Source organism: Catharus ustulatus, chromosome 9 (genome assembly GCF_009819885.2).
Source record: "Catharus ustulatus isolate bCatUst1 chromosome 9, bCatUst1.pri.v2, whole genome shotgun sequence".
Lineage (NCBI taxonomy): Eukaryota > Metazoa > Chordata > Aves > Passeriformes > Turdidae > Catharus > Catharus ustulatus.
This window is the reverse complement of record NC_046229.1, coordinates 21016010-21087076: the sequence shown is the minus strand read 5'-3', so window position 1 is coordinate 21087076 and position 71067 is coordinate 21016010. Positions and strand designations below refer to the sequence as shown.

At 40.9% G+C, this 71067-nt stretch overlaps 3 protein-coding genes across 7 annotated transcripts; all 3 read right to left on the bottom strand.

Moving 5' to 3' along the window:
• Nucleotides 1-13742: 13742 nt before the first annotated feature.
• On the bottom strand, nt 13743-26455 carry LOC117000214 (pancreatic alpha-amylase). 2 transcript variants are annotated; one of them, XM_033067672.2, is made up of 10 exons: nt 25738-26455; nt 24995-25141; nt 24596-24793; nt 23049-23279; nt 22542-22675; nt 22334-22456; nt 22123-22222; nt 21788-21909; nt 21549-21674; nt 13743-14017 (listed from the first exon to the last, which is right to left on the bottom strand). In XM_033067672.2, the coding sequence occupies exons 1-10, from the start codon at nt 25906-25908 to the stop codon at nt 13939-13941; spliced, it is 1431 nt and encodes a 476-aa protein (XP_032923563.1). In that variant the 5' UTR covers nt 25909-26455; the 3' UTR covers nt 13743-13938. The 2 variants fall into 2 exon arrangements, with proteins under 2 accessions (XP_032923563.1, XP_032923561.1); XM_033067670.2 differs by lacking the exon at nt 13743-14017 and adding an exon at nt 20465-21305.
• An 82-nt stretch (nt 26456-26537) lies between these two features.
• Nucleotides 26538-37006, bottom strand: LOC117000215 (pancreatic alpha-amylase-like). 3 transcript variants are annotated; one of them, XM_033067673.1, is made up of 11 exons: nt 36533-37006; nt 34434-34649; nt 32813-32959; nt 32342-32539; nt 31585-31815; nt 30597-30730; nt 30389-30511; nt 30176-30275; nt 29841-29962; nt 29602-29727; nt 26538-29014 (listed from the first exon to the last, which is right to left on the bottom strand). In XM_033067673.1, the coding sequence occupies exons 2-11, from the start codon at nt 34599-34601 to the stop codon at nt 28825-28827; spliced, it is 1539 nt and encodes a 512-aa protein (XP_032923564.1). In that variant the 5' UTR covers nt 34602-34649; nt 36533-37006; the 3' UTR covers nt 26538-28824. The 3 variants fall into 3 exon arrangements, with proteins under 3 accessions (XP_032923564.1, XP_032923565.1, XP_032923566.1); XM_033067674.1 differs by having other exon boundaries at nt 36655-37006; XM_033067675.1 differs by having other exon boundaries at nt 36868-37006.
• A 1831-nt stretch (nt 37007-38837) lies between these two features.
• Nucleotides 38838-53026, bottom strand: RNPC3 (RNA binding region (RNP1, RRM) containing 3). 2 transcript variants are annotated; one of them, XM_033067696.2, is made up of 15 exons: nt 52808-53026; nt 51801-51848; nt 50571-50689; nt 49880-49960; nt 49047-49158; nt 48504-48572; nt 47806-47954; nt 46755-46880; nt 45896-46032; nt 44983-45144; nt 44720-44814; nt 44587-44645; nt 43942-44074; nt 42546-42618; nt 38838-39951 (listed from the first exon to the last, which is right to left on the bottom strand). In XM_033067696.2, the coding sequence occupies exons 1-14, from the start codon at nt 53024-53026 to the stop codon at nt 42559-42561; spliced, it is 1569 nt and encodes a 522-aa protein (XP_032923587.1). In that variant the 3' UTR covers nt 38838-39951; nt 42546-42558. The 2 variants fall into 2 exon arrangements, with proteins under 2 accessions (XP_032923587.1, XP_032923586.1); XM_033067695.1 differs by having other exon boundaries at nt 38838-39063.
• Nucleotides 53027-71067: the final 18041 nt, after the last annotated feature.

Below are 71067 nucleotides of genomic sequence, written 5' to 3'. Positions count from 1 at the left end.
TTATCCCAAGACTCTTGGTGTTGCATAGTAACAATGAGGAATTGCACTGTTTTAGTGTGTCCCAGGAAGACTCCTGGCTGAAAAAGTGACTCAGAGACTTTGCATGGATTGCTGGTGTCATGAGAACATGTGTCAAAGTGTAAGTCAGTCATCTGAGCCCTGAAGACCCACACAGCTGAAATTAAGATATTGTTGTCCCTGAATTCAAGCCACCATGAGCTTTTAACAGTGGCTTGCAGCTTGCTGGATAATAGATGTAAAAACACAGATTTGGTGGATCAGTTTTGGCACCCAGATACTGGCTATCCTAGGTTTACCTGAATCCATAGGAACTAAGATGCAAGAAAAATTCTAAATGGGAAAGCTTCTTTTTAAAATTCACTCTTTAGCCTGTGAAACAGAACATAGAGTAAAATATTCATTCACAGATTTTTTTTTTTTAATATGAAAAGCTGCAGAATCTTTAAAACAAGTGACTCTTCCATCCTTATCTAATGTCAGGAGTTTTAACATAAACTGACTTTAGTGATTTGCACTTTGGCCTTGCCTATTAAAATAAAAGTATCCTAAAGAGAAAACTAGAAGAAACAGTTATAAATAATGGATACTGTCATTATTATAAAGCATTTCAATTGCGTTTTTCTTGGGAAAGGCCTTATAAAGGGAGGAATGAAAAAACATCTATACAGATATGCTACATAATTTGCTATGCCTGCTCATTTTGAGTTTTAACAAAGTTTTGAGGACCTGAGGAGAGAAAGTCTTCCTAAGCAAATAAACTATAATAGTGATCTAACATATGCCTTCAACCATCTGTGCTTTGCTGGCTTATAAAATTTCTATGAGAGTTTGTTTTGATGATGTAAGCATCATTTTCTCATGCTTTCTATGCATGAGAAAACAAACAAATGCAGGGATATTGCACTGCCATTCCATCAATTAAATATTGTCACTATCTAGTTTTCTGTAGGAAATGCTGCTACAATGGCACTCTATATCATCTCCACTACTTATAAATCAACAGTCCCAAGCTTTAGGGAGAAAAAAAATAATAAAATAACCTTCTGTATAATCCTATAGACTGCCTTTTTCCACACATGTTTTCTGTTAAACAAATATTATTAATGAACATTTTCTAAGATTGGTTTTCATCTAGCAAAAGCTAGAAAAAACTTAGAGTTCATCTCTCAGAGGACAGGAAAAAATCAGTACTGTAATTAATGTGACACCTTAGAACTAAAACTTTCTCCTGGAAAGATAGAATGTGCTTCTTTCAAAGGAAGAAAGGTAAGAGGACTCTAATATTAAATCTCTTAGATACTTTAAACATGCTAATTATATATAATGCTATTTGTCTTAGAGTAAATATGAAGTGATGGAATTTTGATTCTATTAAACTGGGTAGTAAAACTATCCTAGCAGGTTCCTCTAATTCCATAAAGTTTCCAGCTAAATCACTGAGATGGAGCTCAGAAGTGTCCATGCTCTGGAGAACCTTTCTGCTAGGTGTAAGCTTCTATTCTTCTGATTTAGAAATTCAGCTGAACACTTAAAAACACAAAAGCAGCCCCCAGAGAGCTCTGTCTGAATTGTTCTCTGCACTATGCATTTTAAAAATGCGCATTAAACTTCTGAAGTTGGCATATCTTTTAGGGCTGTTCAGTGTAAGCAGTGGGTGTTCAAAGAGCTGGGAAATCTGCTCACTTATTTGGCTTTTACTCTTCTGGTCAGTATTGCAATAACATGTTGAGAAGCTAAATCTACAGTGCCCTATTTCCTTCCATGAAATTAGAATATTTGCTTACTGGATCACTTTTCATGCAAAAATGTTGAAATTATCATATCGCTGTCTTTGGGATTTTTAATAGATACTATGGAAATATGACAATATATGGTATCATCAAGTGTGGTGATGTCAAAGTTTTAGCAGAACACCTGTTTAACTATTTTTAAGTCTCTGGATTTTGAAAATTCATCTCTCCTATTGCTGGTTTCCTAGCTTTATGTGCTATCCAGAAGTTGCTAAAAAATTTATCATATCTTCCTGCACATTATCAATTACTATTCTTCTTTCTAGCAGTTCTATATTAGTCTGATTCTGTGGGGGGAAAATCTCTAAATACTACTGTCACAAGTTTTTAAATACTCTGGAGTACAAGGAGATAAGCTGGGGAGATATTCCAAATATTTCAATGACAGCAAATTTAAACCAAGAGTGATTTTAACAGGACATTGGAAGGAGATTGTTGAATTTGGAGCAGAATGTTGAATTTCCTGCTCATGTTGAATGTAGCCAGAAAAGTACATTTGACTTGTACACAGTGTTGTCTTTCTTTTGCTAGGAAAACTTTCAAAGATTCAGTCACTTTTCAAAAGCAAAAAATAGATTCAATTACCAGGGAAGGGATTTAAAACCTTGCAGAGATTTTGCAGTCTCATAGAAAAGATGTAAAAACAAAGAGATCTAGAGATGTAGATGAGATTCAGCCAGCTAAAATGACTGGGGTAAACATGACCACAGAAACATGTCCAGAAGCCATATTTTAGCAGACAGTATTTCAGTATATTGCCTCCTTCCATACCCTAATCTGTCACCTTCTGGAACTCTAGATCTCTCTTGCAGTTATTATTCTAATTTTCTGCCTATGTCTTCTGTTGGCAAGTGCCTCCTGCCACCTCTCAAACACAAAAATAAAACCTGTGCTCCTTGCCTCTGTGGCAGCATTATTCCTCTTGAATAGCAAATAAAAATGGCAGCAAAATGTTTGTTGCTGTAGTAAGGATTCTTTAACCTGAAAACATTGTGAAGGAATGATCTGGTTGTATTTAAGACAGAACAAAGAAGTGTAAAGGCTATAAACCTTGGTGCTTTGTGCTTTATTTAATTGAGCAGTTACATCTAAAGAAGCTATCCCATAATATTCCCTTACACCCTTTTCTTGCACTTTCTATAGAAGCTGGTCATTTCCAAGGACAGACTCTTGGACAGGATATGTGGAGCTCGTGCTCTGGCACAGCAGATCCAGTGCTCAAATTCAAGGCGACTCACAGCACAGCTGTTGTCCTTTGGTCCTGGAGCCTGTTCCCTGTGTCATCCTCTGATAAGGTGTGGTGAAGTGACAAGTTACCTAGATGCATTTAATGTGAAATGAAATATGTTGCTTTTTTTGCTTCTGTTTATTAATTTTTTATTTTAATGGCATGTCATCTTAAAATGTATACTTGAAAATACTTCTGAACTCAGGAGTGTATTAGCCTACAGGTCACTTTATTATTTATTTATGCTTTCTTCCACATTGACAGGCTGTAAAAAAATGCAGCAAAGAGATTCTGAGTTTTAGGAGAGGTAGGTAATGTCCCAGTGCAGAGTGAATAACATAATTAGCAATATCAATTATGATTTTGTGTGTATGTGTCTCAAAAATTGAAAATACAGCTATGAATGAACACTCTGGGCCCCACTGTGATTCCATGTTTGCACAGGAAAATACTAAAAGTTCTGCTAAATCCTTTCCTGTTCTGACCTTCCAGATCTCCACTGCTTCAGTGAATCCTTTTGCATCCTGACCTGTAGCAGGTTTGGCTTGTTATGTAAATCATGGCAGGTTGTTTTTAAGGACAGCACCCCAAACACTTGATACTAAAAGCTTTATGTTCTCAGCCTGCTGTAGAGGTATTCTTCATCTCTGCTTCACTCCACACAAGCTGAAAATTTGAGTTGGAAGGCATGTAAGAGAGCTCTTTGCCTAATCACCTATAAAGGCATAGCCCCCCAGTAACTAGGTATGAGGAGAAAATTCAATTTTTAATACTTGTGTGGAGAACTGTTACTTTTTCTCGGGAAGACTTGCATGATGACAGAGAAGTTACAGTGAGATCAGTGTGAAGTTTTTGCTTCCATAAAGAGTAGATATTGATGGCTGTTGATGATAATTATGCAACAAAATCCAGGTTAAAAATCATGGCTCAGCTGTGTGTCCACGATGCTTGGATGTTCAGGTAAGCAGTGAGTGGAAAAGGCAGGTTCATCTGGCACTTGATATTATCTCCTTGAAAAGAATTCTGACTGCAAGAGTGCGACTTTGTAGTTCAAGATTTGAGACAGGTAAGACCTACAAATAAAGCAGGGTGAGATACTTACTGTTGCTTATTTTGAAGTTAGTTTTATGCAATGCAATAAGTATCTCATTGTTTAATAAAGTTTTGGTTCTAAATAGTTTGATTTACAATGTATTCTTAAGAGTTGTTACTTTCTGTAATAATTCTGTAATAATTTTGTAAAACTTTTCCATGAGAATTGAGCTCAGTTCCATATCCAGTAGAAAGGGGCATACTTAAGGCTAAGAACTGCACTCTTAAATTAATGTCAATAGCAGCTGTGTGTGAGCATCCAAGGACAGACATTTTTTTTCTCAGGGTATGTTCTCCTTTGATGTTCCTAGAGTCTATAACCTTTTAAAGTTAATGGGAGTTACATGCTACAGTATACATCAAGGCAAAAAGATACACCCTGCAGTTAAATATAATAACATTCCTCTTCATAGGCCACTACTGGGCACTGTGTTCACACTGCTGAAAAACATGCCTTGAATTAGGCTCTGTACTGGTGATTTATGTAGTTATTTGCATCTGCCACTGCAAACAGAAATAGAAATGTTGGCCTGTCACGGCAATGAGCAGACTAACAAGTTCTTACTACACCATGACAAATCATTAGTGTGGCAAATAGCAGCTCTGCAGCTGCACCTGCCAGCTCCCAGCAGTGCTGCCTGACACAGGGACTAAAGCAGCAAGGGCTGACCTGCTGACAGGGATTTCTCTCATGATTCTGGAGGCATGCATGTGTCTAGGACTCCTCTGACCACTAGTGGAGAGGCAAGACTAGATTTTCTGGGTTTATACCATTATGTGTGTCCCTGGAATAGAATTTCTTTATAGCTCTGCACCATTCCTTTCAGCAGTGTGAAAGCTGGCACGTGTGTGTTTGTGCCCCCGAGTTCCCCTGCCTTTGAGCACCCCTTGGCCTGGCTGTGACAGCACCCAACTCTCACTCCCATGCCAGGAGCTCCTCACCTGTCTGAGCTGCTGCTGCAGCAGAAACACTGTGCTGTGATTGTTTGAAGAGACAACAGCAATAACTATTTAATAACACAACAAGGCAGTGCTCTAGAAAAGGGAATGTGATGTTTACCCTTGCATATACAGTATCATTTTATCTGCTTGCTCTGAATGACACCTTTTGCATGCAGCACATTTTGTATTGATGACACAATGCCTGCATCTGCTCTCTCTGCTCCCTGAAAGTGGCTGTAATTATTAACATGATATCTAATCAACAAGAATATCTGCCAGACACTGTTTAATGGCCTCAAATTTCTCTTCTCCAGAAACTGAGGACATGAAAGAGAAAATGAGTGTGCAATATGTTCATTGATTGCAATATGTTCATTCTTACCTGTGCATGTTTCTGTTGAAATCCAGTTACATTGTTCCACTGGAGTCTGAGCCACAATATGGAACAAGAACCTGTTTTACAGTACCTCTTAAAAGGAAAATTAAGACAAACCCTGCAGATATCACTAATTTGTGATTATCTTTCTTGAAAATATCCATCTTACACTGTAGTTGTAAACAAGTGGTGTATGTACTATCTGCTGTGGATGTTCATTACACTATTGTTTCAGCTGAGTAAGCTTGATATTTTAAACAGTATTGCCATCTTGTGGTACAACAAGTTTTATCATTTTGTTTCTTTTTGCAACTTTTTGATCTTTATTTATTGGCAAGAATTCCTGACATGCTGTAGCACATGCAACAGAATAAGAATTGCCCCAGCTATAAAAGATTCACAGAAAGAAAGAAAGCCAATATCTCTATGTCATAATATATCTGAATGTTCATCAATCCTTTAGTAATGTACTTTTATCTTCCACTGAAAGGAAGGGAGTAGGGTCATTGTGAGACACCTGATTGTAAAGGCTGCCTTATTAACTATTGCCCACTTTTGAAATTAATTTGTTCCAGACACATATCCATCAGCAAGTGTCTGGAGTCTTTAGTGTGCTGAGTAAAACCTGGTGTTACATGCTCCCACTGAAAGAAAGAGGCTGTGACTTCTGCTGCAGCCTAAGAGATTGGCAAGGTATTTTTCTCTCTCTTAATAAAAATGTCAAGCTATTTATTTTTCTATTCAAATAGCACCTCTAATATCAGAACTTGTTATATTCTTGTTATCAGTCTTCTGGTGACCCCAAGAGAGTATTACCCAACACATGCCCAGAGCCAGGGCTTTCCATATGTGCAGCAAGGCCCTGTAAGTGAGCAGTGGTTTCCCTGGGTCTTTGCTCCTTCACACTCATCTTGGAATTGTTCTACCTGCTATAAAATCAGTGGTTTTCAATATTCTGGGTTTGAGGTCCTGTAGAAATCTGCCAATTAGTAAACAAGTTGCTTTTGAAACACTGGATATTATACATGAACTCCTGAACCCCACCTTTTTCTTTCAGGACACTGAGCTTATGAAGAAGAATTTTCTGGTTTGGAGGTAAAGTCCAGGGACTGACCACATTGTCAGGGAGGGAATTTTATTGGCAAATAACTTTTCTTGATAATCTAAGGATTCTCGACAAAATTTTTCCATATTCAGGTTTATCAAAACTGTACATGTTGGTTGTATTCTGTTTTAACTTTCCTGGCCACTAATCAAAATAGAAGAGTTGTGGAAGTACAATCTTCAGCCTGGAAAATCCCAAAGTGGACTGGAAAGCCTGCTAATGGAAATATGCTTAACACAAGAAACAGGATCTGTATTTACATATGAGTTTCAGGACTGAGTTGCAATACTTACTGACATCCAGTTTTTTCCTTGAGCAGTGAGCATTGCTGGAAGATCTGTACTACATTGTTCCTGTTTTTACTCCAATGATGAACAGCCTGTTCCAAAAACAGTATTCTGCCCTCTGTAAGAAACCAGAAAGCAAACATATGAAAATAAATTAAGATTTTAAAAATCTCTATGTCTTCTAACGGATAAAAGCAGAATAAATCATTCCTTCAAAGTAGTGATGCCAGAAAATGTAGTATTGTGATGGTTCAGGTTTCAGAACACACAACATATGATGTACTGCACATCCTTTACACCTAGAAACTGATTGAGATAAAAGATGAGGATTAAATTTATCTATGCATGAATGTAGTGAACATCTGCCAAAATATATCTAGTTATTTTAATTCTCCTGTTCAACAAAGCTGACCATCTGCTCTGTCATCAGCAAAGCTCTTGTTCTGAGAGCTAAATCAAAAGATCACCTGTCTCGTGTACCTTGTTCTCACTTAACAGAAACAACATTTTGATGGTATCCATCTGTAGGAGTGATGGTGACCTGCAGCAGGTACATACTCAGTGAGTCAAAATTAGCAGCTGGAGCTGTAGAAAGCAGAATGTCAGTTTAAGTGTTAGGCTCTACCAATGACTAAAAGGCATCAAATTAGGTGTACTGTTTAAAAGAGCCATTCTGTACAATTGTAATACAGATTTTTCAGACACCTATAAAAGCCAATGACACAGAAATTAAAATATGCACATATTTCTTAAGGTGATGGTAAAGTCTGCAATGAAACCATTGAACATTTTGGTGCTCAATGTGGGGACCAAGGGCATGAGAGAAAAAGGGTGAAAAAGCAAAAACAGTTCTTGAGTAACCTAAATTTTTTTGTGCAGGATCCCATCATGAGATGCCCCACCCAGGAAGGAACCAAGCATTCCTACCTGGATATAATCTGAGATTTGGAAAACCACAAGCAGTTTTTTTCCACTGGATTCCCAGAGGAAAACCAGACCCTTCTACATCACCACTAGACCTTCAGAGGAAAACTGCACCTTCTACAGGAGCACTGCTTCAACTGAACCACATCTGTTACTCCAGGAGGACTGCAACCATCATTTAATGGGACTGCTACCAACACCCTGACAGATGGGGTGTCAGGTTGTACTCTGACTCTGTCAGTGTTTTTGTACTACTGCATTTTATTTTAGTTTTCCTATTAAATTGTAGTTCTGACTTGGGATCGCCCACTAGTTTGCTTTCAAACCAGCACAAATAAGAATGTGGAAGCTTTGTAAAGGGTTGTAAAGACTTCAACAAAGTGTTAACTTTCCCAAAAAGGGAAATCTCCCGGAACCAGGGATCTTCAGGGGCTGGCTCCCCTGGCTCAGGCTGCCAGAGGAGAGCTGCTGCAGCAAGAAACCCCCATGTGTTTGTTCCTGCAGCTCCAGCCAGCTGACCTGGGCCTCCAAACCCTGCCAACACTTACAACGTTTTGCTAAGTTGCCAAAACTCGTTTTCTCTAATTGAGGCTGCATTGTTGATGCTTAGGACTTAGCAAAAGGCACCATTTATGCTTTGTGCTTATTTGCAGTTCAGCAGAAATCTTTTGTCTAGCACTGGAGTGAACTTGTTTCTGTGTGCTGGGTATAGTACTGTCAGCAGAAATTACATGACTTCATCATTTCCTATCAATACCAATTAGTGGTTATTTTCCAGAACAGTCCAATTTAGACGAAGCTAAGCTATTAACATTATTAGTATTTACATTACCCTGATGATCATGATTCAGCTTCTTTAATTAGGCACATCAGTATGCCTATGTAAGAGTGCACTTCTGTAGACAGTCTTTTTAATTATTTTTTTTCTTTAGTTAGAGACTCATTACTGACACATCACACTGTGTTCCTAGAAACATGTAGCAATTGGGCCTTATCTTTGAATTACACATGATCTTTTTGAAATACTTACTAATTGAAAAATCATACGATGGCATTCAAGGAGTAGAGGTGATTCAAAATTAAAAAGAAATATCAAGTAATGCTTCTCTTCACTACCCAGCTTCCCAGCAGCTGGAATTTCCCATGCTCAGCCTGTCTGCCTCAGCCTCCTTTCACTGCAGTTTAACTGCTGGGCTGGGCAAACTGGGGGAAAGGGCCTCTGATATTTCATATAAACTTGATGCATTTTTTCCTCCATAGAGACTGGCCTGTTTCAATTTGTCAGATGTTCAGATAGATGACATTAGCATACTATCTCTGAACAAAGCACTTTCCTCTGTGCTAAAGTTGTCCAGGTAATGGTAAAAAGTGATTCTGAAGGTTGATACTAAGTATAATTGAATGCATTCAGGTCACAACTGCAAATCTCTTGAAAATGTTATAAACTGTGCAAAGCTACTTCCTTGGTGACAGTTTGTTAAACATAAAAATGGAATCTGAAGAGCCCAAGCTATTTATTTCAATTCAGTGAGATACTCAGCAAAGCTTGCAGTTCTGCTACATTCCATACAAATGCAGGGTCTCTTAAAACACACAGATGATGTCATCTATATTACAAATATAGATCCAACACTGCCTTTTTGTGTATCTCTGTGTATATGCAATATAAACACACCAGTAACTAGAAAAAGAATATATTTACTTTGCACAATTTAAATACTTTGTTCCCATTATTTCAATGGCAGCATGGACAGTTTCTCTAAAATCTTCAGATATTTGTTTCAGAAAATTTGTACATTCACACTTATTAACACTTTGGAAAGTCCTCAATTTTGCTGATACAAGCATTTGTGAATTTGTGTACGGCTCCAAGTTAATAACAGGCAAAGGATGTAGAAGTGTAGAGAATATCTTAAAGAGTATTACATAGCTGTGAAGAAAATAGTTTTCTAATGACATGACACAAGAACTTTTCTTTTCTTGATGGTTTGTTTTTTTGAGAGCAGAAAGCATTTTATTTTTCAAGAATGACAGAAAAATGCATGGACTCATGGCCTGAAGAGTTGTTGCCAAGGTGCTCTACAAGCACTATATTCCTAAAAGTCCAAAGTACAGTAATTTCACGACTATAAGGCACACCCTTTTGACTAAAATTTTCCCTCGAACCCGGAAGTGCGCCTTATAGTCCGGTGCGCCTTATCTGATGTACAAAGCGGCGAAATTTGCCAAACCGGAAGTGTGAGCTGAGAGCCGTGGGGGGAGCCAGAAGTGCCACTGCAGCCGGCTGGGGGCGGGCCCGGAGGCCCGCGGCACTGCCCCTGCTGGGTGGAGGCGGGCCAGGGGGACCAAGGCACCGCCCCTCTCCGGTCCAGGCAGTCCTGGGGCCTCATGGCTGCCGGGTGAATGTGGGCTAGGGAGGCCGCGGCACCCGCCTTCCCGGGTCCAGGCAGTCTCGGGAGCCCATGGCTGCCAGGTGAATGTGGGCAAGGGGGGCCGCGGCACCCCCATTCCCGGGTGGAAGCAGTCCCAGGAGCCCATGGCTGCCGGGTGAATGAGGGCAAGGGGGGCCGCGGCACCCGCCTTCCCGGGTCCAGGCAGTCCCGGGAGCCCACGGCTGCCGGGTGAATGTGGGCAAGGGGGGCTGCGGCACCCCCATTCCCGGGTGGAAGCAGTCCCAGGAGCCCATGGCTGCCGGGTGAATGAGGGCAAGGGGGGCCGCGGCACCCGCCTTCCCGGGTCCAGGCAGTCCCGGGAGCCCACGGCTGCCGGGTGAATGTGGGCAAGGGGGGCCGCGGCACCCCCATTCCCGGGTGGAAGCAGTCCCAGGAGCCCACGGCTGCCGGGTGAATGAGGGCAAGGGGGGCCGCGGCACCCCCCTTCCCAGGTGGAAGTAGTCCCGGGAGCCCACGGCTGCCAGATGAAGGTGGGCTAGGGGCCCCGCGGCACCCCCGCTCCTGGGTCCAGGCAGTCCCGGGGAGCCATGGCTGCCGGATGAAGGCAGGCTAGGGGGCCGGCAGCAGCCCCGTTCCTGGGTCCAGGCAGTCCTGGGGAGCCATGGCTGCCGCGTGAATGTGGGCTAGGAGGGCCACGGCAACCCCGCTCCTGGCTCCAGGCAGCCGCGGGAGCCCATGGCTGCCGGATGAAGGCAGGCTAGGGGGCCGGCAGCAGCCCCGTTCCTGGGTCCAGGCAGTCCTGGGGAGCCATGGCTGCCGCGTGAATGTGGGCTAGGAGGGCCACGGCAACCCCGCTCCTGGCTCCAGGCAGCCGCGGGAGCCCATGGCTGCCGGATGAAGGCAGGCTAGGGGGCCGGCAGCAGCCCCGTTCCTGGGTCCAGGCAGTCCTGGGGAGCCATGGCTGCCGCGTGAATGTGGGCTAGGGGGGCCGCGGCACCCCCCTTCTCAGGTGGAAGCAGTCCCGGGGGCCCATGGCTGCCGGTTCCAGGGTGGCTCGGTGGCTCGCGGCACCGCCCCTACCGGGTGGAGGCGGGCCCGGGGGCCAATGGCTGCCGGGTGGAGGCGGGGCCTCGGCCAGCAACCCCACGGGGTGAGCTGGGGGCGGGGCCTCACTGCAAAAAAAAAGTGCGCCTTATAGACCGGTGCGCCTTATCTGATCTACAAAGTTGCAAATTTTGCCGAATCCGGGGGGGTGCGCCTTATAGTCCGGTGCGCCTTATAGTTGTGAAATTACTGTAATTTTAATTAGTAGCAGCACAAATGTATTTTGAACACCTGAGCAAGTAATTATTTCATTCTGTATGTGACTACCTTGAAATGAGGCACCAAACAGCTGACAACTCTCCTGCTTTATGAGACTCTTCCACGTGAAAAGAGAGGAATATAATCTGTTCTCTTTTCCTTCTTCCAAATCTGAAGTCACCTCCCACCACAGTAAATATTTCAAGTGGCCATGTAGAAGCAGAATGTATCTCCTGCAAAATGTTGAAGGGAGAAGGACACACACTAGGTTACCTTTTGAAAAAAAAAACCCATAAAGACGAGTTTGAAAAAGTTTGGAAAAGAACTGCCATTTCTGAGAAGTAGAAGGAGTAGGAAGAGTTCAGACTGAAGATGTGAAGGACGTTGGGCTTCAGTAAAAAGTTCTCCACTGTTACCTCATTTGTTAGGATAAGGGTGAATTAAAACTCCATCTCACTGCAAAATCATACAAGCATCTTTAAAGATGTTCTATTCTTAGTTAGAACTCAACAGAAAATAAGACACAATATTTCAAACACTTTAAGGGAAATATGCATAAACAAAAAGTTAACTGTATCTTGTCAGTCTCACAGCTAATTTTTTCCTATACTGATATCTATTTGATTTCAATGAAAATTCTGGATGTACAAGAAATGTGAGATTGCACCATTAATTTTCCCAGAGATAAAAACTTATAAAAACTTATTTGCTAATTCAGATTCCTAAAAAGTTATTTGCAGAAATTGACCATAAAGTGACCCATAAATATTTACTTTAATTTCCAGAAAAGGGCCTAAGGGATATGCTGGAAACAGAAGGAATGAAAAAATCCCCAACACATAGATGTAGATGTGTAAGATGTGTACATATATATATATATACACATATATATATACACATATACATACATATATATGCATATGATTGTATGCTAGTCAGATTACTTGTTTCCTAATATTTTCAGGGTAGACAGATGCATTGAAACAAAGTTATTTATACCTGCAATTATTATTGGTTAAATAACAAATTTTATAAGTAAGTATCAGATCATTTGAGGCCAAAATTCTACTGAATTGTGTAGGACAAGAAAAATCTTGTTACTAGTTTTTTGTGTCTGCCTAAATAGAAAAGAGGAAGGGAAAAACAAAAGTGTATTTCATTTTGTGGCAGTTGATTTAATTCTTGTTAATCAACACTACACTGACATACGACATACCCTTAGTTTATTGCTATTGATGGGAAATATTGTCAGGGGAAAGAAAAGGTGTTTTTTAAAGTGATTAAAGAGCAATGAACTATAATATGACAAAATGTAAATTTTATCTTACTGATACAAAGAAATCTGCTCATAAAGTCCATTAGGCAGTAGAGTTGCACTTCAAAAGAAGTCACGGATGGATCAACAAAGCCATGTTCAAAGTAGACCAGATAAAACATTTAAGAGGTGTGTTGAGAGGATCATCTTCTAATTATAGTGTAACTGAAATGACCCCAATGGTCTTCTCCAACCCTCTGATCTCTAAGTGTGGGATAAACAGAACGTGGCATCTGAGTGTGAAGATCAAGTGAACAGAAGGCCACCTGTGTCTCTAGAAGATGAGTATTTTTTCCAAGTTAGCAGACATGTAAAAGGGCAATCGTATTTAATCTATAATAAATAGGAAGATAGTGATTATGGCTGAATTATGGGGAGTTTCCTTCTTCTAGAAAAAAACACAGCCCTCCACAGTGAAATTACATACCTTCTCCAGTTTCTCAGCTTTGTAAATATGCTGTAGACTTGTTAAGATCAAACTTGTCCAGTCTCATGTGAGGTGAAAAAAATTACTTGGCTGGTTGTACAATGAGGTTTTGATAGCCACACAGTTCCACAAGGAATATCAGCAGAGATAACGTGGTTTTCCTCCTGAAGAGGAGGATTTTTGAAGGGGACCATGACAGCACTCGTCACCCTGAAGTTATCCTAAAAAACTAATAATCCAGTCTGGGTTAGTCAATGGTCCCTAGAAAAAGAGAAATTGAGTACCCTAAAAGAACTGGTTCAAAAACAACTTTTAAAAAGCCACATCAAAAAAAACAGCAGTCCCTGAAATTCACTGGTGTTTGTCATTCACAAAAAAAACATCTAATTCCTGGAGGCTGCTTCAGGATCTCAGGAAAATTAATAAGCAAATTAAAGATATAGAATCTTTACAGCTGGGACTGCCTTCTCTTTCCATAGTTCCGGTGGCTCCATAGCCGCTTATCATCATACATTTAAAAAACTGTTTTTTCAATATTCCACTTCATCCAAAAAATTTGCCTTTTCAGTTCCAAGCATTAACAGACAAAAACCTCTGAAGAAATACCACTAAACTGTTTTGCCACAAAAAATAAAAAATTCACCTACCATCTGTCAATGATTTGTGGCTCGAGCTCTGGCTCCTGCTTGGCAGAAGCGTCCTTGAGCAATAATTCTACACTATATAGACAATTCACTTATTTCAGCTCCAAACCAGAAGGAAGTGAGAAAAGTTCGGACAGTGTTGTCACAGCAGTCCAAGAAGCAAGATCTCCACTGAAAAGATACAAAAAATTTCACCATTGAAGTACCTGAAGTAGAAAATGACAGAACAATCTATCAAGCCTCCAAAGATACAGCTCCAAACTAAAGTTACCACCTTGCAAGAGCTGCAGCAGATTTTAGGAAAAATCAACTAAATCAGACCAACTTTGAAAATTACCAATGATAAGCTTGCTCCAGTTTTTAATTTGCTCAGAAGAGACTGTGATATTACTTCTCCAAGATCTCTAACACCTGAAAAAAGCCCTTAAAAAAGTTAGTAAAGTTCTTCAATCAAAACAAGCTCATCAATGTGTACCATCACTGCCTTTTTTCCTTGTAATTCTGGAAAAAAACATGGAACTGTATAAATTCATATTTCAGTGAGACATTTCTAAAAGAGACCGCTTGTTAATAATAAAATGAATCTTTTTACCTTATAAATCCCCAAAGACAATTTTTGCTACTATAAAAATATTAGCTCAAATTGTAATCAAAGCCAGAAAAAAGTTGTTAGCAATAGCAAGTCAAAATTTTGCTACAATTTATTTGCCTTTTAAAAAAGAGTTTTTAGATTGAGGTTTGCAAAAAATCAGAGGATTGCAAATTGCATTGTTAAATTTTTCAAGTGTCTGTTCTATTCATTTTCCAGGTCATAAATTGCTGCAAGCAAAATTAAGTTTTAAAGAAAAGCCCATTTTAAGTAAAGCACCTCTAGAAGCTGTCATAGTATTTACTAATAGTTCAAGAAGAACACACAAATCAGTAGTCACATAGAAAAACTAAAAAACTAAAAAATCTAATATACAGACAGTAAAAAGTTTGCATCAATTTACAGAATTGGCAGCTGTAATCAAAGCATTTCAGCTTTCCTCAAAACGTTTTAATTTAATCACAGATTCAGCATATGTAGCTAAAATAGTTTAAAAAAATTAAAAATGGATTCTAAAGGATGTTAGTAATGATAATTTATGTCATTACCTTACATATCTATAGTATCTTGCAAAGTAAAACTAATCTGTATTTTGTTTCTCATATCAAAGCTCACTCTTCACTTCTAAGTTTTCCAGCAAAAAAATACGCAAGAGCCAATCAATTAACAGTAGATGTTGCCAACACCCTGCCCAATATTTTTAAACAAGCAAAGCTGAGTCATACCTTCTTTCATCAAAATGCACAGGCACTTGTGCGAACCTTTCACCTTGCTAAAAAGCAAGCAAAAGCAATTATAAGTGCCTGTCCTGACTGTCAATTGGTCCAGCCTCCTGTTTTGACAAGAGTAGTCAATCCACAAGGATTACAAAGTCTTAAATTGTCGCAAACAAACATCACAAAATATCTGTCTTTTAGTAAAATTAAAAACATTCGTGTGTCCGTGGACACTTTCTCAAGTGCAGTTTATGCCTCCCTGCGTACAAAAGAAGCAGCTAACCATGTGTATCAACATTTTTTGCAAGCTTTTGCTTCAATAAGTGTGCCACAGAAAATAAAAACAGATAATAGCCCTGCATACACAGCCAAAAAGTTGTCTAATTCGTCATACTTTTGTTATTCCTCACTCCTCCACGAGCCAAGCAATTGTTGAATCAACAAAAAGAAAAATTAACACAAACCACACCACAGATATTACTAAGTAAAGCCTTGTATGTTTAAAATTTTCTAAATAGTTCTCCTACAAAACTTAATCCACCAATTTTCAAGCATTTTTATAATAATACTCGAGCAAAACTAAAAGAAAATCCACCAGTTTTGATTAAAACTTTAAAAACAGAAAAAAATTAAAAACCCATTTCCTTTAATAACTTAAAGCAAGTTTTTCTTGTATCTCCACAAATACAAGACTCAACTAAATTCCAGCAAAAAATGTCAAACCTTATCAAATACTAAAGAGCGCTGACCACTCCATTAGCAAAAAAGAAACACAAACTTGCCAAAAATCTCTGTTCGCACCTAACACCTTGTGTTTCACCTACAAAAAATTGTGAACTTTAAGGGTTTTTTTTAAACTATTAATACTCTAAAATTTTGTCATGCATTAATTTAAGAAAAAAATAGCTTTTAATTTTGTACTTTGCTTTTGCTTTTTTGCTTTGCTTGCTATAAGTAGTACAAATTTGCCAATTAGCCAATCTAAAATAATTGTTTGAGTAAATTAATCTTTATAGTCCAAAGAAAAAGAAAAAATGTTAAAGTCAGTAAGTTAAAGGCCTGCCTGAATCCTCCAGGCAGAAGCCAGAGTACAAAAATGAAGTTAAATCCTTAGTATAAATTAAAACATGTTAAGCCACCCACACATAAAATGGAAGTCTAAGTAAAAGAAAAAGTTTAAGTATAAATGTAAGATTAAGTTTTAAGATAAATAAGTAATAAGTAAGTCAGTAAGTCAGTGAATAAGTTTCAGTAAGAGCTGCAGTGTTTTTAGTAAGTAAAAAGTTCAAAATACTAGAATGAAAAAACAAGTTCTATTAAAAGCTAAAATGCATACTATTTTTTAGTAAAAGCTCCAAAAACTCTGTTTAAAACACGACTTAGTCAAAATAAAACTCCAGTAAAAATATTGCTTACATTTTTAAAATGAACCAAAATAAATCATATACGTAGTTTATACGTATCCTAGCGTGTTAAAAAATCAAAACTTTCACAAGTTAAAAAAATTTAAATTTACACATTAACTTATTTTTAAAATCCAATATAAAATTATGTATTAAAAAAAGTCCTTTTCTGCCTTTGCTTTTTGCCTTTTTGCCATCACTTTGCCGTGCCTGTCAATGTCTCCAACACCCAAGAAGAAGATTGGCGTTCCAACAGCAACACTAGCCCTCTCTGAAACCCCCAAAAACAGCACCTGCTTTTGTTCAAACCTTTATGCTAAAACTTAGCATAAACTTTAATGGATAGAACTGTACCTTAAAAAACGAATACATTTTTACAATAAGTAACCTTTTAAACAACTACTAACTGCTTTAATCATTTAAAAATAACTCAACTCAAAAAGTGCAACAAAAGCACCAAGAAAGTTAACCCCACATTTTCCCATAATGTAAAAAAAAACAACAACAACAACAAAAAAAAACACAAAAAACCAAACCAAACAAACAAACAAAAAAAAAAAAAACAGTAAAATGGGTATTTATTGCAGCTATTTTGGCTTCTGTTTTGGCAGTTTTTACATGTGTAGGGGCTTTTTTTGCAGAACTGCCACATTCACTTTCCTTGGCAAACAGTGGGACATTCATGTAGAAATCACAACTTAATTTATGGTATTGAGGCTGACAATGAGTGGCAGCTATTACATGTAAAAGATGGCTAACTTTAAACATTTGTAGAAGAGATATGAAATGGATTCTAAAGAACAGTAGAAAACTTGATCCAAATCCATTGCTCATATTTTTCTGGCACATTTTCTTCTCTCTTTGTTTCATCTGTGCTGTCTTATCAAGAGATTTTAATATCCCATTCTTCTTTTATAGCTTACAAACCTGATACTAAAATATGGCAATCTATTTGTCAGCACAAGACATACTCTTATCATAAAGTAAATAGACAGTTTGCTACAGGTTACAGCACCATAAAGTTCTGTCATTCACAGCTGCTCTAAGACAGAATTTCTTTTCCCCACATTTCCCAGTTAAAGCATGCACGCCCTATTTACCAGACACAAACATGGTGCTTGTTGAACTACACTCAGTTTGGTCCTCCAGGCAAGTCATCCAGGACTTTTCCTCTTCTCTGTGTTCTGTCTTGTTCTAGCTATCATTTTTGTTAATATTGTTATTCCTTCTAGCTTTGCCACCTCTCTAATTGTTCTGCCTTGCTGTCTGTCCAGCACTGCTCAGACTGCTCTATCCTGTCCCTGTCCCCACTGCAAATTTCAGCTGTTCTTTACTAACTGCACTGTCTAGAAAAAGGCAGATTCAAGGAGTATTTGAGCAAAGGCAGAAATGTGCACAGAACCCAGACTGCTCTCGCAACTCTTGCTGCACCTTTACAGTAAAATATTGTCCTGCCATTTTCTACTAGACTACACAAATTACATGTTTAAATATAATCAAAAGGGTGATTACAAATGCTGAAGAGCAGGAGACAAAGGACAAGTTAAGAAAGGTTTAAATGTCTGTAGAGGTGTGGATGTATGTTTGTGAAGCTTCCCTCAGTTCCAAGGAACTTCCATTTAGAGAAATGCTATTCTTGGACTTGTATTGCTCTGTGAGAAGTGTTAGCACGTCTGCAGACCAAGGCTGCTGCTGCATCTATTGTGCTTTTAACAGCGGGATGTGACCCCATGACTTCTTAACAAATGCTTGTTAACCTCAGTTTTCTTGCTAACTAGGAGTATAAAATAGACTTTTCCCATTCACTTTGGTTTTAGTACCAGAAAAGGAGACATGGGAGAAAACAAGAAAATACCTGTGAGAAAAAAAAAATTACCCTTTTTGCCCTGGTGTCAATCTGTCCAACCACATGTTCCTTTCCTCTTCTTTTTACTGTTGCTAAACTCTACAACCACTGAGATTCTACTCAACTGGTTTCTAAATGACTAAAATTCAGTTCATAGATATTCTAAAGAGCGCTGAATTTTTTTTATTCTGTGAGCTCAGGTAGGAATTATTTGAGCTTAGTCATGACAATTTCCAAGGCACAGATATGCTTCCCAAACCTTAGAGACAGAAGAAGTTGGACAATAATAGTGTAATAAATGGCACATTTTTAAATACATAATAAATTCCAATACTTAAAATCTACCGTGAGGTCCTGTAAGATAGTGAATCAACATTTTAGTGACCACTTTCCACATACATTGTAAGGGAACAGCTCAGGAATAACACCAATGTAAATTAGGCCAAAATTTGAAGGTTCATTATTATAAAGATAATGAGTTCCATGTAGTCACTTTGCCCAAACCTTAAAGGTCAACTTTCTTCAAGGGTCTTCTGACTGACTTAATGCTCCAGAGTATTCAGAAGATTGCAGAAATTAGCACCCACAATTATTATAATTTGGCATCTACAAACACAAAGGAAGTACTAAGCTTCCAAAGGTTTTCTTCCAATTTCAATGAAAAATAAAATATGATGGCATATTTACCATGACATCACATTTTCTTTTTTGGGGGGAAGAAGGGAGCCGCAAGAAAACAGCAAACCAAAAAATCCCTAGTCACATAAATCTTGGAATAATAGGAAAGTTAATGCAGTTAATTAAGCTGGCTACTTCTCAGTGTTGTTGGCTGGATAATGCAGTTTAATTATTAGTTTAGGACCAAGAAATACCAAACATTTGTCATTCTCTGACAAACATTTGGTATTTCCTTTTCAACTCAGAAGTGCCACAGCACAGCTCATGCTTTACTGCTCTCCTATACGGTGTAAGTCTCTTTGTTAATCCTACACTAAATGCTCTGGATATTTATCCCAAACCTAAGTGCTTTAGTGTGCCAACTGGGTGAAAATCCAAGCACTCACTCTCACTTTGACTCCAGTGACTGGAGATAACTCACCATTATCATCTCAAACAGTGTCATCAGCATTCACTCTTACAACCATTCTGATTTAACATTAAGGCAAAATTAAAATTGCCACAGCATGAAAACAGAGGAAATATCTATATACTGTTCACAATTGTGCAATGAGACTAATACACTAAGACTGTTAAAAACACTGATTGCAGATAAACACACGATCAGCAATTTAAAAGTTCGTGTTGTCTGTTGAGTTTTTCATTTGTTTCCCCTTAAAAGAAAATAACTTGAATAAAATTTTTACAGTCTCCATAAAAGACACAATAGATTGTTAGTTTCCCTTTACAGAACTCCTCTTAGAAAAGTAATAGTGATTCAAGGAAATAATAAGCTGACACAAAGGCATGCAGAGCTGAACAAAAGTTTCTATATTTGCTGTTGCACTTAGCTGAGAAAATAAATTCCCATTAATAATTCAGTTAACAACTTTCTGGTCCACTCATAGACAGTACACTAGACGTTCATGGTTTTTCTAATCTCTCTGTTTATTTTCTCTTATCTGAAATAGACAATTTTAACCCTGGATTAAACCCACTAGAATGATAAATTATCAAATCATAGTTTATTTTCTCTGTTTGAATGAATGTGACAGTGTTTACTGCCTGAATGTGTCTCTCTCTCTCTCTCTATATATATATATATATCTAACTTAAATATGAGCAGTGAGCAATTGTACATACAAGCAGCTATTCACTTTATTGTGAATCACTTCCTTCAAATTCTGATAATTATTATGCTGAAAGCCCCATCTGGAGACAGAACTATGGTGGGGGAAAAAACCTCTAAATTAAAAAGGAGAAAAAAAAAGAGGAAGAGAAAAATAGAAAAAGAGGCAAAAAAAAAAAGGAAAAAATATAATTAACATAATTTACAATGCATTTATAGAATCATGGCTAAAATCACTGTTTGGCCAATGAAAGTGAGCACTATTTCTAACAGAAAATGGAATATTGCATTGTGCCACAAAATCCTGGTGCACAACAGGATGGTGGAGCAGATCTGCTGAATCATAAAATTGTTTTTAGAAGTTTGGATGAATGTGACAGCAAACGATGCAAGAGCTGAGGTTTTGCTTTGTCCAGGCACAAGCTGACTGTGGACCAGGCAAGCTGCTGGTTTCACTGATGCCACAGGCTGGAATAACTGATTGGCATGGCCCAGTTTCCTTCAGTGACCCAGACCCCAGGCTTGGTTTGTCATAAGGAAGGCATAAACTCTGTATGGAGGCACTGCTCATAGCTGACAGCCCTCAAGGTAGCTGCTCTGGGATACAAGTGTGTGTGCATGGATCAGCCCTGGAAATGTTGCATTTTAACTTAGCCAGGTGCTGGCTTGGATTCTTTTTCTTTTTTTTTTCCCTCTGGTGTTTTTGTTACATGGGAACTGGAGTGCTGCATTGCCTTAAAACTTACCACTGTATCACCACTAGTTATGAGGGGATAAAGTTACATCTAATTCTTTAAGGGAAAAACGGTACTCTTCAATTTTAATGCCATTTATTATTCATTAGAGAGTCACTCATGATCAAACCAGGGAAGGGCATATGGGGGAAATAGTAATACACAGACCAAACAAAGGAGGACATTTCTCCCAAATTACAATTTGGCTTCGACATGAATTGCAATAAATGGATCTTCAGCATCAGTATTAATCTGGAAATTAGCCATTCCATCACCAGAAACAAACACCTGCTTTCCAGTACATTTGCCGTCCTCTTTTTGTCCAGAAATAACATCACAGTAGGTACCAGCAGGCAGCCCAGTTTGTACATAAACATTCATATTCCTATGAGAAAATAAACATTATTTATGCATTGTTTCTAAAACAGGTATTTCAAATTGTGTGTAAGATTTCTGAACCTGATCTAACTCCCCTATTTGAAGGTCATTGTAAAACATGAGCTTTCTGATCCTACCCCTCCTCATTTTAGCTCTCTGGACCCAGCACACACTCAAATAACTCATGTTGGATTGCTGATGAGGGATGCTATTGTTCTCTCTGGGGACACTGTTTCTGTCACTGACTTACCAGTCATCATTATTGAAGATGATGAAGCCTTTATTACCACGGCCAAAGGCCACTTGATTGCTGCCATTGTCCCACCAGTTGGAGAAAGGCTCACCATCCACCACATTACGGAAGATAACCATGTTCCTGAAAACACAAACAATGTCTGTCACTGCACATGCATCAGCTCTAAAGCCACATGCAGCAGGAAGCAAAAGACACTGCTTCTACTTCTTGCTCCTCCCTGCCCAGTGTCCTACTTGATTTGGCGCCAGCGATGCTCACAAACCCAGTCGTTGCCACAGGTCGTGTCCTCGTTGATTGTGACAGGCTTTATGGAGCCATCCTCGTTACTTGGGGGTCCAACCCAGTCATTGATGTCCTGTCATTAAAGAGACAGCTTTATAACTTCTGACTGAAAATGCAGACAGCCCCACTAGAGAGCAAGGCTAATGGGAGCATCAGAGTTTCCCCAGCTACATCCAGCATGGGACAGGGAAATCACTTGACAAACTGAACCGTGCATTGAACCATTTCCCTGGTCCTCTTCTGACCCTTAATCCCCATGGATGCAGCTTCAGCATTAACAGCTCACCCTTCCATTTTCAAAATATCTTGGCCAGCGAAAACTTGACATCACACGTGTGAACCCATAGGGATGGGCAAGCATGAAACCAGATGCCATTTTATAGAGCCTGTTTGGTGGACAAACAAGGAATGAGACATGGAAGGAGGAACCTGCCAGAGAACACACAGACAAACCACCAAATGCAAGAAGCATCACTCAGACAAGAGCAATCCCTTACCTGGCATCCCAGAAGGTCAGAATAGAAGATCCACCAGCCCCGTGTCCTCTCTGGTTGTCGTGATTATCCACAAAGACCAAGGCTCTGTCGGAAGGCACAAAGCCCCAGCCTTCTCCCCAGTTCCTAAACAAAAACACAGGCTTGAAGCTACCCTGTCAATTGGTGTATCCAGTGAATCCTGGAGAAGCTGCAGCACCTTCATCCTTACTTTAAGTAGGCCATCTTTTCTCCGTTCCACTTGCGGATCACTGTCCCCAGTTTGGCACCGTATTTGAATTCTGTCACTCGGCCATTTCCAAAATAGTCGCTGCCTTTGATGGGCTCTCCACCCAAGTCAATTACCTGGTGCAGGAAAGAAAACCTGCATCCCATCTTGTCTCACAAAGACCAATAATGCAACGCAAAGAACTCAACACGAGTTCTTGCTTTACACTGAGAAGAAAGTATTACATATTTGTGCTGTGTAGATGAACAAAGAGTCAGTATCAGACATGAGGGACACATGTAAAAACATGACTGAAGGTAAGGAAAGGTAAAGACAACCTGTTGTGGAGACATTTTTAAAAATTGAAACCACCTTTGTCTGCAGGGCTGCTTTAAATAAATTGTGGGCTCCTTCTAGGTTAAATTTAGCCTAGATGTATTTTTGTTCCTCTGAAGGAGGAGACAAAAGAGATACAATAGACAAACATAAAGGAGAAAACATGGAGATTACCTCCTGGTAAATGAAAGGTTTAGTTCCTTCAGGAAACCACTGAATATTTAGATTATTCAGCTTGTCCAGAAATGCTCTTATGTCCCCAGGCCACATGTGCTTGGCAGCATCAAGTCTGAATCCTGCTACACCAATGTCAATGAGATGGTTCAGGTACTCCGCAACCTTTGAGCGCACATAGTCCTTCTCCAGGGCCAGATCCAGAAGGCTGACCAAGCGGCAGTCCCGGACCTGGGCAGCAGAAAAGAAAAAAAGTAATATATCTGTGTATTGCACCCAAGGAGGGGTGGAGGGGGGCTGGTGGTTAATGAGGTTGTATTGGATTGGGAAAAAAGGAGTGATATACAGAGTAAAGCCCTACTCTCCTGGAGACAGCTGAATGCCTGCCTTCCAATGGGAAGTGGCAAATGAATTCTTGTTTTACTTTGCTTGTGTGTATGGCTTTCTCTTTACCTATTAAACTATCTTTATCTCAATCCATGAGTTTTGTCAGTTTTACTCTTCGAATTCTTTGCTCCATCCCAACTGAAAGCAGGTGTTAGCTGCTGGCTGAGTTAAACCACAAGTCCTCTTTCATGCCAAGCACAGGACTCAAAGGGTTTGAATTAACAATGGCTATGATTAATGTGCTAGATGGAATTTGTGGCTGTTATTGCTGTCTGGCTAATAATTGACAGGCTCCTGTGCTTGCCATGGGGCTCACTGGCCTCACTGTGCATTAGAGTCCAGGGCTCATCAGTGGCTGCTTTGTGCTTTGGCTGCAGCTGCAGCCTGTGCTGCTGATCCCCTCACTCTGGGACGTTCCGATCCGGCACCAGCGATGGCCTGGGCTGGCACTGGCCGGGGCAGCACCGCTGCTCCTGTGCTGCTGCAGCTCCAGCCTGGGCTGGGGCCACGGGACTGGCACCTGGGGCTGAGAACAGGGGGAACAGGCACAGCTGGAAGTGTTAATCATTATGGTCTAGTCCAAAGGAACTGGGAGTGGACACTGTAATGGAAATAGTTTTAACTTGCTGGAATCCAGGATTTGAGATATGCGTTAGAGAGATTAGCATAGCAGGAGTCACCTGAACCAATGAAGGACAAGCCTTACATGAAGCAGTGCAAGTGCAGAAACATTATGATGTATTGTTGCAAAGTGGCTGAAGAGAGAGCTTGAGAAAGAACTGCTACGTATTCTAACTCCATAAACCAGCAAATTGTGTAACTGGAGCACCACCTTGTACTGCTGTCAATTTTCCAAGGGGTTCCTTATCATGATCAGCTGAGTTTATAAGCTATAAAAATGAGCTCACAAGCTGAGCTGAGTACACTGGGCTCAGCTCAGGAGCAAACATCTGCACATAGGTTCTTGATTCCTCAGTACTCAGAATACTTCACGCCACACGTACCTATGGTCAATACTTCGTTCATTTGTCAAGTGACTAAGCACAGATTTTGTGAGGCACTATACCATTGGATTTTACTGCAGAGATAACAGATCATGTCAAAAAAAAAAAAAGAAAAAAAAAGGAAAAATATTTGAAAATTTTGCCAGAGGAAGTTACCTGATATATATCACCATAATTTTCAATTTCTCCACTTCCAGAATGACATTTGCCATCATTGAAATCCCAGCCAGAGTACGGTACAGCTGGAAAATCTCTGTTTCCAGCATTAAAGTAGCTTCCACAGGTAGAATGGGTACCTGAGCCACCTGCAGCCCCACACATATGGTTGACCACAGCATCCACATAGATATGAACCTGGAAAAGCAATATGTGCATTTCAGTATGTTTTGCAGTAAAAGTGAAGTGATAGCCACAGCTTTACCACATCACTAATAAGTTGATTTTTTTCTCTTTCAGTTTCTTCTCATTTTACATGTCCTTTGAGGACAGCAGCAGCTTCCCTCAGCTGATACAGCACTTCTTGCTGTATCAGACACAGATTTTCAAGGCACTTACTCCAACATTGTTGCATCTGGTCACCATGTCTCTGAATTCCTCTTCATTTCCTGACCGAGTGCAGAGCTTGTAACTAACGGGCTGGTATCTTTCCCACCAGGGTCTGTTTGGGTTAGTAACGACAATATTTTCACTTGGAGGTGAAACCTGCAGATGAAATTATGTAGTTTGATGAGAAATCAAATGGTTTTATTTCAACATTTTAAGGGCAAAATCTGCACTCAGGAGGACCTCTGCCCTCAAGAGGAAAAGTTAGTACCCAACCCAGTCTCTCTCTCACAGCAGAAGTTCAGGTCTGTGAGATGTCTGTCTTGTACACTGGCAAGAAAGACATTTCGGGTTGTTCCCATGGGTTGCCTGGGTCCAGCATGGGTCTGCTTTCAAGGACATGTGCATGGAAGGGCTGAAGCCACAGGACTTATTTTTACCTGGAATAGTGACAGTCTTAGGAATGCCAAACCTCACTGATTCCATACTTCCTTTAGAACAAGGTAAAGAGCTTTACCTTCTACTTAGCTTTCAGAGGAAGTCTTTCAGAGGAAAGCATTCCCCTTTGTAACTGATCTGCTAGAGATACACCATGATTCACTGGTCCTGCAGGGTTAGGGGTGCTTCTACAACTTCCAACCCTCCCTCCTCAGCAGCAAAGTTTCTTAGAGATGATTGTCTCCAGCTCAGGCATTTTGACTTATTAATCAAATATTACAATGCCTTTTTCCTACTACTCACAGGAAACAACTCACCTGAACTCCTCCAAATCCATTAGGGGCTAAGTAGCGTTCACATTCCAGAGCAATGTCCTGCCAGCGCCATTCAAAGAGATGCACAATAGCGTTTCTCTTAGGGAGAGTGTTGGGGTCATACTGCCCCCAGCACAGCCCTGCAGCTGCGAGGAGAAGGAGGAGGACCTGCATGGTGCCTTCAGTGTAAGGCTGTGGTCTCTTCACTGGCTATTTATGTGCTTGCAAGATGACAAAGTTCCTGTAGCAGGTGTCGAAATTCACATGGATCAATGCTATCAGTTATTATTTAGATAGCTGGCTCAGTATCATTCCTTTGGTTTGTTTTTCTCCTGTATTACCCAACAGCTGAAGATAAAATATCTTTTCACAATGATTATACACCATCACAAACCAAGTGGTCTGTGAGCAGTGCACCCAAATCCAGAATTGCGTTCTTTCCAATCATGCAAAAATACTTCATCAGAAGTATTCCAAAACATCACACACAGACCCTCAAAGGGGTCTCTCGAACGTAAAAGGAATGTGAGGTGATTGAAAGATGACTGGAAATCTAATAGCATTAGGAGAATGAATGAGTTTGCCAGCATTCAGAAGTGTCTTGCTTTCAGGATTAAACTGAGCTCAGACCAGAGTATGAACAACTCGTGGTTTGACACTGGCCCAACACCAGGCACCCAGGAGAGTCACTCGCTCACCCTCCCCTGCTACAGCTGGGCAGGAGACAGAAAAAAAAATTAACAAAGGGCTCATGAGTGAGATAAGGACCAGGAGAAAACACTCCAAGGGCAAATCAGGTCAGCTTAAGGTGGCAAAGTATGTTTATTACTAACAGAATCAGAGGAAGATAATGAGAAATAAAATATGCTCTTGAAACACCTTTTCCCCACCAGTCCCTCCCTCCTTCCCACTGACAGCGCAGGGTGACAGGGCATGGGGGTTTGGGTCAGTTCATCACTGAGATTTTCTTCTGCTGCTCAGGGAGAGGAGTCCTTCCCTATGAGGTTGTGGGGTCCCTCCCACAGGAGACAGTTCTCTGTGAACTTCTCCAGTGTGGGTCCACTCTCACGAGCACCAGCCCTGCCAAAACTGCTGCAATAGGAGTCCCTCCCATGGGCAAACAGGCCTCCCAAAACTGCTCCAGTGTGGGTCTCTCTTCCCATGGGGTGCAGTCCTCCAAGGACAGGCTGCTCCACCATGGAAGCAGGACCCCTCCCTCCACCAGGCCTCCCACTGGATCACAACCTCCTACAGGCATCCACCTGCTCCAGCATGGGCATCTTCCCCATGGGCTGTGGGTGGATCTCTGTATCCCCCATGGATCCTCACAGGCTGCAGGGGCACAGCTGCTTCACCACGCTCTCACCACAGCCTGCAGAGGAAGCTCAGTTCTGGCACCTAGAGGAGCACCTCCTGCCACTTTCTCCTCTGAACTTGGTGTCCCCATGTTTCCCTCACATGTTCTCACCTCCTCCTCTTCTCTGACTAGAAGAAAAACTGTGTGACTGCTTTGATTTTCTTCTTAAATATGAGCGCAGAGGAATTACCAATCTCTCTCACTGGCCTAGTTTTGGCCAGCAGCATGTCCATCTTCAGAGCCATCAGGGATTGCCTCTGCTGGACACGGTGGAAGCTTCCAGCAGCTTCCCACAGCAGCCATCTCTGTGGTCCCCTGGCTACCAAAATCCAGGCAGTGCAAAACCAATACAGCAGCAATGTTTAGTCAATAACAGATTTATCACAGGAGAGGTTGTGGGTCTTCACCAGGTGAATCCCACTGGCAACTAGGAACTGACACCTTTTCACACTTAATGTTTCTCTGGTGTCATTGCCTATGACTGTTGAACTGTTACTGGTTTTCTTCACAGGGTCATGCAGAGCAGCTGATGTAAAGTGACCAGAGCTGCATTTGCCTCTCCAGCAGAAACTGCATAAGGTTTCATCTCACTTTAAGTGATCAATGATTCATCTGAGTCAAGGAACAAAACCCAAAATCAGATGCAAACTACAGTGCAGATGAGTTTTAGCTGCCTGACATACAACTCAATTTGAAAGCTAGAGCTGTTGCCCAAGTCCTTTCTTGCATCACCTACAATGTCCTCCTTAAAAAAAAAAAAAAAAGACCTTTGACTTTTCTTCATGAAATGATTTCAGGTCTTCATTTGGAACCGACTTATAAGATCAATCCTCCATGAATAAACAAACTAACAATAAAACAGTATTCCAAGAGAATACAAAACTAGAAAATCACTGGCATTTGATGAATACCTGTGAGGGAAAAAAAGTTCCAAAAAAATATTACGAGTTACTCCAGAAATATCAGCGGACTTCATACCTGAACTGCCTCTGGTGTGTTCTTTTTGAAACTAGCCATACCAGTGTGTCACATGCATCCTTCTCTTTCCCAGATTTGGTCTACAAGGACAAAACACACAAGCAGGTCCCATTTTCCACCTGTTCATTTTCATATCCCAGACCTTAAGGCCTTTTAGCCCTTTAAGGCCTCTTTTTCCACTACTACAGTGAAATAGTAAATTACTGCAAATGACATTTCTACTCACTAACAGCAAGGAACCAGTGAGTGATTGTACCTTGTGATTACCAATCCAGTGAAAACAAACCGCCTCATTCCTCAATATTACTGAGAACAATCAAATGGGCCTGAGGATATTTTTACATCACCATTCCCATTCACCAAGTCCCATTCAGGTGATGGAATGTCACTGCATGACTTTCAGTTTCCAATGGCATGTATTTTCCAGTGAAAAATACACCACTGTCAGCCAAGAACAAGATGGACCCATCCTCAATAACCCCATGCAATGGATGGCAGTGCCACTGGCAAAGGGGAATGGGACCCCTCCTAAGACAGGCTCTGCAGGCTGCACACAGATGTATGGCACCACTCCCAAATCTGCCCTGGCACCACCAGGTGTCTGTATGGCAGCTGCTCACCATTTCATTAGTATTACAGCTAATATAATTTGCTCTGTCTCAGTTCATGCAGTGCTGAGAGCCAGGACATTCTGCACATCTGTCTGCTGTTAAAGATACAGAGGAGAAGAAACAGCACATGCACAACACATCTGGTTACAATTTGGCATCAACATGAATGGCAATGAATGGGTCTTTGTCTTCATTCCCAATCAGGAAATTAGCCATGCCATCAGCAGCAACATGAACTTCAACTGCTGTGCAGAAGTCTCCTTCTTTTTGCCCAGAAATGACATCGCAGTAAGTGCCAGCAGGCAGACCAGTCTGCAGAGATACATTCAAGGACCTTTGGAAAAGAACGAAGTGCAGTAAGCATTATAAGGACTCTAAAATGCTCTTCAAATCATACTGGAAACCTCAGATGTAATTTGGGAGTTATTCTCTAGCACTGCTCTGGACACTGCAGAATCTATTCAATGACTACATGCTTCAGACTGCTCATCACCCCAACCTACAGCTAATTGTTACAGCCCTGACATACTCCCATTCTCTTATCATCTCATTCTTGTGTAAAAGACTCCGATACAGATTTTACAACTGTCACACTTGGAACATATTCCCAAGTTTACAAGTTTCCTCACCTCCATAAATTTAGACTTTGGTGACTGACCAGGCCCAATGATATATCCAGCTGCAGAACAGGGAATTAGAAAGACCACATTACAAGGTCTAAACTGCCAAGAGTGAAGAGTGTGTATGGTAGAGTGGAAAATGCTAAGTTTAAATTGTCATCAACTGAGGATTCCATTACAAATATCTATTCAAGCTAGCAACACCTAAAAAGGTTTCACTACTAACTAGATTTTTTAAATATATATTTAATACCTAATAATTTATTTATAATAAAATGTAGTTTATTTCCCTCTTACTCACCAGTCATCATTATTGAAGATGATGAAGCCTTTATTACCACGGCCAAAGGCCACTTGATTGCTGCCATTGTCCCACCAGTTGGAGAAAGGCTCACCATCCACCACATTACGGAAGATAACCATGTTCCTGAAAACACAAGCAATGTCTGTCACTGCACATGCAACAGCTCTAAAGCCACATGCAGCAGGAAGCAAAAGACACTGCTTCTACTTCTTGCTCCTCCCTGCCCAGTGCCCTACTTGATTTGGCGCCAGCGATGCTCACAAACCCAGTCGTTGCCACAGGTCGTGTCCTCGTTGATTGTGACAGGCTTTATGGAGCCATCCTCGTTACTTGGGGGTCCAACCCAGTCATTGATGTCCTGTCATTAAAGAGACAGTTTTATAACTTCTGACTGAAAATGCAGACAGCCCCACTAGAGAGCAAGGCTAATGGGAGCATCAGAGTTTCCCCAGCTACATCCAGCATGGGACAGGGAAATCACTTGACAAACTGAACCGTGCATTGAACCATTTCCCTGGTCCTCTTCTGACCCTTAATCCCCATGGATGCAGCTTCAGCATTAACAGTTCACCCTTCCATTTTCAAAATATCTTGGCCAGCGAAAACTTGACATCACACGTGTGAACCCATAGGGATGGGCAAGCATGAAACCAGATGCCATTTTATAGAGCCTGTTTGGTGGACAAACAAGGAATGAGACATGGAAGGAGGAACCTGCCAGAGAACACACAGACAAACCACCAAATGCAAGAAGCTTTTCACTTAGACAAGAGCAATCCCTTACCTGGCATCCCAGAAGGTCAGAATAGAAGATCCACCAGCCCCGTGTCCTCTCTGGTTGTCATGATTATCCACAAAGACCAAGGCTCTGTCAGAAGGCACAAAGCCCCAGCCTTCTCCCCAGTTCCTAAACAAAAACACAGGCTTGAAGCTACCCTGTCAATTGGTGTATCCAGTGAATCCTGGAGAAGCTGCAGCACCTTCATCCTTACTTTAAGTAGGCCATCTTTTCTCCGTTCCACTTGCGGATCACTGTCCCCAGTTTGGCACCGTATTTGAATTCTGTCACTCGGCCATTTCCAAAATAGTCGCTGCCTTTGATGGGCTCTCCACCCAAGTCAATTACCTGGTGCAGGAAAGACAGAGTATTTCTTTCTACTCAAAACAAATAAAAGACATTGCTTTAGGTATTGTTTCAAGAAAAAGGACAGTACTTGAGCTAATTATTTTATTTGTCTTTCTTGCAAAATTGTATCTAAGGCTATTTTCTCCTTTTAGCTCAGCCAGCTGAGAATCTCTTTTTCCATCTCTATCCTGTATGTCCTTACTCCAACTGATAACTTAGCCTTCATTATGGCTTGGGCTGTACTTCACATTTAGTATGGTCGGTCACCAATGCCTCTGCTTCCAGCAGCTGCCTGCATCCTTTCACTGTGGAGCTAATGAATATTTCCATTTGCCTAGACTTTGCAGGCAAGATACTAATTGAATAAAATCTGAGCAGCAAGCTTAGCTTCTGCTGACTGAAACTAACATTCACCTGCTTGTTCCAATTAGTTATTAAAATGTAAAACACAAACTCAGTGTATGAAATAATAGTTGTTATGCCACTGGAAAATAAAGTTTCAGACAATGATCAACATTTATGTCTTCTGTTGCAATTTATTACCCAGAATTTAAAATTCAGGAAATGAAATCTCTTTTTTAAACCAATAGAATTTTTACACTAACTTCAGTGCAACAGGAACTCCAGATTACCTAATTCCAGAAGGTACAAAACACATGCGCATTTTTTACATCAATTATCATTTATGGGCAGATTAGATATTTATAGATTATGGCTGAGGATGGTACTGAGGATGATTTCTGTAGATCTGCTTGGGCTCAGCCCATGCAAAGCATTGCCACGTGTGACTGAGTTCTGCACTGGGCCTGCAAGAAATAAGTTTGTGAAGTAAAATGTAAAAGAATAAAGATTACCTCTTGGTAAATGAAAGGTCTAGTTCCTGCAGGAAACCATTGAGTGTTTAGATCTCTCAGCTTGTCTAAAACGGCTTTGACATCCTCAGGCCACATGTGCTTGGCAGCGTCGATGCGGAAGCCTGCGACGCCGATGGCCAGGAGACGGTTCAGGTACTCGGCAATCCTGGAGCGCACCGAGTCCTTGGCCAGGGCCAGGTCCAGCAGGCTGACCAGGCGGCAGTCCCGCACCTGCAACACTCTCAGTCAAACACTTCTCACATAACAAATGCAAGGTACTGCTCTACACACGTTTGGGATGTTCTTTGCCTATAATACAATGCCAAATAAAACCTTCAGTAGCCTTTGTTCCCCATGCATATCTTTCCTTTGGAAAGTCATCTACACAGAAGCTGCAGTAAGAAATTGCATTTGCCCCTCTTTTCTGAAATTGAGACCAAGGAAAACTTCCAAATTACAATAAAAGGCAAATAATAACTTCTTTTTCAACACACTAAGTATATTTTATGAGGTTTAAATTATCTTTACTAATTACCTAAGCACCCTTGTCTGAATCTGAAATTGAGCCATTGTCTCAAGTACAGGTATCCCTTAAAGAAGTGGTGTTCCTGATGGCAACACTAACCTCTGTTCTTAATTTGGATGGATTTTCAGGAGGTTTTTTTGATTCCTTTTAAAAAATGTCTCACTGTAAATGAGACCAAAGAAATCACAGCCCAGGAGCAGATGTACATGAAAACTATAGTTGTAGGTTTACCTGAGATATATCCTGATAATTCTCAATGTTTCCACTTCTAGATTTACATTTATGATCATTAAAGTCCCAGCCAGAATAGGGCACAGCTGGGAAATCTTCAGTCTTTGCATTGAAATAGCTTCCACAAGTAGCATGGTCACCAGCCCCAGCATTAGCTCCACACATATGGTTGATCACTGCATCCACATAAATGTGCACCTAGAGAACAGCATCCACATAACAATTTGAAAAAGCTACTGCCCACAGCATCACTAATTAATGTTCTCTCTCCCACACCTCCTGCCCTATCCTCCTATTTCTGCTTGCTTGCTTCACTCAATATTTTATTCCATTTTTTATTAGCATACAGCAAGGATGATAAACATGCAGCTCACCAGACAAGCAGGTAACACTGCATTCATTTTTAAATGGTAAAATCTGCTTGGCTGTATCCTTGCATTGTAAATGCCAGAAGTTTTTAAAAGTACTTACTCCAACATTGTTGCACCTGGTCACCATGTCTTTAAATTCAGTTTCATTTCCAGATCTTGTGCACAGCTTGTAGCTGACAGGCTGGTATCTTTCCCACCATGGTTGCTTGGGGTCAGTAATGATAACATTTTCATTTGGAGGTGAAACCTGTGAATAAAACAATGGTACTTGGTAACAGGATATTGATAATGGTTAATTTGTTTGCCCAATATTTTTAGAGAAAGAATATAATGCACTTAGGTCCTCAGTATCCTCTGCTTACACTGCAGTAGGTTGGAAATAAGACTTAGGCTTGGCCTTCAAAATAGGAATATAGTATAAAAATTAGGTCCATGAACAGAGTATCCTAATTATCTTTGTGACTGCAAGCTTCAAAAAGAAGCATCTGAAGTTGAAGAACTAGGTCAGTAGAGGAAGGAAGTGGCTGCATAACAACAGACGTAACATCCTGCCTTTAAAATTGATTCAGCTTCCCATATTTGTAATGTTTTGGATGAATGCACTCTTGACATAATTCTTGTAAGTTCCCAGGTGAGTTATACCTCTTCCTTTTACAGACTTTTCAAGATATTTTTTAGGCAACAAGCTTTTAGTGCTACCTCCAAGTCTCTAGGCATAACAACCCAATCCAACCATTTCTCAGAAAGATCCCTACAGCCTCTTAGCTGCCACAGTTTCCTGACCAGATCAGCAAATAATTATCTGAAAAAAACTTCCTGGGACCCTGCCACAGAATGGATTAAAAAGATAAACAGAGACAGGCCACAGTCTGAGAAATTAGTTTAAAATCCATCTGGTCTGTGTGCCTGAAAGAAGGTTGCAAAGAAAAGATGATTACTTGAAAATTATGGGAAAGTTCTCACTGAGGTCAGTTTGAAATCTATTGGGCTACAAGAGACAGGTAGACTTCACACCAATTTTTCCTGAGCAATCTGACAGGCTAACTGAAATACTTTAATAAGTGGCTGTTGTCCTGCCATGCTACCCCACCCAAGTGCCAGTACTGGTTCCACAGGAACAAGTCTTTGTTGCTCAGACAGAACTGACTCACACAGGGACACCTTCACCACAACCTATTCAGCTCACTTCCACTGCTCACATCAGGTTCCATTAAAGAAGGGTCTCTTAGTAGCTTACTGTGGCACTATGCTTTACAGAGAAACTTGCCAGTTTGGGTGAACACAATTAGCAGCCTTTTGTACTTAATTATTTAAAACCTTCAGCACTTTTTTGTTCTCTTTGAAAGCCCTTTGTTCAGTCATAGTCTCATTTTACATTTAACTACCTCTTAAGAGCTACCCTTGATTCAAGTGATATGAAGCAGATAAACATAGGTTACTCTTCACAGCAGTAAAAAAAATGATTTAGCTAGTGATGTGCAATTCTAATTCATCTAAATGTAATAACACAGACTGTAAAACATGCACTTTGGAGCAATGGAATAAATTCATGCTTACTTGATGACAGCTGAAGAATATATTTGTCAGCATTTACTACTTCCATTACCAATTTCTATTTTTCATGTTCAGTACCTGTCCTTTGACAAACTGAACATTTTCTATGAAAAACAAATTATCATCTATGTAGCAATTTTACTACCTCCTGATAGGAACAGACATACCTGAACTCCTCCAAATCCATTAGGGGCTAAGTAGCGTTCACACTCCAGAGCAATGTCCTGCCAGCGCCATTCAAAGAGATGCACAATAGAGGTTCTCTTTGGGAGGGTGTTGGGGTCATACTGCCCCCAGCACAGCCCCACAATTAACAGCAGAAAATAGATCCCCATCCAGTGCTCTGTGGTCACTTGTGCTCTTCTTACTAACTGTCAATGTTCCTGCAAGAGGGTAAAGTGCACATTAGAAAATACACACTTAAAGGTAAACACCCATCTCTGACATCATCTTTATTTACTTGTATGAGAACTGGATTTTATCTAAACTCCATCAAATTCCCATACTAACAGTAACTTTGTTTTCTCTCAGTTAAAATTCAGATGTTGCCCAATGCAGGTTGACTCCAGAATGCAAAAGTTGTGGTTTTATTAGTATAAAGCCAAGAACTCCCCCAAAGGGCAAAGGAATACTTACATAGATGGAAATAGACATTTTGTTTCTCATTTTAATGTACATTATTTTACACTCCTATTTACCCTTGAGAGGCATCTTTCTTTTTAAAAGGTGCTGCTACCGCTTGCACATATTTGGACAAGACCTTGCAGAGGCAGCATATTTCTTAGCATGATTTGCTATGAAAACCCAGATATTTTGGAGGTTTAACATATGCTGTCTGTCATTCAATAGATGCATGACACCTCACATTGAAACAACAACCTGAAACCTGGAAGATCTCTCAGATACAGAAATAATTTATTATATTTATTACAGAAATGCTAAATGTCTGATCTCTGCACACTTGTTTGATTTGTGTGGCGATATTCTCCTTTTAAGAATATGGGCAGTAGCATGCAGATGTTAGAAGTGCTGTGAAGCTCCATAACCAAGAAATCTCCTCCTGAGTGCCCAAGTACAGAGCTCTGCAAGAGGAGCTTTCCAGAGACTTGAAAGCAGCTACATTCTCTTCTGATGAGCTAGGCTAGGAACTGCATTTCTCAACTCACATCCTGTTTGTATTTATTGAAGGACAAAGACAATGATCCATATATTAAAACTGCCTCCCTTTTTCCTCACCTAGAGAGATACAACATGTAACAAACCAGAAACTAAACAACTATCCAGGTTTACTTTACTCTATTGAGACCCTTATTTTGCATTCTTCACGCTTAGAAGTTGATTTAGAGAGTCTGAGATACAAAGAAGTCCTACAAGAACTTCTGCAAAAAAATGGTTGAACTACTACTTCCCTTAAATAACAAAATACAGAATCTTTTTACTTTCCTGTAAGTATCTATTCTTCATAAAAAACTATCTTTGAGAATCAACAGAGAAGAGATTCTTGTCACAGGGGAAACCAAAACCTCAGTGAAGGTATAAACACGAACATAAGAGCCTTCAGGTTTGCTACACAAAGGAAATCAGTGCTTTTCCTGATTTAATATGCACCTGGGAATGCACTGCTGAAAACTCCAACCTGCTGTGATACAGTTACCCTGACGTAAGCTTATACAAAATTTTACCTGACTTCTACAACACTGCCCTCATTTCTGCTTCCACGAGAGGATGATCTGTATCTCTCAGGTAGTGGAGCACTCTTTGGAGCAAATTTAGGTACAAGATGTACCAGTTTATAAAGTGTAGAACCTCCCTTCAAGAGCCTGCTGCTATCAGCTGTCTCTGTTCTTCACAAGCAGGCAGAGTTATTGAGAATTAAGCATTTGGTGCATTTAGCTTGCTTTTCTGCTTGTGAACAAAACAATACAATTATTTACTTTAATTATTATTTTATTACTTATATATTATATATATATTACTTATTATTACTTTATTACTATTATTATTTACTTTAATACAATTATTTACTTGTAGATCTTCACTAAAGTATACAGATTAAGTTTCAACCACAAGCAGTTATTCTGTGTGCTTCCATTTTCATGAAGGAATGCTTTTTGGCCCTGATATGAAGAACAGACATTAAGAGAAAACGAGCTAAGAAAATTCAATCTTCTCTGATGAGAGAAGCCGTTTATCAGATTGGCAAGTTTTACTTACAGCAGTAAATACACAAAGCAGTAAATTACACAAAGTAGTAAGAATAATGTACCTTGACCCGACCAGCTCCAAAGCTGAGTGCTTAAAGATTTGATGGAGATTGCTCTGAAATAGGTTTATGGCTGCTCTGCCTTCAATACAAGCAGTAACAGAAAAGGATGTTGAAATCCTCACCACACTCTGAAGGCTCTATCTTCAGAATGCTTTTGAAATTTGTTAAAATGGTGAGAGGTCATGTGGAAGAGAGTCACAGTGATGGCAACGCAGAGGAGGTGGGAGCCGGTGTCTCTGCAGAGCCCCGCTGCTGCCCTGGCCCCCCGGGCACTCGGGTCACCTTGTCTTTGCTGGGTTAGGGCCTGAGCCGTGACCCAGCCATCCCCAGCACACCTGCAGCCGTGTCCAACGCCGAGCTGCTCAAGGCTGTGACAGGCAAGCACAGCACAGCACAGCCCAGCCCAGCCCAGCGCAGCAGCCGTGTCCCTCGGGCGGCCCCGCAGCAGCCCCGCGCTCGGTGCAGCGCAGGCTCCGGCCGCGCTCCCCGGGCCGCGCTCCCCAGGCCGGCCCTTCCGCCCCGCCCCGCTCCGCCGCGGGACAGCGCAGCGCTCCCGGCATACACCTCCCGCAATGCTTTACTGAGTGCTGCTGTCCTTGGGCACAGCACCACCTTGCTGCTGTCCCATTCGGCGCCTTGGAAATTCGCTTGTGCGTCTTCGGTCCTGTACGTGTAGCTCAGCATGGGTGTTAGGACATACTGCTGTAGAGCCACAGAAGCACTGAAGTTGGAAAAGCCCTCTAGAATTGAAGGAACGATTACACAGTGCCATGGGAGTGCAGCAAGCAAGCTAAGAATAATTCCAGTAAAAGCATTTTAAAGTAATCTGCTAATCCAGTTCATATTGGAAAAAAATAGCAAAGGTAGATTTACTTTGGTCCAGCCACCAATATTAGTGATTTAGACTGTTTGCAGCTGGAATCATGACAAAATAAATCTTTTACACCAGCCAGCTCCCACACCATCAACTATGATTTAGTCATTTATGGAATAACTTTTTCTTTAAGTCCACCAGTCTAGAATCTCTGTCAATTAAATGTCATTGCAATGTTTCCCACATGCTTTGTTTCAGACAGTTTCACTAACCAGCCCAGTATGTAGCAAATCCTACTATGTGGTCACTGTTGTTATCATCCTCAACAGGGCAAGGACCACATCTATAGCAGTTGTAACTGCTACTCTAGTTTTAATGACCTCATTCTCATCAGCGGCAGTTTACAAGTTGCAGATGAACAGCGCAAGTTAAATTACAGTAAATTCACGAATACAAGCCGCACTGACTATAAGTTGCATCTCTGGGTGTTGGCAAACATTTCGGTTTTTGTCCATAGATAAGCCGCACCCGAATATAAGCCGCTCTTGTCGTTCGCAGCGAGGACCCGCGTGCAATTAGTAACAGAAGCCGCGGGAGGGCGGGGTTTACTGGCTGAGCTAAGGCTGTGCAGGCTCAGCCCGCTAGGGGCCGCTGACGGGGCCAGGTGGCCCAGCCCGGTGCTGCCGCTCGGGGCTGGCCGCCGCTGCCACTGGGCTCGGTCACCCCGGGTCGGCGCTGCCCCGCGGTGGCAGGCAGGGACGGAGCTTCCCCCGCTCCTACGGCAGCGGCGGCAGGCGGGGACGGAGCTTTCCCGCGCCCGTGGCGCTGGCGGCGGGCAGGGACGGAGCTTCCCCCGCTCCTACAGCGCCGGCGGCAGGCGCGGACAAAGCACCCTGCCTCCTCCCCGAGCTGCGGCAATGGCTGCGTGGGGCTCCCGTCGGCTCCCCGAGCCGCAGCAATGGCTGCGCACACTTCCCCCCCGCCTCCCCGGGCCGTGGCAATGGCGGTGCCCCCCCCCCCCCCCGTTCTCCCCGAACCGCGGCAATGGCGGCGCCCCCCCACCCGTCTCTCCCCTGGGCTGTGGCAGAGGAGGGAAGAAGAGAGCTCTCCCGCCTCTCTCCCCGCCCCCCGTGCTGCCTGCAGTGAGTCAGGGCAACACAGTAACACTGTAACAATTGCGGAATGCCGGCTTTTACTGGCCGGTGCTTGGCTCGGCGCCCTGGCTGGCACGTCTGGGGTTGTAAATGTCAGAAAATTATTAATATATTAGCCGCCCCCGACTATTAGCCGCACTTCCGGGTTTCCACCAAAATTTTTGTCAAATTGCTGCGGCTTGTATTCATGAAATTACTGTACTGAGGAAGAACAGTGCCCAGTTTCCCAGCACAAATTCGGGCCAATGCACCAGTCCTCCTGCTTGGTCTCCAAAACAAGGTCTGTCCCACTTAAAACCCCAAGAACAAAAGTCAAAACAAAGAGAAGGCAGCAAAATGAAGAGAAGGGAAATAATTTATTAGATTTCACAAGCAATCTAACATACATTTATGATGTAAGTCTTGTTATATTTAAAGATATGTGGAATCTTTAAGACAGGAAAATTTATTCTCTGCCTTAAATACTTTAGAAATGCTACTACGCACAGTTCAAGAGTCCTGGTGATTATACTGCTTCTTCCCCAGCTTGGTAATACTTGAAAGAGATGGAACACAAAAGGGACCTGGAACATCACAAAGGCATGTTAAAAGTAAGAACTATCAAAGAATAGCAGTGTTATACCGGCTTTTGACAACTAAATTAAAAGATGCTTAGTGTTTTAAAAAGTGCTTAAAGTCTGTGAAAAATACATCTGAATAAATGCAGGCTGTATTAATTTTATATTATAGATAGTTAAACAGCAATGTAGTATGAAACCCCCAGGAAATGTAAGTCACTAGCAACAACACTACCTCACTACCCAACACTACCCAAACAATCAACAGAAAGGTAGCAGTGATTAAACGTTGATTAGTCCAGCTCCAAATACTTAATTGCAAGATATTGTTAATTTTCTTCTTTACTCAAAAAAGACACAGTAAGGAATGTACAAACTAAATCAACTCCAGATTGTTTCTTATGTACCAGGACAACAGTAATCATCAAATGATCGATAATTATAATACTGGTCAACCCCTTAATATTCAGGCTGCTCTGCAATGTATTTTAGCCATACATATTAATATGTATTTAAAGAAAAAGGTAACTTGGTCAGTGTGAGCTCAGCACAGCTTCACACAGATCAGCTGGTATGAGCTAGAACTGTTCCACAAATTAGCAGTGTATCTGAGGAAGAAGGTGAAGGTCACCTTTTAAGACTAATAACCTTCATTGTGTCTATTCACACAACACAGACAACTCATTGGTTTCTTTTTTTTCCCCCCTGAAAAAATTTTTTTAAATTATTAGATTAGCTCAAGCTTAAAACACGTTAACTCCTCCCCACACCTACTCTATATGAAAACTTAAGATGCAGTTGAGTGCTACAGGAAACATTGCACAAAAAAGGATACAACAAGAAAGGATACACTCTGCATGACAGTATTACTGCAGTATTTACGCAGGAATGTTTCTAAAGAAGAACAGCAGAATGTGGTTTAATTTTACTTGATTCTCAGTATTGCACACACAACTTTATGCTACCTAGCAAAAAAAAGCAAATATGCCTTTTTGATAAAAAACAGTTCTAACCCTTATGAGATTTAATGAGGGCTAATGAGTCCATCAATACTAAACTTCATATTCAAAAGTAAATACATTTTTTTATAACTTGAACTTATATTAGGACACAATTAGCAAATTTTTCCATCTCCTGCAAGTCTTTGCCATTTTACAGACTCATTTTATTTCCATCAGGTACAAAACCCAATCATGTTTCCCTTTAATGCCAGCTTTCAAACCACTTCTTCCCTAGGAAGAAGCTGGAGACCTCTCAACATCAGTTTCTGCCAAATAACTTTGCTCCCAAAAAGTTGTATCTTAGCTACAGAAAAATCACTTTAAGTGACCTTTTTGCCAGTCCATCAGTAAAAAGACATTTCAGCCAGCAAGGAGTTCTGCAGTATTTTTATAAACCACGTGTATTGTTTTGTTAAAAAAAAAAAAAAAAGTAACAAAACATAAAGAAAAAAATAAAACAAAAAACCAACATCCCTAGACTCAGGTTTTTATAATGGAATTTTTCATCATAAATCGGCATCCATCAGAATATTCCAGCAGGAACAGAAAAACAGTCATGCAGAAATAGAGTTCAACTTCACCATTACTCAGGAATGCAACAAATATTTTTAATTCAACATGATGGATCCTTAGAAACCTGTGTAACTCCATGGCATATGGTTATGATTGCAACATATAAACAGCCCAGGTGAGAAGCTCTGCCCGTGGACAGAACACCAGGGACACTGGTAAGATGGTAACTCACAAAGACTTTCAGGTGCAGTTAAATCTTGCCTAAGTATGGTTTGCTCACTCTAGAAAGAGCTTCTGAGTTAACCATCAACATAATAAAATACAAGCACCTTGTTATATTTTCTTTATGCAATTCAAGTATTTAGCATGTTTAATAAATTCAGAATTAATGTACAGAATTAGTTGAAAAGACATGGAATTCCTAAAAGAATAAAAGTGCTCAGACTTCATCTATCAGGCTTCCCAATAGTTAAAATGTTCCAATTTTTTAAAATATAAGAAATCTTAGTAATCTTATTAGACACTAGATAATACAAATAGAAGTTCTTTTTCTAACAGGAAAGGAGTAAGAAGCAAGACTGAAATATTCTCATAAATATTTGATCCTAATAGAACACTTTAGCCAAGGCTCTCTTCTCTTTTCAATCAACAGTACAGAAGAAAGCCTATAAAAAAGTGATCTTTAATTGGACAAAATACAGATTTTGCAAACCACAAACAATAACACAGAACAGGAAGACCAAACAGCATCTCAGCTATGAGGGAAACAAGCTTAAATCTGATTTATAAAATCCTTAGACAATGAGTAGAATGAAGAACCTACAATTAGAGTAGCTGTTAAAAACAGAAATATCACCATCACATTAACCACACTGTGGGCTTTACAGCCAATTTGTAAAAATCAAACAGTTGTTCACATCCTTTATTTCGCATCCAGGTTTTCTTCAGAGTAACAAGGATCAAGCTCCAGATTAAAAACACACCATGGGTTAAGTAATGCTTCATAAGCACTCAGGCTAAGATTTCAGTTTAATTTTTATGCAGAGGCATAACCAGAGTGATCTCAACTGTAGCCAGAAATTAATGCCATTTAAATTTGAGCTAGCTCATGTATCAGAGAGTGCAGATTGAGAAATCAATGCTTTTTATTCTTGCACCATTTAATTCACATGGTCATTTGAGGGTTCACTATGCAAATGTTTGCAGGCATGAAACCACTCAGGTAAATTAGAGTTGATTTTTCTTGACTTACTCTAACATAAATGAAATACTCAGAGTAGGTAGCAGGGAAGTAAAGATATATCATAAGAAATAAAGTTAAATAACAATCTTCTGCTATGAGTTATTTTCCCATCCTGTTTAAATAATGCCAAAAATCAGGACCTACACATTCCACAACAAAGGAAGCCTTGATCAATGCAACATTAAGTAGCACTTTCTGACAGAATATCCTTCACTAATTCAGACAACTTTAAAGGATGTTGCAACTGCACTAAGAACTCATTTTCTGAAGTTAGCAGACATCCTTTACAGCTAGCAGAAGTTTATTGCTGGAACCAGTTCTTCAGGATCACTTTACAATGGCAGGGATGGAAAGAAAGGAGTTAAGAGAAACCCTGGAAAATTACTAAAAGGTCCAATTCCACAAAATTATTCTCCTTATCTTTGCAGATTAAGGATTAGAGAAACTGAGAGGTGCCTGATGATATCATGATTAGGAAAACATCAGCCTCTAAGTTTTTTAACAAAGAAAAAAGCAAAGTTTAAATAAAATTTACACCAACTATATACCTTGCACTCTGTTTTTCTGATATAAGCACACATTTAAGAGAATAGATTTGTATGGAATACTTCCTCTCCATCATCAGTATTCCTAAAGAAGCTGTTAAAAAGAGAGCAAATAAAACCAAACCAACTCTAACAAAAACCCCCAGCCCAATCCTTTACTTTTACTTTCAGGCAGAGAGTCCATACCTTGTGCAGTGTTTTATTTTTTTCTTTTCCCTTCGTTGGCATCCTGTTTTGGTCTAGCTGAACGAGCAAATTGCTGAGATTCTGTTAAGGACTCAAGTGTCTGATAAGTAGAAGTCAATTAATAAAGACAAAAAAGATTACTTCTGTAAATTAGTCTAGAAAGTGACCTTTACCTGTGAATCAATACCACTACAGTATGAAGTTTACAGTAACAGAGTCTGTTAGTCAAAGATTAGAACCTCACTGATACAGAAGTTATTAGAGAGCCAGTAAGGAGAACTAACTGGGAATGGGTTGGATGCAAACAGGGTAACTACAGTAGGATAAATGCTTGATATTTACAAGTTTCCAAGACAGCATGTTAATTCCTAACTTTGATAGCTCAGTATGTGGGAGGAAAAACAGCAGATGCTGAGGTTAATGTGGGCATAAAGAAACTGAAATAAACTACGAAATATTTAAGTGAAAAATAAGAAAAGACTTTCAAACAGAAGAAGTGCTATGCAATCAAAAAGTGACAGTTCCAGCTGAAAAACCAGTCTAGAGACCACTTACTCTAACAAAACATTTCTTATGCTCTTGATTCTGTAACCACAGACCTAACCAAATCAAAAACCTTGTGTTTAAATTACAGTAATTTCACGATTACAAGCCGCACCATTTTGACCAAAATTTAGCTCCCAACCTGGAAGTGCGGCGTACACTCGGGAGTGGCTAATACATTAACAAATTTAGGAAATTTCCAAACCCGGAAGCGAGAGCCTGCAAGCACGGCAGCTCCGCTCGCCCCCGAAAAGCGCAGTGGTGCTGCCCAGCCCCGACGAGTGCGGCGGCAGTGGCGGCTGGGCATGCTGCTCTCCCGCTTCCTGGCAGCTGCGGCAAGCGGGGCCAGAGCCACTCCCTGGCGGCCGCCCCGAGCAGGGCCAAGCCAGTTAACTCTGTGATCCTGCGATTCTGTTACTATTTGGCTACTTTGTGAAAGTTGCTCACGGATCCTCGCTGCAAATGAAAGTGCGGCTTGCAGTCTGGTGCGTCTTATATATGGACAAAGACCTCAACGTTGCCGACACCCCGGAAGTGCGGCTTATACTCAGTGCGGCTTGTAATCGTGAAATTACTGTAAATACAGTGGTCATACAAGCTACGTTATCTTTTGTATTGTCTTTGCAGGATCAAAGATGTAAGACCAGCAAATTTTGTTCTTAAATAAAGAACTTTTACTTTCCTATTTTAGAAGAATTGCCTCTGTGTTTTTTTCAGCTACCACAAATAGTGCCCTATGTTATGCTGACTGGTTTTCTTAAGGCATTTTCTATTTTGCAGAACACTGACAACAAAACTAGAGATTGGCAGAGATTACAAAGAATATAATGTAAACAGTTGAAGAAAAGGATACAACCACCATGGGTTTTTCAAATAAGACATAGCCATTTACTTCCTTTAGTGCTTTAGCAGCTGCTTTCTCATTGGGAAGTCCAATGAAAGCCTGTCCCTTCATACGGCCTTCTTTCATCAAACGGATATCAAACCTAGGGCACAGGGCAGAACTGGGAATTACTCATGGTTAACAAAGCTGGCAGATTTCACAGTACAAATGCATGCTCATGCTTCAGGTGGGAGAAACAGAAGCAAAGCCTACAAGGAGGCATTGGAGACCATTTTGCTTGGGGAAGCCATTTACTAAAAGGTAGTATGAAACTGCAGGATGGCAAACTTGATGTGCAGTACTACTAAATAGAACATATCAAAATGATCAGATACCCACAATCACCTACACAGTTCATTCTGTGTCACACAGCCAAGAAAAGCAAATCTGGGAATGAAAATATAAAGGCAAAATAATTGGGTCTTCAGTCACTGTTGATAAAATAATTCTATTTCTTAATCTTCATAAATGAAGACTTTTAGGTGTAACACATTTTTTGTTCATGCAGAAACACAGAAAATGTAAATATGGCTATTTTTAAAATTCCAGTTTTCAGCAGTGTCATAGAAGTTAATATAAAAGGCTTAATTTTAACCAAGTACGAAATGAACTCACATGTTGCGTTCCACCTCTGACTGGAAGTCAACATATCTTCCAAAAATGAACTTAAGATCCTGAAATTAAAGAGTAGGTGTAAGATAAATGCTAAGAAAAGACCCTTCTGATAGATAGTTGCTTGTTTACTTACCTTTTCTTGAACTTGTTTAGCTAAATTCTTCACATATATCCTGCAATTTGGATCACCTGGCTCATAGTTTCTGAAAACAGAATATTTTTCCATTTCTTGAAGACAGAAAAAACACAACCATGCTTTAGTTCATTTACTTTGCACATTTGCTCAGTATAAAATAATTTACTATATGCTCAATTAAGAAAAGAAACACTTATTTAAGCTATTTGTTGCAAGAAATCAAGAAGTTATTACTAGATAATCTATTGTCATAGTTATACCTTCTTTAGAAAGTCTGTTTTTTTCTAGATCCTTTCTAGAAATAAATTCTGATGGTATTTCATCATCCTCCTCTTCAGTTTCCATTTTATCATTTGAGCTAGGAGCTGGGAAAATCCTTCCAAAGCCAGTATTATTGATTTCTTCTGTGGTTGCATAAAGGTCTGAAATGTCAACAAATTACATAAGTGGTTTGTACATTTATTGACACCAAGATCAAGAGCCAGCAAGAAAACCCTACTCTTCCCAGTAACATTGTAATAGAGCAAACTTTGTAAAGCAATTTGAATACATTCTTAAAAATGAGTCTTAATCCCTGGTTTGACAAAAGCATCTGCTCTGTACACTTCTATAAAACCCCATGTAGTACAAATAAAGGCCATGGCACACATTAGTTAGCATAAAACTTGCCTTGATGTTCAATCCTGTATCCATTTCACTATTTCCCTTAAAGAAACTGGCTATTACTGTAAAGTGCCAAGAGCCACAGACTGACCATAACACTCTAAAAAGCCATCACATCTCACTGCTATCACTGCCCAGTATTTTTATGGCAGATAATCAGGGCTTGGCAATCACTCAGATGCTTCTCTCTAAGAGCTGGATAAGGAAAATCTGATATTAGCCCGATATTCATTTACACCATAAAATACTGAAAATGTGTAACATTTACATCCTAACATTTAAAAGGTAGTGCAATTCACCATAAACCTAGAGGGTCCTCTAAAATCCTCTGGAGCCTTTCCAAAGCTTGTAACATGGGAAAAACAGCAAATAAAAATATAATGCAACATGGTGTCGAAAGCTCCAGTACAGTAAGGGAAAAGAAAATAATTTCCTGGTGTATATTTCAGCACCCTTTTACATACTGAAGCCACACAACTTTAAGTACATTAGAAGTACAAACTCTCTTACCATTTTTTTCTTCTTTTTCTGAGTTTATCTGAAGAACAGCTGGGATCTCAGTACTAATATGAAACTCTATTTTTTTATGACCTACGTGCTGCGGCTGCTCAAAGACATCTGAAGGTGACAGTGCAGGGTGCGAGTTACTGTTTAAAACAACAACATGTTAACTAAACATTCAGACACTGATGAATGCATGGTCAAATACAAGAATTCTTCCAGTTAGATTTTATGCTGGTCATCACAAACACATGCTCTCCACTTCATACATTTCACCCATCAGAGTTTCAGGTGACTACAACACTGCAGGTACAGTAGACGTGTCTGGCAGCAGGAGCAAAACCACAGTACAATACACACAGGCAATTACTAAAACCTTCATCAGTAACTTAAGCATGAAAATAACTGGCCTTGCTGCTGCTCTCACATAGAGTATAAAATATACCACATTTTTAAAAAAAGTAGTAAATCACCTGGAGGAAGCAGGCAGCCATTAGTAAAAATGCATTCACAATCATTCACCACAACATAGAAATACAGCACTGCTGTCTGTTGTGGCACAGAACTGCAGTTCCAAGACCCAAACTTACTTTAAAGCAAGTCAGTTTCTATTCTTCCAGTGTCATACTTTTAATTTTTTGTTTTAAGAAGCAGCCCAAACAATAAATCCAAATTGCTTGTCACAGCCGTGATGCGAAACTAGTTATCTTTTTATGAAAAGAAATTTCTATTAGTTTGACTAATAGAAGAGAAACAGAACTTGAATCAGGCACACTAAGGTTGTTGAGCAGACTTTAACTAAAGCAGAGGAAAATTTGAGGATTTTTAGAGCAATAAAACCAAAAGGATAAGTGCAAAAACCACAAACCTGTGGGAAGTACACACAGGAACATTCAACATGTCTTTAATCCTTTGCTTTTTTCTAACACCACGTTTCTTTGTGTTTATTGGTCTTTTAGGCTGCAGGGTTGCTAGTTCCATCAACTTGGTCATTCTATTTTAAACAAAACAAAAACAAACAAAAACAAAACAAAAAGGTTTATAGTCTATTTGAAAGTGGTCATTTAAAGAACCCTCCCCCTTTCCTTAAAGCCCCTGTCATAGGACTTTTCAGAATATACTTGTAAAACTAACTACCTTAAAACTGAAACTGTAACACACAGCCAATCAATACACACAGCACTCAAGGACTGACCAAAATCCTAACATGCCAGTGATGCCCTTCCCAGTGTCGCCCTTCCTTACTGGGACACTGCAGCTGTGAGAGAAGCTGTGATACCCCAAGCTGAACCTGGTTTTATAACACTCAACAGGGGTACCTTTTTCCAAATGATGTGTTTTTCCAAATACAGCAGAGGGACCAATTTACTTCTCAGTTTAGACAGCAAAGAAAAAAGCTGCTTTTTAAATTAGTGTTAGTTTAAAGATTACAAAAATATAGCTGTGATGCAATTCAGTCCCAAAACTTCAAGAGAATCCTCAGCATGAGTATTATCACCCCTAGCAATACCCACTGATGTACAAAGAATGTTCTGGAAGTTGGTGTGCACATATGATTCAGGCTGAGGAGTTAATTTAGAAAGATATGGAACAATGAAGACTTCAGAAAATAATCTAATTTCTGCTTCTTTACATCTGCACTCTTCAAGCTGAGTTTTTGTTTAGTCAGGTTTTTTTGGACACGGGAACAAACGAACATTTGCACACGAATAGGCCACTTCCTTTTTCCTGCTGCATTTAAACCTGTCCTTCTGCACTCTGGAGTTTCTCTAAGCATCTGGAAAGATTTCTACATACTCTCTACTAGATGCTACATCTATATACTGCAAACATCACCATCTGCTGAACTAGAAGCTAGAAAACTAAAAGCACCACTTTAAGCAAGTCCAAAACCTTGCCAGTGACTGTAAAATGCATACCTCTCCTTTTCCTCATCATTATCACTTTCATATTCTGATTCATCCCCACTAGACAGTCGTTCTTCTTCCTCTTCAGGCAAAGGAGGCTCTTCAGGAGGCAGAGGTGGGATTGGGGGAGGTGGCACAGGCACTGGTAAATACTCTTCGTACTAATTACGGGGAAAAAATTTCAAAAATTAAACTTTTTAAAGGAAAAAACTTACATGTATCTTATTTTCTTAATAAAAACAGTCAAAGCAATAAATGATAATTTAACAAGCATTTTCTCAAAGCATGCTTATAGGAATTTAGGTAACTTTCCACAAGCAAAAAAAAAACTTGCTTTCTGAAGCATAACACTGGATGTTTTAATTCTTTCAAGTTGAGGTGATAAAAAAACTACAGCAACTATGGCCTTGGATTTTTGCTTTTCACTCAGCTTCAAAGACATTCCCAAGAATGCAGTCAAAGCATATGGGTGGAGGCTTAGGCTCCAAAATCATCTCAGTTTCAGCAGTGAACCAACAGTTTGAAACATTTCAGTGCTGCTACCATAGATGGGTACTTCTTTGTTCTAAGTACAGAATTGCTTTAGACGATGAGCATGTATCCAGTGAAATGCAGCAATGTTTTCAAAATTTAGATCTCCTACCATGCTGCTAACATTTTGGATCGTGAACCAATTCTATAGTACTGAAAACATATATTGAAAATGTTACCATGGGAGGACGAGTAGTAATTGGTCCAAAAGGTGGAGGAAGATTCATTTTATTCATCAGATGAAGTACCTGAAATGAGTCAAAATAAGTAGGTTTCCTTTGAATAAGTAAGTGATAACAGCTCCTTGCTAAGTAAAACAGCCAATCACTCCCGGCAGGTGTAGATCAGCACAGTTTTAATGCTCATGAACGATGTGGAACCTGCACTTGAGATCCAACACTAATAGTCAATATAAGCAACACCCTAACATTGTTAAAAATGTACAGCATCTTCTCAGAATGAAATTCCAGGTACTTAAGTCACATCTAATTAGGAAGAGCATATCCAGTTAAGTCTTTAGTGTCAATTAAGTAATCTACCTCAGATTAATAAAATCTCATTACCTCAGCATAGTAAAAACCTAAAATTGCTTAATACTATCACAGAAAAACCAAATTAGTATTTACTATGACAAAAAATAGTGACTTCTGTGGATAATTAAAAGAGGAAAAATTCAATGGTTTTGATTTCATACTCTTTTTTTTCCCTGTTTTTTTACTTACCTGGACGTAAAATTTGGGCACACTTGCCAAGGCATTTGCTATATTTGCTAGAATTGCACTTGAAGGTGGTGGATACAAGTATTTGAGGCATGAATTGATGGGAAAGGTGAGGCTGAGGAAAAAACATTGAAAACAAGACACCTTAACATTACTGCCACTTAATCACCAGTAACAATTAATGATTACTAGAGGCTTAACTATTGATTACATCCGAAGGAACACTGAAATATCATTATTTCCTCTAGAAGAGTTTTGGGCCACTTACAATGCCTTTAACATCAAGGAGTAGTCCCCAGTGCATGACAGATTTACTGGGCTTAGGCTTGGGCATAATGAAAGTATCAAGCCATGCAGAAGCCTAAAGCAAACAGAAACAATCAACATGTCCAAAACCAAAAGCACAGCATAGCAGGCTGTACAAATATCAAAAACTCAATGCTCAAAGGGCTGCACTAGCTTAAAAAAATTTACTACTTCTGTATGCTAAAATGAAAATGGGGGAAAAGAAGGAAGAAACATCAGGAAAAGCAAGTCAGTGGTATTCTGCTGTTAACACTGGGAGCAGCCCAGCCCTCCAACCCCCCAAGAAAGCAACGCACAGTGCTAGAAGGCTGCTCTGCAACCCACAACTGCACAGCTCAAAGGACCAGTCACTACACAGCTGTGAGGATCCTAAGCTTGAGGAACTGAAATTTCATCTTTATGACAACTCCTACAGCTATGCCTGAGGAACAGTAGTATAGAAGGAAACAAAACTCTTGTTCAACAGTACATAAAAAATTTCAAAATAATCTGAAAGAATAATGTAAGATCAATAAAAACCCAACACTAACCCATGGCTGGGTGCAATTCCACTCTCTATTTTAACACAGCTTGGTTCTGTCTTCTCTTCTTCTTTCACTGGTTCTTCTAAACTGAAAATTAATTCAGTCTTAATTAAAACAGGAAAAAATTTAAGTATGCTTTATGTAATATGTAAAATATGCATCATCTGTTAATAAATATTTTAAAAAAGCACAGATATTTCTAACATCTTTTACCAACTGCATTACTATAGCTGTTATCAATTCTTCATAATTAATGCATGTGGTTAATTAGAGTAGTGACAGTCCTCTAAAATAAATACTTATGTAGATTTAAGTAACTCTGCCTATGTTCAAACACTCCCAACTTAAATCCACTCACAGGAAAAGAACTGAAATTATTCATCACGCACTCTGTTCAGAGACCATAAATTCAAAGGCATTGAATTATTGATTTGTTCATATTCAGAAAGTGGAATAAAGAACTTGAAAATTCTGCTACAGTACTTTTAATTAAGCACTATCACATAGCTTTTATCACTTATTTGCACATTCCATGGGTGATGACATAGTTCTGCTGGGAGGAATGCAGTCACTCTCCTACAGATCTGAACCTGGTTGTTAAAAGTGGTTACAATTTATCCTTTGAGTCAAAAATATCATGAACTCAGAACTCCTTTCCTTGACAGCAAAGGTAACAAGGAAATTATTCTGCACATACCTTTTGCACTTGTCTGAGACAGAAGGCTGGCTAAGTACCTGTGCACTCTCTTGCTCCTTTGCAAATTCAACAACTAATGTGTGACCTAAAAGTTTCAGCTGATGCAGTCTCGATAAAGCCTTCAAGTAATTACAGAGGAGAAAAGAAACAAAGGGAAGAGAACAAACATGAGAGTTATTTTAAACCGTAACTGTTTTTCCTTTGAGTGGTACGCTGGCCATAGGATGCAGTCCTAGCTGCTTTCAGCTAAGTCTGTGCTACTGTGGACATGAGAGTTCTGCAGTTTGTGTCTTCCCAGCCCTGCTTTTAGCAGCATTTCCTGCTGGCAGGAAGGAAAGGGACCGGGCTGCAGAGCCAGAACCACTGCAGAGGTTGGTCACCTGAACACAGCAGCAGCAGCCTCAGCAATCACACTTTTCACACAGCCTACAAAATGGCTGGACTTTCAAGTAACCAACATGTTGCTCATGAAGTACAAACATGCTAAACCGTCAATAACAGCTAGGAATTTTAAAATCAAGATTCTAACAGCGGCACTAGGAAGATTCAGCACTCTTCAAGTCTAGAACCCAACAGACTGCTATCAACTAATGGCACAAATACCTAATTCACCCCTGTTCACCTCACAGTCTTTACTTTTTTAGTCCTTTAAAGTGTGGCCTAAAATATAGATACAATAGAAAGAAAAAAAAACCCCAAGGTATGATGGGGAAGTTCTGACACAGTGTTTTTAACCAGACTAGTATTTAAAAAGCATTATTACTATTATCTTTTTGGCTTCCATATTCGCTATTAATATGGTAGTATTCTTATCAAAGTTGGGCATTCAAGGTAAACTTGGATTGTATCACTGCAGCTAACTTTTATGGCAAATACACAATTACACAGCAGACAAGGAAATTCTGTTTGCTTGATAGGTTGTATATAAATGCACACACATCCTAAAGAGGGCTCTGATCAGTCTCAGCTTCTGTAATTTTGCCAGGTTCTGTATGACAGGCTGGATCAGATGATTTACATGAACCCTTTTCAATCCACCTTTTCAGGACTCTACAGAAGTCCAAGAATTTCACCAAGTTGTGCAAGCAACTCCTCAAACAAAACTCTAATAATGCATTGTGCTGCTTTGTTTTTTCCTAGCACTAAGTACCAGATGATGTGTAAAACCATACTAGAACACTGGCAATTCAGTGCTTCACTAAAACATTCAATAACAAACTCAGTACAAACCTTTGCAGCTGCATTTTCACTGGGAAAGGTGGCAAAAGCAGTATGTTTCTAGGAAACAAACAGAAAAAGTTATAATGTATTTGAATCAAAAGGTAAGAGATTGCAGATAAAACATTCTGCACTTTGTTAATTCAAGTTTACATATATGAAAGCTTCCAAATGGTAATCATTTAACTCCCATTTGGGGCAATCATGAAGGGGACGAGAAGACATTTTTCTTATGAATTCTGGACAAGTACCTCCTGCAGTCAAAATTAAGACATGAGCTCAGCAGCTTGAGGATTACAGGACAAGTGGTTTTTTCCTAGCAAGCAAAAAATCATTCCAAACTGTAAGAAAGTACATATGGATAAAGAGGTGTAATCCTCTTCCAAACCAGAAAATTCATTTGAGCACCTCACAAAACATTTTCATCAAAGTAACTCCTGAAAGCAATGATCTTCCTGCTACAAAAGCAGCAACTACTGTGCTCTGAACGTCTGAAGTTTCTAACTTTTCCCCCTAACTTTCCAAATTAAATCAAATCCTCACAGAATACATCTTTCAAAGTTAAACTTGTTTTGACAAACTTTATCACCCCATCTTGCTACTACATGGTTCCGTACCCAAAATCACTGTAACAAATCAGCGTATCTGCTATCCTATAAAGCATGATAAAATATGCACACATCATCTATCTGCCGTTCTGCAAAATACAAGACTCTTTATGAAGAATATGTATCACAAAACAAACACAACCACGTTTTCACAATCTGTTGGAAGACGAAAGCAAAGAAAAGATTTCAAGAGACGTGTGAAACCGCATCCCTCCAGGTGCCAAGAGGCCCCTCCGCACTGCTGAGCCCCGGCCCCGCTGGCAGCAGGAGAGGCCAAAGCCGCGGGCACGGGGCTGGCGGCGGGCACCAACCCCGAGCCTGCACTGTCTGTCTGTCCCACGGGGCTCCCCGGGACCCCCGCTCCGCCCGGCTCCAGGCCCAGCCCTGCCCTGGGCCCGGCCCGGCCCTCACCAGCCGCCCGTGGTCGGACAGGACGCGCACAGACACGGCCCCGAAGTGCTGCAGCAGATCCTCCTTCTCCGCCGCCGTCAGCTCGGCGGGCAGGTGCCGCACCAGCAGCGTGCGCCCGCGCCGCCGCGACACACCGGGGTGCGGCGGGACAGCGGGGCCCAGCCCCGGGCCCAGCCCCGGGCCGCCCGCCCGCAGCTCCTCAGCGCCCGGCGCCGCCATCGCCGCGCGGGCCCGGACAGCGCCGCGCGCCGGAACCCGCGCCGCAAATCGCGCGAGAGCCGGGGCGAGGCCGCTGCCTCAGGTCTCGCGAGACTGGCGGCGCGGCGGCGGCGGCGGGAGCGGCCCCTGCGCACAGAGCCCCGCGGTGCTGAGCCCGAGGGGACGGGACCGCCTTTCCACCCTGTCCCCTGTAGCGCTTGGGAGTGTGATCACTGATAACAGTGCTAATCATGAAAGTATTGGGGTATATAAACCAAAATACAAAGGTCTGAAGTGAAGCATGGACCCTTGATGGAGGAAAAATGTGATTAAATCATTCTGTTTTAAATCCCCTGTTATGAATATTATGTTTCTAAATAATTTGTATCTACTACCTGTTTGTAAAATCAGACTTTCCAATAGTCCGATTGATTGTGCAAAATCAGACTTCCTGCCTTTGTTTTATCAATGACTGCCTCTCTATGAGGACCAGGACTCCCCAATTTCTGTCAGTTTATCTACCTAGACCAGATGGTTGTCCGTGAGACTGACTCCCAGAGACTTTACACCATGTTTATTTGCTTGTCTGGCAAAATTATGACAGCAAGAAAACAGAAATTATTGATTACCACCAGAGACTTTACTAAAAGAAGCTGCAAACCAAGGTTCTACAGAGCGTGGAGTGGGTGGTGAGCCCTCACATCTCCCCAGTGCTGCTTTGCTCTGTGAATATAGATTAAAGCAATATAAATTTTGCTAAATATGTTTGTCATTTGTAACAGGAGCTTGTCTTCAGACCAAATCCTAAGAAGTGTTGCTCACTAAAGTGCCCTCTCAGTCTGTAGTTGATCAGATGGCAATCCAAATTCGTCCAAACGAGTTTGGGAAGGAGTTGGGTAAAAAGGGATTTTCTAAAGGGATCTGTGAGAAAACGGCGGAGCAATTTCTTACAGGGTCTGTTCCTGCATTTTTCTTACTGCCGTAAGTATAAGCTGGGAAATACCCATGAACTGGGAAGCAGGTGGAATGACTGACGCAGTGTGCCACTAGAGCAGTGTATTTTCTCTGGATAACACCGGAGGTGTGGGGTTATCCCCCTCGGTGCTCTGGACGCACCCTTCATGCTGGGTTATCCCTAAATGATTAAAGCTGCTAGCAGTTGCTAAAAAGGTTGTAAAAGGTTGTTTTATTTATTGTAAAAATATATCAGTCTTCTAAGGCACAGTCATAGACGTTGAAGTCCATGCTAAGTTTTAGCATAAAGTCCCAAACAAGCACCTTATATATGGGCAAAAGTTCGGAAATTTGCCGACACCCAGAAGTGCGCCTTATAATCCAGTGCGCCTTATAGTCTTGAAATTACTGTACATCTAAATTTATACTCAATTTGTACTTATTCTTCTACTCAAACTCCCATTCTGTGTGGGGGTGGCTTAACATGTTTCAACCCATTCAAGGGTTTTAATTCAATTCCTGCACTCTGGCTTCTACCTGAAGGATTCAGGCAGCCCCTTGGCTCACTGACTCCAACACAGAAGAGCTGGGTTTTTTCTGAGGCTGTTGAAACTTTAAAAGCAGCACTGGCCAGTCTCACCAGTTCTGTGTGTGGCTTGTGGGTTGTGTAAAATCCAGAAGATTTTCTGGGATATGCTGGTCAACAGGCAATTGTAGCAGATGGGGAGATAACAATTGTAAAAGCAGGGCTGTGGTGGCTGTACTGCTGCATCCTGTTTAAATTGGCCTGACTTGTTCACTCCTGGGTAATGACTTCAGAGAACTTTTTATGTAGCAGATCTGTGAAACTTGTAGGCAAAGCAAACCTTCCTGTTTCCCTTTTAGTGCTCTAGTACATTCCAATTATTAATCTACACATCATTCACCAGATGGTGAAATAATGATTTAACCTCAAATATGTTTTCCCCTCAGAACTGAGGAACACTGTTTCCAGTTTTGCTCAAAGAAAACTGAGGAAAGCATATACTCCTTAGTTACCCTGAACAATTGACAAGAACTGTTTCTCTTGAAATAACGTTTGTCCTGACTCTTTAACCCACCTGTTCCTCCTAGCACAAAATCCCCCTCCAAAAAAAAGAGAAAAACTCTTTTAAAGTCTCTTTACCCTGTTAGACCAGGCTGCTGAAGCTGAAGCCCTCTGGAGCAGCAGTTTAACATAGCAACGTGCAAGCCAAGCTGATAAAAATGTGCAAGTGTTTTTTCTAAGACACAGAAAGTTAAAAAAAAAAAATTCACTTTCTCTCACCATCATGTCTATGGTCAAAATATATGGATGTTACTTTTTTCACTTTCCAAGATGTTTAATTTGTAGGTTTTTGAACAATAGAGTTCCTCAACACCAAGGCATTATGGTTTTGTGTTGAAATCCATGGCTTAGAAGTTCTTTGCTTATTCAGAGATTGAATGCAAGTGGTTTAGCAGTATCAGTATGAGTCAGGACTACAGACTTGTTTGGGTGGGAGAGGAGGGAGATCCTTTTGCAGTCTCTAGTCCACTCTCCTACTCAAAGCAAGGTCAATGCTGCAATCCAACCACGTCATTCAGGACTTTCTCCAGCCTGGTGAAAAAGGCCCTTAGGGTGAAGATTCCACAGCCTGCATCGACAGGCTTTTCCACGCCTTACTTAACTTCCTAGTGGTTTTTTTCTCCCTTTTTTATCCGCTTGAAAGTGACCATATTTGTATAAATGTGTGGTAACTTCATGAGGACAAAAATTCAAATTCCAGATAGCATTTATTGAGTTGATAGTAACGACAGTCTGATCTGTAACTGTGCAAACAGTGACTTACAGAACTGTAGATTATGCAGCCAAGTGGTTCTCCAAGTGGAGTCTGCTTTTACTTTTCCCTTAACAGAATCAAAATGTGGGTTCCAAATGCTGTGTAGTGCTCCAGTTTCTACAGAGCTTCTCAGCTGCTCTTGTATGTTTGCATGCATGTGTGTCTCCATTATACATCATTGATTCCAGGGCTTCTGCTGTCCTGCTAGGCCTGTATTTCTGCATTAGTGATCAATATTTCCTGCTCCACAGAATGACTACTTGTTACTACAGCTTGGATCAAATCTGGTCTTCAGCAAGAGGTAAAAGTAAATGAAATTTGGCATAGCCACTTCATAGGAAAAATTGATGCTACATCTAAACAAGTTAAGACAGAGCTTCAGACAAGCCTATGTGAGTTCAAGCAAAACAAATCTGACATCCTTCAGTCCTGAGGCTTTGAAAGCCTGTGGCTCTTCATTAATAATGGCAGTACTGTATTTACTGGCCTGCAGGCCAGTAAATTACCAGGTCATTGCTGCAATAACCTGTCTGTAGATCAAAAATATTGGAGTTATAGGCAGTATTACATATTATTCAAACTCATTTCTCAAAGGATATTTTTCCTGCCTAATTTCTTGTGAGCTACACAAGCCTAGCAAGGTGGTTTTTTGTTGAGTATTGGAAGCCTCAGGCCAAAATGTTTTGATTACTAGGGTAAAAAAGAAAACCACCAGAGCAGCTTTGAGGTACAAATGTCAACACTACTGGGTAAAAATTTGATTTTCATGATGGCAATTCAGTAACTGCCTTCATATTCATATCAACAGTGTGGTGTGAGAAAGTAGCTTTAGAAGGAAGGCAGCAGAAGGACCCCAGTGGGGTTGCAGGATCCTGTCTGGTGCTGCTGGAATGGTGTCTGTGTGAGCTGTATTTTGTCAGGTCCTATTGCACAGCACTTGTGTGGCAAACTTTTGGTAGCAGAGGGGTTCAGGGGAGGCTTCTGTGAGAAGCTGCTGGAAGTTTCCCCTTCCAGAAAAGCTGGTGCCAGCTGGCCCCAAGATGGACCCCACCAATTTTGCCCAAGACCAGCACCCCCTGTCTGTATCTTGGCTGTGAGCATCTTGTTACGTCTCTGTGCCCTGTCCCTGAGGAGGGCAGGCAGAGAGGAGCTCGGTGGGCACCTGGCATCCAGACAAGGCCAACCCAGCACAGCTGCATAGGCATACGTACAACCTCAGAGTGCAAAATTATTATTGTAAAAATAAAAGAAAAAGTTGATATTCAAAGAAGGCTTTAAGACAGGCAACATTTTTTCTGAGCATAAGCAGCCATGTTCTTTGTGCTTTTGATTTTTTCTGTCTGAATGAAATACACAAACAGTGGATAATCCACTAAGAATTCTTCTTTTCCTATTTGACCACTAGATGATGCTGTGACTCTTAATTGCAAATGATTCCATACTGTTAAGATTTTGGTTTATTTTATAGAACTCTGCAGCATTTTTATATATGAAAAGTTGGTGTTTTCTTACATGCATTGTAGCTGTAAGCACATATAGGCTGGTTAGTTTCTATACAAATCCATACAGATCAGACATTTTAGCAATAGCTCTTTCTGACAATAAGGGGAATTTCGCATGATTTTTGAAGCTGTTCTTATGCTCTTCTCCTTAGATGCAGATGTGGAGTGCTTTGAGTAAAGACTTTTGCAAAAAAAGGAAGGTATACTGAGAAGAGATTTTAGATATCTAATTCAGGTTGATATTTATATTTCTTTCTGTTTATCTGTGCTACATAGTCAGAATAGTGGGTTTAGCTTCAGTTTTGTAATTTATTTTTCTGTGCTGTAAGAGCATCTGGAATTAAGGAGAACATTTCTATTTAGCAATTATTGCTAAAAAATAGGTGATCTTATTTATTTGCATAAGCATGATTTCTGTTTTCTGTTTCCATGAGTAATTTCCCACTTTTATATGTAGAAGTGCAGTGGTTTCATCCATGCTGTTGGGGGTCTGAGCCAAGAGCTCCATTAGACTTTCACACATGGCACCATTGTGCTGATGTTCTTCTCAAAGTGATTTCAAGAGAACAGCATTCTTTCACATGACCTAATTGTTTTTCACCATTTGCCATTTCTATGAACTCCTACAAACACTTTTTATTTTTTGCAGCAGTTCTGTCTTCTTTTCAGAAATGTTATTACAGTTAGGCTGAATTGATTGCAGCACACAAAGCAAACACACTCAGCCAGCTACCTTCTGTACAGAAGTGCTAAAGGCACAGCTCCATTCAGGTGATCCCCATATGTCAAAACCAGAGAAGGAATGAAAACAGGTTATACAATTCAGAACAGCTTGCAAGCTAGGTCAGTGCCAGTCAGTTCCAGCAGAAAAGAGCTTTGGAACTAGCTTAATATCAGCCTTTCCCACTTTCAGACATGCATGTAGCACACTTCTGCCAGTCAGAGATCTGGATCTTATTTTCAGTGTGTAAGCAAGGAAATTACACTCTCTGAGAGGTAAGGAGTACATAAAGCCTGTTTTTCCCTCGCTGAAATGGCATCTGCCACTCACACTGGGCTCTGATTGGGAAATGCCTACATGACACTACAGTTCCAACTTCCCTGGGACATTGTCCTACCCACAGCAGGCTCTGAGGTGAGGGATAATTCACATTCATTTTAAAAGTTAACTTCCTTTTTGCCAACTCATTATCAATTACACTGAAACAGTATATGAGCTCCTGTCACATAACTGTGCTAAGTCTCATTTTGGACATGTTTTCACTAATTTACTTTGAGGTAGGCTTGTATAAAATCACCAGGTTGCAGTAATTTTGCTGTATACGTAGGATAATACTCACTTTACTTCCAGGTGTAAGCTTAGTCACCTGCAGTGTCACCTATTACTGCCTTCCAATAAAAGATATTATGTAGGCAACAAGTACCTGAAGTTTAAAACTTCTCAAGAGAAGAACTTGCCATTAGGATTTGCTGTAAATGCTGTGCCATTGGAATGCCAGCAAGTGCCCAAGTGCTCAGCACATGCTTACACAGCTGCAGTGTCCCTGCAGTGACACTTTCTGATGGGGCAGCAGGACAGAAAATCCTCTGGCTTTCTTCAGGCTTAACCAGAGGCCAGTCTTGGCTTCCAAGAGACTCATGAAAGCCTTTTGTTTTTCTTTTTCTACCCCAAGACCAGGCAATTTAGACCCTTGTTTCACCACTAGTCCCACTGATATCCAAGTACTGCGTGAGGTATTTCTTCAATATTGGTAAGATGAGCATATCTACCTGGACTTATTCTGGTCTTAAAACTATTGGTGTATAACTGTAAAGATTAAAATTGATACAAGAAGCTTCATCACCATAATTTCCATGTTAAAAATCTGTATATTTCCCAAACTCTGAGGAATCTTATGTTGTACCAGACTCCTATTTGAGTGATTTTAAAAAACTTCTTCATGTCTCAACTCTATTTTTTAATGCTAGGAAATACATCTACTTCTCCTCCAGCAGAATTTCATTGGCAAGAATTTCATTCTTCTTGCAGAAGAAGCTTCTCTTCTGCAAAAAGGATTTTCTTTGATAACTTTAAAAGTCTTCTGGAGATTTATTGACTTGAATTACAGCAGCTCACTTATCACTAAGGCTTTGTGTAAATCATGGAAAAGGATAATGAATTTCATGTGGGAATGAAGTGGACTTCCCACTTTTACTGCTAAATAAAAGAGCTCAAGCAATCATTAATATCTGATATGTACATCTACACTTTATATATTGTGCCAAAGTCAGGTCAGCCTAGAGATTGGAATCAGGTCTTATTTAAAAGAAGTATAAGAGAATGAGAGGACACTATTTAAAACCAAACAGCAAAACCTAAGGCTATTTACTGGTGGCTAAATTCTTTCCAGTGCAGAGTGTCTATAAAATTTACTTTGCAGCTCTGCTTCATTTAAGACACAACTAAAAATGGCTTTATTTTCCCCTAGGACCTGCTTGTTGTACCCTAATTAGAGTTTTTATCTAGCATGTTATTATTCTGGTTCTACTGAATACAAGCATGACTGCATTGAAAGGCTTTCAAGTACACACTCTCATAAGTCCAGTTTTTTCCCCTAGCTTTTATAAAACAAATTATTTTCATGTTTATATTATAATATTTAACTATTAATTATCCTCCCGAGACAAACATTCCCCTTTTTCTAGATTAAAGAACTCTAGGGCTAACCAGGTTGTTGATACATTTAGAAAAGTTATTTTTGTAGTGCAGTTTTAATAAATTTATGCAGTGAAGCATGGCATTGTCTTCATCTCTGTGCTTCCAGAATGATCTGGGAGAGGTCAGTACATGACAGATCATCATCTTAGTAATCCTTCTTTCCTATAAATATGTGTCAGAGGCTACCTTAGGCAAGGCCACTCCATGGAGTTTCACAGTATCCCAGTGTTACACACAGGCTGCTCCCATTCCCAAAAGCTCCCAGGGCCTGGGGCTGAGCACTGCCTCAAGCAGATCCCTTCAGGAGCAAGCTGGAAGCACATCAGTCCCATTAATTACTGGCTGGATTGAAGTCTGAGCATTCAGTACAGTTCAGATCAGAAAGCCACCAGGAAAGCTGCAATTTAAATTTGCTGTTCATCAAAGGAGAATGAGCAGATGGCATACTCTGTCTAGGGGATCACTGGAATTTCCTACTCTTAGTTCCTTAATTTAGAAGGAAGAAATACTGCCTTTTTAGTTACTAAAGTGGCCTTTGCATCTCCTATAGGGATATAGCAGTGAAATGAAATGGTGGAACAAATGGAAACAAGACACTGTTGAACACAGCCTTGGAACATGGCAGTCAGGAGGCCATAAAAAGCTTTTGACAATCAGAACGACAAAGGGATTGTTTGGAAATGTAGAAACCTTGGCTGCTATGGTTTGATTCCTGTCACAAAAAAAGAATTTGTAATGAACCAATACCTGACACTCTGGATTGCTTCATATAGTGGGAAAAAAACCCCAAACAAACTCCAATCTCATGTTCTGAAAAATACTTGGACCAGAAAGCTGCAAAAATGCATGCTAGGGGAAGTGGGAAATGAATTATTTTCTTCAGGAGAGAGCTTCCCCTTGCCACTGGAACAAAAGGGATAAGAGGAGGCTGCTTTGGTGCTCCTTCCAGGAGCTGTGCTGAGGCAGAGCCCTGCTGTCCCTGTGGCCATAGTTAGGGTGCTGTTGGGGGACTTTGGTTTGCACTGTTTTTTTCCTGTTGGTGTCCTGGTTTTTTTTTCCTTTTGCCTCATTTTTTGGTGCTGTTTTTTCTTGGTGGTGTTTTTCTTAATTTTTATTGTTTGCTTGGTTTTGTGGTTTTTCTTTCTTCCCCACCTAGCCCTTTTGTTTGTAAATCTGTTCATCAGGGTAGAAAATACCCCACAGAGCCTGCATGGGGTTCATGAAGTCTCCTAGTAATGTTTCTGGTTTGTACCCCCTGATGGCAGGAACCAAAAAGGATCCTTATTTACACTTTGCAGAAGCTTTAGTGGAGGAAACTGCTTGTCTGCTCTGAAAGAAGCACATCTGTCAAGCACTGCATTTACTGCAGAACATTCTTCTAACTTATTACTCATTCCAGAACTTAAGCCCAGAAATAAACCAAACCAAACCAAACCAAACCAAACCAAACCAAACCCAAACCATGTTGGCATTTTCCTTTCTGTTAATTCAGCAGTAATTTTGGCAAGAGAAACTTCACATTAATATTTTAAAGAGGAAGAGCTTGGGATTTGTACATCTAAGATTCAATTAAGGGAGAGGTTGGCATTTTATTCCACATCCAACCCCCCACTCCTCCTCAATCCTCTAAGTGCAGTGACCTTTCTTGGATTTCACTAAAGTATATAATAAATTATTGCTTCTCTTATAACTCCTGAGATTTTTCTTTCCCTTTTACTTTCTGTAAAATTCTTCTGATGTATTTTGTGCAGAAGCTGCCTGAGGAAGTGCTTGATTTTGGGACAGATCAAGTCATAAATCTTCATTCATCAAGGATAGGCATGAAGTAGTTGTACTGAAGACAACTGTCAGGGATTTTCCAGAGGAAGGAGACAGAGGAATTTGAGAGAAGAGTGAGATCCCCAGTTAGGAGGCCTAGTGAGGACCTGAGAAGAAGGGTATGAAAGGAAGGGCAAAATCAACTGGAAACCTGGAAAGAAAAATAAATAGAAAATGTAGAACAGAAAGATACAAATAAAATCTAATAAATATTAATTACCACTGCATAATAACTGAAGACTAAGGACAAGCTTCACAAGAGTAAGCCTCAGTGGGCAGCATTAGGAAAGGCATCCTGGCCATCAGGAAAGGCAAGGTAGGAGCTGAGCAAAACAGAGCAGCCAGGGCACAGCCCCCCAAAGTGAGCAAGGTGAGCAGGGGCCCTCCAGAAACAGCCTCACATCCAACTAAGAGCCCACCACACAAGGGCACTGATGTACAGCTCTGACATGGAGGGACACAGCCAGCCCCCACACACCAGGAGCACTTCCAGGAGCTGCCAGGCAGGTCCACAGCACGGCAACAGTGCAAGGGGAACTGTGGGGGTCAAGGCCCAAATCAAGGGGCTCAGTAACCAAGTGCAGGTGTGACCAGTGCTAACCTAGGCCAGCACTGAACTAGACCAGAACTCAACTAGACCAGCACTCTTCCAGCCATGCCACCAAAAGCCAAAGGCTCAGCTTAAAAACAGCTCCTGGGCCTATGGACAAGAGGTGTGTGAGTGGAGGCTCTAGAGGCTGGTCAGGCACTTAAAGCCTCTTGGTGGCGTGAGGGGTCTGACACCAAGACAGGAGCACAGTGACCTTAGCACTCTGTAAAGCTTCTAAAATGTACCATCCACCTTCAGGATATGAAAATTCACTCTACAACTAATTGTTACATTTGGCACAAATAACTACCCACCAGCCAATTCAAAATGAACTTGGTGTGCAGCAGAATTCTTCAAAGCATGCTAAAAAAATGGGGCACATATCAAATGACAGTGCCATAAAGATGACACTAGTAACTGAAACCATATACAAGTGCAAGTTTTAGTCATCTGTTTTGTTTTGTGGCCTCTTTGTGAGCATGGCAAGCATACATGCTGTGCTGTGTTCCCTGTGCCAGCAGAGTGCTCCTACTGTCCCTCCACATGGGGTTTGTGCTTGCTGCCCCTTTCTGTAACATGTGCCTGAGATGCTGCTGCTTCTCCCTGCCCTAGAAGAGATTTATAACAGAGAGCACTTTTTTAGTAGCTTTTCTTCCTACATTGGATTTAGGGATCAAGGAGTTCATCTTTGCAAATAATACCTCTAATAGATACCTATGAACATTAATGTTCATTTTCATTTTGAATGCATGGTTTGCAGAGTGCCTGAGCTGGTTGTCTACATGTTAATTAGGGTATGTGAAAGAGTAGGTATTTTGTGTGAAATTTCTTTTACATTGAGTAGGCCTCAGGAAGAGCAAACTAAAATTTCATTAATATTTTTACCAAAAAGTTTGTTATTCTATAATTAAGCCTTCTTTCTTTCTTTCTTTCTTTCTTTCTTTCTTTCTTTCTTTCTTTCTTTCATTGGGTAAGCCCTAGGAATGCCAAACTAAAAGTTTCTCTGATATTTTAACCAAAAGCTTTCTATTCTAAGAATGTAAACTTTTTCTCTTATTTTTCCTTCAACACTAATAAAGGTCATATTTCTGCATGCTGAATCAACTATAAGTATTTCCTGTGAGTTGAAGTTTATTTCCGAAGTTGCTGACCTGACTTCTGTGTATGACTGGATCAGGGAACCATCTGGGAGACATCTGTTAAGCTGCAATATCTCCCAGACAGGGAACATATCCCACAGTCCCAATGCAAAAAGCTGAGGTAACCTTCCACTTCTATGCAAGTGTTCTTTAATAAATAGCAAGCAGTAAATAATAAAGCACTGAGCAAGTTGCTTGGATTGTGTCCATAACAGTGCACAAGACCCACTTATTAATTTGGTGACCTTGTATTTGAATACAATAAACAATAGCTCAACATTTTTGTTGCATATCTGTCTCACTTTTTTGTAGTCACTGCTTTTAGCTATCCCAACACGCTTCAAGAGATTAGTATTCCAGAAAGCAAACATACAGATTTTAATATATTTATTCTAATATGTTTTCTGATTCTCCAGCAGTATTTTTAGAAGTTACAGTAGTCTTAGTATGTATATGTATATGTATATGTATATGTATATGTATATGTATATGTATATGTATATGTATATGTATATCAGAGCAATGCATATACAATATAAGCAAAAAAAAACCTACCCAAAACTCCCTCAGTGAAAACAGAGTCTCCATAAATGCTGAGTTTTAGAAAAGTAGCCAGTAGGAAAAAAAGTCTCTGATAATTATATTTCTACTTTATACCACAACTCTCTGTAGACAAATTCATGCCTTTTCATTTTAAGTCCATTTATTTGACTTGTATTATTCTGGCATTATAGGAGTGCTGTAGTTAGAAAACCAGAAGAAGTGCTCTACACTGCAGACAGTGTAAAGTTCAGAATAAGTTACAACTTTCAAATCCCAACTCTAGGTTTCAAGTGAAGAAAATGTACTTTTTTCCTTTAGTATATTGTTTATTACCATGGCCTAAAACACTGTTTTTCTGCATTTAAATCCCTCTCCATTGAAGAAGAAAAATTCCCAGAGGGTATCACTGAAAAAGAGTAATTCTCTGGTGAATTATGCTGCGAGACGAATCTGTCATTGGCACTTAACACTGTGATTCTAAGGAACCTGAGGAATGGTCTTGCCAGCTATGGATGTTACCATTAAAACATTTTTTTGTAAGTAAAATAAAGCAGAATTTTTGTAAGTACAATATAACATGTTTGCTTTGCTATCAAGAAGATATGGAAATGGGTCACAGGATTTCTTTTTTTTAGTAATTACACTTCTGTATGACTAAGTAAAAATAAATTCAAAATTAAGATTTTTCAAATAGTTTGATATATAAAAGTATTTCTTTTATTACTGAGAATGTACATACTGCAAATTCATTCAATGATGAGAGAAATAAAAGTAATTCACAGAAGCCTAATAATAGTGAACTAAAAATGGTGTAATTCTGTTTTATTTTACAGCTGATATTACAGTAAATCAGAATAAAGCAGAAGTCTAGAAAGCTTTATACCCTGTGTTGGTGCTGCATTACTAGAAAAGAGGGTAACAGACAGTATTTGATTTTCACCTTACTGATAATCTCTCCTGGTTACTATTAACTGGAAAGTGTGAGTACAAGAGCGAGGATGTGATCAGCCTTCAGCCCCAGCACTGCAATGTCCTGGCCACTCACAGGACTGACCAAGCTGCAGATCTCCCAGGATTTTCTTAATTATCTTGGACAGCTGTGCTTTCCATGATCATTAGATTGTACTAAGCCTCTCTTCTGTGCAGTGTCTAGTACAGTCTGTACTTGAATAATTTATTTTTAAAACACTCAGAAAATGGCCTCTGCTCCTGTTATTCAGCAAAATCATGCTACAGCTAACAAGTCACCAGAAGTTTGCAATAGGTCTTCATCTTGCTTTAATACAGGATTGAATTGCCACTGAACTTTGCTGCTTTTGCATCAAAAATCCAGTTAAACAATATATTCTAGTCCATGCAGGAAAAAAGCTGGTTTTCCCTTCCTTTGTGCTGCAGGCATCCAGAATTTACAGGATATTGGGTTTGTGGGCTTGCCTAGAGTAACCTCACATCTAAGAACTGAGGAAAGCATCAGGAAACAGTTATCCATACAGTGAAACCATACATAAAAGATACGATTTTCTAAAATGCAACATCAGCTAAAAAGTCTGCTGAGAAAGTTGCATCTTGCTGATGATTCTCTTTTGCTGACCAGGTACATAGCAACAAAGATCAAAGATGTCTCAGCAATCTGGAAAGAGCTGCTGCAAATAATGCACATCCATCAAATCCAGTACAGTTTAAGGCAGTTGGCCCTCAGACAAGTATCTGCACAAGGTACAAGGCAGCAGGAAATCAGTGCCTCAGAAGTGCAGGACAAGTGCACTTACAACAGTGAGTTTGTGACAGGCACACTGAGTGTGAGCCAGTGCCATGCACAGGCAGCAAAGTCTGTGCTATCACTGTTCATCTTATTTATGTATAAATAGGGAAGTACCTCTGACCTGTGAGGTCTATTCATACCTAGTCCCTGCATTTTTACCCTCTTTTCAGACCTTCTCTTCTCCAGCTTGCTCACCTTGCCAGGCTGTGGTCTGGAATGAGGCCATGGTCCCACCATTGGAACAGCACAGAGCAGAGCCCCGTTTATGGGCTGGGAGACTGAAGCTGCTCAGCCTCATCCCACTGTCTATTCAAGCGTAACAAGCTCCTTCCATTAATTGTGAAAACTTGTATGTAATTTAAATATGCTGAAGCAAGGCTTCCTTTTACATTGTTTTTATAGAACCTGTCACAGACAGTTCCAGTCTGTGGGAATTGCTCTGAGATCAGTGAGCAGTTTCAGGTAGAGGAAGCTTCCACTCAGGGCTCCCAGTATTTAATATTCACTAGAATCTCCAGTCTAATCCACAGATCAAGATAATATGAATACATTTAATAAAACTTTGGGGAAGTCCTACCAAAAAAAAGTTTATTATGAACATTTTTTGTATTTCTTTTTCTAATAAAGTTTACCTTATCTTTAATAAGTCTGCCAGTGTGGAGTGTGATTTCTTATCTCTTTAAAATTAGTTATGTGATAATATTGTAAGCTCAATGGGAATGTATATATGTGCATTAACTTGTCCTTTGTTCAGAATTGAGTGTTAAATCTGTAAAGTGGTAAAGTTTCTGTTTTAATGTTTATCCTGATGGCTTTACACTTTTTGAGCTGATTGTAAATGAAGCAGTAATTTCACGATTATAAGCCGCACTGAGTATAAGCCGCATCTCCGAGTGCCAGCAACTTTTCATTCTTTGTCCATACATAAGCCGCACCTGATTATAAGCCGCATGTTACAATACAGAGTGTGATAAAAGGTATCTATTCTATCACCATCTGTTGAGGGTGGGGGCAGTGATCCTTATCTCAACGGCAGATATTCTGCTAATGGGCCATCCATTGAAACCAGGCAGGGCATTGTTCTTTATCTTTTCACAACCCATCCTTCCTCCAGGGAGTCATTTTCTGCTAATGGCCCATTGAGTCCCACTGTGGGACTGATAAAATTACTGCATCCCACTTGGAAGTTGCTCCAGCCAGGGGGAAGAGCCCAACATTTCTTACCAAGATAAAAACAGAGGTTTTCTTTTAAATGGACGATAGGCTATAGGGCAACTACCCCAAATTACCTGTCCTGTCCCGGCTTTGTGAACCTTTTAGCATATCAGGCACCCCTGCACTTCCTGTTTAGCTAATTCATAAATCCCCTTACACCCGAAGAATTTCAGAAATTGTTCTGCCAGAGCCTGTGATCCCCAATGTGTTTGCAAATGTAGTCTCTAGAATTTTTCTGGTATAATCCTTAGATATTAATTCCTTCTCATCTGGTAATTTCTACTTACCTTCTTCTAATGTACCGCCTATCTTTTTTTTTTTTTTCCCTTCAATCTCTTTTTGGGAGGGACAAGGGGGATATCCCTGAGTCCCACCTTCTCCGACTTCTGGGGTACTTACCGTTAGTAGTGCTGCATTTTTTGTTCCTTTATCTGCTGAATTGTTTCTTCTAATCCGAAATTGTATTCCTGTTTGATGTCTCTTCACTAGCACGACCGAGATTGCTAAAGGTTCTGGGGGGTCCTGAGGGGGTTCAGAGGGTCCTGAGGGGGTCGGGTGGGGGGTCCTGAGGGGGTCCTGGGGGGACTCTGACGGGGTTCAGGGGAGCTCTGGGAGGGTCCTGAGGGGGTTCCGAAGGATTTTGAGGGGCCCTGAGGGGTCCTGAGGAGGTTCAGAGGGGTCTGGGGGGGCCTCTCCTCATTTACACAAGTGAGGGTTTCTCCCTGGCTGAGCTCAATTTTGGCTCCAAGCATGGCATTTACTGACAGGAAACTTCTACAGTAATTTCACGATTATAAGCCGCACTGATTATAAGCCGCACTTCTGGGTTTCAGCAACTTTTTGGTTTTTGTCCATACATAAGCCGCACCTGATTATAAGCCGCATGTTACAATACAGAGTGTGATAAAAGGTATCTGTTCTATCACCATCTGTTGAGGGTGGGGACAGTGATCCTTATCTCAATGGCAGATAATTTGCTAATGGGCCATCCATTGAAACCAGGCAGGGCATTGTTCTTTATCTTTTCACACCCCATCCTTCCTCCAGCCAGTCATTGTCTGCTAATGGCCCATTGAGTCCCACTGCGTGACTGATAAAATTACTGCATCCCATTGAAAGTTGCTCCAGCCAGGGGGAAGAGCCCAACATTTCTTACCAAGATAAAAACAGAGGTTTTGGGACAATAAGGTAGCCCCTTTCTCCACTGGACTCCAGAGGAAAACTGGATTTCTCCACATCACCACTGGACCTCCAGAGGGAAACTGCACCTTCTGCAGGAGCACTGCTCCAACTGAGCCACATCTGTCACTGCAAGGGGACTGCAATCACCATTTAATGGGACTGCTACCAACACCCTGCCTGACGGGGTGTCAGGTTGTACTCTGTGTCAGGGTTTGGAGTTTGTTTCTTTGTAGTACTGTATTTCTATTTTAATTTCCCTAGAAAAGAACTGTTATTCCTAATTCCCATATTTTTGCCTGAAAGTCCCTTGATTTCAAAATTATAATAATTTGGAGAGAGGGGGTTTGCATTCTCCATTTCAAAGAGAAACTCCTGCCTTTCTCAGCAGACACCTGTCCTCCAAACTAAAACAGCAACTTTTCGTTCTTTGTCCATATATAAGCTGCACCTGATTATAAGCCGCACTTTGGGTTCGGACCAAAATTTTAGTCAAAATGGTGCGGCTTATAATCGTGAAATTACTGTAATTGACTGTGATGTGATTCATTGGGAGGCTCACACTCTCTGAGTTAAAACAGCATCACTAAAAAAAAAAGAAACCACTGAAACCCCCAGGCTGTCTGGCAATCCATTGCCCCAGGAGCCTTGATGTGCTGCTGTGGATGGCCAGGGCTGTTTGCTGCAGGAGCAGCTCAGGCAGGATCCAACAATGACTCTCCAGATGCAGCTACTTGGTTTTTGGACAAAAGTGTTTTTTCACAGGCCAGGAAAAACAGCCCTTCTGTGGGAGCATGGAGGCAGAAGGAGTAAAGACTGAGGCAGAAAGGAGTGGGATGAGGAGGGAACCAATGAGCATCACATTTCCTCAAATTAGTCAGAATTATTGGATTGAAAGTTTTGCTCCATTCCCCCTGCAATAAGCAGGGGCACCTTCAAGCAGACCAGGTTGCTCAGAGCCCTGTCCAACCTCACCTTGAACACTTCCAGGGACAGGACATCCATCACTTCTCTGGACAGCTTGTTCTGGTATTTTACCAAGCTCATTGTAATTTTTTCCCTTAATATCTACACTGAATCAATCATTTTTTTAGTTTCAAAGCATCACCCATCCTTGGCAGTGCTCAGACCAGCCCTGGGAGTTCTTCTGACCTGGAGAGGGATGAGTCTGGAGCAGCCCTATGCCAAGAGAGGAGACGCAAGTGCCCTTTCAGCCAGAGTGAACTTTATCAGGTTTTCAGTAGGAAGAAAACCATTATCTGTTCACAAGAGCTGCCTTGTGAGGCTGCACATGCTCTCACTGCTTCAGGCAGACAGAAGTGGAAGGACTTTTTCCTGTCTTTCATGTGTGCAGCCGCTATTTAATGTAAATGTACTTACCAGAAATTGAATACAGTAATTTCACGAATACAAGCCGCACCAATTTGACCAAAAGTTTGGTGGAAACCCGGAAGTGTGGCTAATACTCGAGGGCGGCTAATACATGAACAATATTCTAAAAGCTGCCAACACGGAAGTGAGAGCCCGCGGCAGCCCCAAGCCAAGCTGGAGCCCGGCCGGCCCCGGCAGAGGTGGGAAAGCCTGGCAGAGGCGGGGCCAGCAGTGTGGGGGGCGGGCGGCAGAGCCCGGGCCAGCAGGGCGGGGGAGCCCGGGAGAACTGGGGCTAGCAGTGCAGGGGAGCATGGCAGAAGCAGGAAGGCCGGCGGGTGGGGCTGCCTGGCAGCGGGGGAAGCCCAGCAGAATCGGGGCCAGCAGCGTGGGGGAGCCCAGCGGTGCGGGGGCCTGCGGTGCCGGCCAGGGCGAGGAAACGCGGCGGCGGTGCAGACGGGAGGGGGCGGCCGGCGAGCCTGGAGGCGGCCGCCCCACCAGCAGAGCCTGGCAGCGGCGGCAGCCCTGCCGGCCGGGCGAGCAAACATGGCGCGGGGCGGCCGGCCCGCCGGTAGGGCGAGTAAATGCAGCAGTGGGGCGGCCGGCGTGCCTGGCAGCGGCGGCAGCGGCTGGCCCGCCGGCAGGGCGAGCAAACGCGGCAGCGAGGCGTTGCTGACGGGAGAGGGGGGGCCAGTGAGCCCGGCGGCGGCTGCAGCACCACCCGGCCGGCCCCGTCGGCAACCATGAGCGGGCCGAGCCTTCCTGGCCCCGCCCCGAGCCAGTAAAGCCCGCTATGCCGCGATCCTGTTACTAATTGGCCAATTTGTGAAAGCTGCGCACGGATTCTCGCTACGAACGAAAGTGCGGCTAATATTCGGGGTGCGGCTTATCTATTGACAAAGACAGCAACATTGTTGAGGCACCGGAAGTGCGGCTTATACTCCGTGCGGCTTGTATTCGTGAAATTGCTGTAACTCCCACACCAGTAATTTTATACCCATCCAACATTTAAATTATGAATGCCATAATCTGCAGCACCACGACTCACAAGGCAAGGCTAGAATTTTTAGACCTTTGCAGCTGAGATTTTTACTTGATGTAGAAATTTGCTCCCTTCTGCTGCCTCAGGGGTTAATTTGTATGCAAAGTTTCAGGGTTTTATTTTTCTGTCGTTCAGGGGGTCAAACCTGAAACCAGCTAAACAAACAAGCTGCTTTCTGGGGAAAGAATGCAAGAAGAAATCCCCATGCCCTGGCTGGGTGAGGGATTGCCTAACAGGGTTACTCTGAGACACAGAAGTGATGGAATTGGTTGTTCCTCTGGGCTGTAACCTGGCTCAGGAGTGCTGTGTGTCCTCCCTGAGCAGGGGCTGTGCTGGAATCATCCCATCTTTAGTCCATGTAGCTGGCAGCAGTTTCACAGAAAATGCTCCTGACTCATATTTTCAAATGCCA

Coding starts and splice junctions, on each gene's coding strand:
- LOC117000214 (XM_033067670.2), bottom strand. CDS start 25,908: ATGCAGGTCCTCCTCCTTCTCCTCGCAGCTGCAGGGCTGTGCTGGGGG. Junction 22,676..23,048: donor AACCTTTCATTTACCAGGAG/GTAATCTCCATG, acceptor TTCCTGCACCAG/GTAATTGACTTGGGTGGAGA. Junction 21,910..22,122: donor GATATTTTGAAAATGGAAGG/GTGAGCTGTTAA, acceptor CTTTAATGACAG/GACATCAATGACTGGGTTGG.
- LOC117000215 (XM_033067673.1), bottom strand. CDS start 34,601: ATGGGGATCTATTTTCTGCTGTTAATTGTGGGGCTGTGCTGGGGGCAG. Junction 29,963..30,175: donor GATATTTTGAAAATGGAAGG/GTGAACTGTTAA, acceptor CTTTAATGACAG/GACATCAATGACTGGGTTGG. Junction 29,015..29,601: donor ATCTTCAATAATGATGACTG/GTGAGTAAGAGG, acceptor TCTTTTCCAAAG/GTCCTTGAATGTATCTCTGC.
- RNPC3 (XM_033067696.2), bottom strand. CDS start 53,026: ATGGCGGCGCCGGGCGCTGAGGAGCTGCGGGCGGGCGGCCCGGGGCTG. Junction 46,881..47,805: donor AATGATGAGGAAAAGGAGAG/GTATGCATTTTA, acceptor TGTTTAAAATAG/AATGACCAAGTTGATGGAAC. Junction 45,145..45,895: donor AGAAAAAGAAGAAAAAAATG/GTAAGAGAGTTT, acceptor TTGACATTTCAG/ACCTTTATGCAACCACAGAA.